This window comes from Aplidium turbinatum, chromosome 16 (assembly GCF_918807975.1).
Source record: "Aplidium turbinatum chromosome 16, kaAplTurb1.1, whole genome shotgun sequence".
Classification (NCBI taxonomy): Eukaryota; Metazoa; Chordata; class Ascidiacea; order Aplousobranchia; family Polyclinidae; genus Aplidium; species Aplidium turbinatum.
This window is the reverse complement of record NC_137487.1, coordinates 2,326,951-2,399,039: the sequence shown is the minus strand read 5'-3', so window position 1 is coordinate 2,399,039 and position 72,089 is coordinate 2,326,951. Positions and strand designations below refer to the sequence as shown.

At 38.4% G+C, this 72,089-nt stretch overlaps 2 protein-coding genes, 1 long non-coding RNA gene and 1 pseudogene across 4 annotated transcripts; 3 read left to right on the top strand and 1 right to left on the bottom strand.

Moving 5' to 3' along the window:
• Positions 1-13,765: 13,765 nt before the first annotated feature.
• LOC145785434 (uncharacterized) lies at positions 13,766-17,595 on the top strand. The gene is made up of 5 exons (XM_082597092.1): positions 13,766-13,977; positions 14,801-14,950; positions 15,135-15,304; positions 15,484-15,957; positions 16,266-17,595. Exons 1-5 carry the CDS (start codon positions 13,833-13,835, stop codon positions 17,019-17,021), a joined length of 1,695 nt encoding a protein of 564 aa, XP_082453218.1. The 5' UTR covers positions 13,766-13,832; the 3' UTR covers positions 17,022-17,595.
• A 3,603-nt stretch (positions 17,596-21,198) lies between these two features.
• Positions 21,199-22,290, top strand: LOC145785893 (cAMP-dependent protein kinase catalytic subunit beta pseudogene; annotated as a pseudogene).
• Positions 22,291-48,931: 26,641 nt separating this feature from the next.
• On the top strand, positions 48,932-64,847 carry LOC145785452 (uncharacterized). The gene is made up of 13 exons (XM_082597106.1): positions 48,932-49,062; positions 49,626-49,675; positions 50,362-50,495; positions 50,809-51,019; positions 51,388-51,580; positions 51,828-51,953; positions 52,396-52,539; positions 57,083-57,211; positions 57,571-57,753; positions 58,251-58,331; positions 58,455-58,535; positions 58,935-59,059; positions 64,647-64,847. Exons 1-13 carry the CDS (start codon positions 48,999-49,001, stop codon positions 64,806-64,808), a joined length of 1,683 nt encoding a protein of 560 aa, XP_082453232.1. The 5' UTR covers positions 48,932-48,998; the 3' UTR covers positions 64,809-64,847.
• LOC145785453 (uncharacterized) lies at positions 49,573-62,491 on the bottom strand. Of its 2 annotated transcripts, XR_014291176.1 has the most exons (5): positions 61,868-62,491; positions 60,290-60,384; positions 59,739-59,824; positions 58,900-59,072; positions 49,573-49,658 (listed from the first exon to the last, which is right to left on the bottom strand). It is a non-coding gene; the product is annotated as an uncharacterized LOC145785453 (long non-coding RNA). The 2 variants fall into 2 exon arrangements; XR_014291175.1 differs by lacking the exon at positions 49,573-49,658 and having other exon boundaries at positions 58,672-59,072.
• Positions 64,848-72,089: the final 7,242 nt, after the last annotated feature.

Below are 72,089 nucleotides of genomic sequence, written 5' to 3'. Positions count from 1 at the left end.
AACTTAAAGCACTCCAAACAAATAAGCAACATTCAATGTTTGTGCTATCTTCTCTCCTTGCCCAAAGAAGTCCTCTAACTCAGTTGGTTAAGCGCCTGACTTTGTGCATGAAAAAAAAAACACAAGATCAATCAACGCTGGTTCGATTCTCAGGGTGCAGAGGATGGAGTAATTCACAGAAAACGACACTTTTACAAACGAAAACTTCACTCTGTTAAACTCGGTGACTGGGTTTTCGTCAGTGGTTCAAAGCCTCTACAAGTATGCAAAACTATCAGCATCAAGCTCTCAAATAAACTTTTTCAGTCTGAGGATAAAGACTTTCTTCGTGAAATCAAACCGCCCCATCAACAAATGTAACAATTATATGTCAAGCGTGATTAAAAACTTTATGGAAAATGTTTTATTTAAAGTTTTAATTAATATTACCTGCCCATATTATGGGTTACTGTGAGTTGGAAATTGGGTGGGGTAATTCACAACCAACAAATGTAAATAACAAATTAAATTTACCGGTGTCTCATTGCTTTGTTTGCAGTAACTTGAGCAAAACATATAAACAAACTATTACGTTAGTCACTGTCTTTGACGAAATGGGTTATGTTGAGTAGCTGGGCGTCATTGCAATTAAGAAATGTCAAAATGTCTATTAATATAGCGCCCCTTTAATTGATACGTTATCTGGCTTGTGTCCAGCTTCAATGACAACCACAAAATATCTTGTTTCTATGGTGGTATCACTTTTTTTGACGAACGATATTCATTACTGAGTTTTGGGCTTGTATATTAATTAAACACGTCCGAATGTGGTCAGACATCGATTACACAAATAACAAATGTAGATCAACTATTGTTTTGTAACATATCGTGCAATAAACGTGGAGCTAAACGCAATACATTGTTAAGTCACATTTGCTAGGCGCAACCTATTGTTCCAGGGCAAGGGTGCTCTTCCAGTAGATCGTGGTCTCTTGGTATACCGCGGAGTGATCTCAAGTATACTCAAGTGTTTTGATGATTAATAATAAACCTCGCGTTGCAGTAAGACCAGTAAGTAGTTGCAATAAGTTTGTAACATGCTAGTGAGTTGGTAATAAGTTTCGTGCGTTGGCCTCGCAGCTACAGTGGCGTAGCCAAGGGGGGGGTTTTGGGGGTTACAACCCCCCCCTTTGGCACGCGTATGACGTCACGATATTGAGAATGATGCTTTCAGTCTAAAAAAAATTGCCTAATTTTAAACAAAATTGCATTAAAAGAGCGAGTTTTGCCAATACCAAACATTCAAACATCTCAGCCAGGAATTAGCAACAAGAAAACACAGAGACTTAGCTTTTTTTCCGAAAAATGCCGAAGAAAACATGATCTTATCCTTTTGCTATGCTACCGGACAGCACCATTTTACAGGAATATTCGTACCCACATTTTTGTTGAAAATGCTCTCAGAATGCAACAAATTCAAAGTAATTTTTCAAAATTTTCTGGAGGAGGCCCCCCAGACCCCCCGCCGTTGGGTGGCCAAAACCCCCCCTTTCAAAATTCCTGGCTACGCTACTGCGCAGCTATAGCATTGTTTTCTGGCGACGAAACTTGCAGCTAGGGATGCACGATGCACAGAGGTTACACGATCCGAAACGTTAGCATGGCCGAGACAGCAAGAAAACCACTGATTTAGACGCTAACAGCAATTCAACCGAAAAATATTGTTGTTACAAAAATCTTAAAGCTGCTAAGTTTGCATACTTTTCATCAAAAGCATTATTTGGTAAACTTGTTTGCATAGGAAGAAAAATGCAATATATGAAAGAATTAGTTTTCATGGCAGCAGATGTTGATTTTCTTGGTAAGAAATGTTCGCGAAATTCAATAAATCGATAAGATTTAAAGACAAAATGAGAGAATGCTTGCCTTGGTTCAATGCCGTAGGATGTAAATGTGAAATTTTAATCTGACTGCCTCCTTTGACTATTATTGATCGTGGCATGCCATCTGTTGCCGAAGACTCCTTTTTGGCCTCTTGGTAATTTCAGGTGAAACTATTGGGGATGATGTTGCCATGACGACTGACAAGTTATACATGTTCCAAGTAATTGCTATCAGATAACGTCAGAACATGAAATGTGGTTTATAAATACTATGGTAACTTTAACTGCATGATTGGTATCATCAGCCACCTCTTCTCAAAGCCGCAGATGGTTTTAGAGGGCCTTACCGCTCTTTTATGGGGTCTCAGAAGAATTTTCTGTTGGCTACTGGATTATGTTATTTCACTATTAAGACTGCCAGCACCAAATTTTGTGTATGTGCTGAAGTCACACTTTTTTTGTAGGCCCACTTTAACGGAAAGTAGAAAAAGTATTCAATACTTCCTTACGTCATATTCATAACGCAAATCTGCAAAAAGTTGATTACGTAATGGCTTAAACAATGTTTTAAACTGGAACCATAGACGGTGGATGAGATCCATTGTGTTTGTAGGCTTTTGAATAGGCAAGACCAAAATATTGAAAACCACACTTAGAACCACGACAGATAGTTTAAATCAAATGTCATCTCAATATTATTACAATAAGTATGTGGGTAGCTCATGTTCCCATATTACCTTCTGCAAGCTTTGCAAGATCAGCTCATGAAAACTTACAACCAACAAAGATTTGCTTTTTTCTATAGAGCTCAGAGCCCATTAGGCCCAAAACAAATCAAATTTTGTTCTAAAACAATGGGGAATTCCTGTTTCAGTTCTATTAATTCATAATGCATGAAATGACGTAGGACGTGGCAGGCTTTCAGAGTTTCCTTAAGTTTACGTGGTAAATACGGCTTTAAGAAACGTCCTACTACTGTCTCCGGGCTATGCAAGTCTTCCTTGCTATTTTGAAACTGTTTGTAAGTTTGGACTGAACGTCAAATCATGACGTTGATTTTACTGTAAAACTGTAGCGAGTATAGTTCTAAACTTAGAGAATTTGCTGGGTACAAATTAACATGGAAAAAAGTCAGTTAAAAATTCTTCACAATCTATGTCGGCCGATGTATAATTTTCACTATTGTAATTTGAGTGATGGTTTTTAAATAGAAATATAAAAAAATCAAGCATTTTATTTTAAATTGGATAAGAACTTCTCCAAAACAATGGTCGGCAAGCTATTTTTATGCGATTCAAACCATTTTTTTCATGGCGATTGAAAACCCGCTTGTTGACCCCACTGCGGCATGAATGATTTGGAATGACATCATGCATCCATTGCATCCAGGTTATCACTATAACGTAATACTAGCTCTATCGCAACTAATGTTTCAGTAGTTTCTTAGAATATTGGACCATAGCAACAAACCAATGATTGCGTTGCAAGAGCATTATCTGATCAAAACAAAACGGTAATCAAGCAATGATATTTGAAAGTAAACAATCAAAATTAAATTTCTATACAATATGACATTGTTTATTAAAATCAGATCGTTTCTGGACTGGAGACAGAAGACTCTTGGACGAAAAGAATGAATCGATTTTTATCCATATCTTGTTTGGCCAATCAATAACCTGGAAGCTTGTAAGCTGGCTAATCCACCTTATATGTTATTGTATGCCACATTTAACGTTTATTTATTTATAAAATTAAACTTTATTGTTGTTTTGCATTGTCAATTGTGTTTGCATTTCTAAATATAATTTCAATGTTTATAAATAAGTCGATATGTTTTGTTATGCGTGCAGTTTTAGCAGCGGGCTTCAAATAGCGTAACCCAGTCAATTGCTACATGAATGAAAGGTTAATCAAAGTTCTTCACAGTGATTTATAGAAGTTGAAACTCAGTTGTCGTAGTGCTTTTGGCGAATGATATCTTGATAGCATATGGCGACCTAAACATCACAGTAGTCTGACAGTGACGTCACAAACGTTACTTGTTACACAATCGTGTTAAACAAACGCTACTCAGTGCAGTTTAAAGTTAAACTCTATACAAGGATAATACAATGAATCCATTCCATGCTTTGTGGTTCAATTGAGGGGTAATGGCGCTAAGCACGAGAAAGGTTGAGTTCCGAAAATATAGTAAAAACGTTGCATTAATTTCAAACTAAAACTTTAAATAAAAATTGAAACAGTTCACAGTGACTTTTATGAAAACAACAAAATCAATCAACAATTAGCATAAACCAATAAAATGAAATATCTTCTGACAGATGTCAAACCCACAACAATGCTTGATATGAACCACTCGGTTACATGTCTTGTAATACAAACGAATTTATTTTCACACGAGTCAGTTCAGTCATAAACAGCTAAAAATCGATTTCGATCCGCTAGCAGCTAGATCATCTTCATTTAAGCTTATTTAAAAGTAAACTATTTGAATAATTAAAATAATATATGAAATATCGATTCTATTTAAATAAACTCAACTGAAGATGATCCAGCTGCTAGGTGAAAGAACTTGATTTTTAACTGTTTGCGATTGAACTTACTCGTGCGAATATAAATTCATTTGCAATTTACATATTTCTACTTTGTTATTGAATGTGAAAAAAGTATCATCTGAATTGGTGGAAGTAAGAAATTTAGCGATCGCTTTCATTGAACTTGGGTTCATGATATTGCTTATTATCGCTTATAGCCTGCAGTTAACCATTTTCTCCTTTTTCCTTGCCATTTGCATTAATTGTTATATTTTTTCCAACCTAATAGTGGAGAGACTTAACTTTGAAATAAACAATGGCCAATGTAACCTAAAGACTGGTGACCCATCCATGAGGCTGGCTTCCTGTCAACCTACAGTGCTCGTACTCACCTTCTCCTGAAGAAGCTGGTTGGGAGGGTAATACTTATTTACGGCTTTAAGAAAGCGACAGTGTTGCTGGGAAAGTGTGGCGCGGAGGAACACACTAGCAGCCATTTGTGGATCAGTTCCTGAGCATCGCAAATAAAAAGAATCATCTGCAGCGTTTGTAATGAAAGACATCACTCCTTGATTGTTGCTTTGAAAATAAATCTTCTTGATGGCGTCACAGTTTTGGAAAAGGCCTCAATCGGGACAAGCTAAAAAACCGTCGTGCTCTAGAGTGGCATCTCTTTCTATTGTCACAACAATGGATATGCGAAACTTTTCTTGCAGGTAAAACAATTTAATTATCGATCAAATTTCAATAGTTTTTTTTAATTAAGCGATGGTGTTCGATTTCCCTCGTAGCCAACAAAGTGTAGGGATTGCCATCCAATGGGACTAGCGTGGTAGGAACCTAATTCAAGTGGAATGAAGTGAAGCACCCGGTCTTAGCAAGACTTTGAATCTGTGTCAAATTGTGTTATGACGCCTAAGCTGTAGCGAACATCAGTTGCGGTAGTTCTAGTAAAAATGAGGTTGGGCTTTTCTGCAGTAGATAACTAGGTATGATGCTTACCAGACTAATGAAAGCATCAATTTAGAGGTAGTCTACATTTTGGAAATCAATCTTATAAGCTATAATGTCACTTATTTAGACAAAACTTGAATAACACCACATCTATGTAACTTACAAACAGTAGGCTACGTAGATAGCTTGTGTAAAACCTTAATAAAAGAAACATTTCCGTATTGCATTTGTCCTTTTAACCTTTGATAAAAGCTCAAGGCATTGAGGAAAGAAACTAATGGTAGGGTTAACTTGCCGTCTCATCGGGCGGTCATGCAGTCATGAATGATTGTTCCTAGTCTTGAATAAGTCACGTCACGGCTTCACTAACGGTGGACTTCTGTTAGAGTGGCCGCGTTTCATCCTTATTCTCTTCGTCACTGCACGAGCCACAAACCAACACGTGCTAGCTCACACCAGTGGTTTTCAAACACTTTCTTTAAGGTTTAGGCCCTCACCACAACGAATTCTTATTTTGCGTCGAATAACTTACTTTGACTATTTTATTAAATGTGCCCTGAGTTTTATTTAGCTTGCTGTTTGTTGATTAAAAAGCTTAATTTGGAATAAAACTCAATTGCCGAAGGTTGTTATCTAAGAATCTATAACTATAAGTTGTGTATCTTCAATTGCTTTCATCTCGTTAACTTGGCGCCACAGCCTGTGGTTGAGGCTGTGAATCGAAGGGTTTATCTGAACTGTGGCGAAATTTGATAAGTGCAAGTGGTAATCAATGCAATTATGTAGTTAATTGTCTTGAAAGGAATTTAATGTGAAGCTTTCTGATTGATTGATAAAGCAACCATCAGTTTATTCAGCACATTTCACCAGGTTTGCTTTCACTTGTTCTACTGATCTAAGGATGATGCAGCGAAATGACTTTCATAATTTCTTTTAATTGTTGTGTTCTAGCAATGTCAAGGCCACCTGGGTTGAACGTGAACACGAAATGGAACGAGTAGCTTCTTTTCCTCTCACTATACATCACCACTAAAATACCACACAGACTTTACCCGCTCTGCAATGACGTAATGCTATTTAGCACGCTCTCAGGCACTGTGTTGGCTTTTTGCATAGGCCCAACACAAGGCAACACATCCTCAATTTTTTTAAAAGGTTGAAAAATTATAATTTTCTTCTTCATCTGGCTTTATTCCCATCACCTCAAGTGAGGTAGCCGGTGCAGATTGCACTCCTTCACATCACCCTGTTGGAAATTTTGGAAATCAATCTTATAAGCTATAATGTCACTTATTAAGACAAAACTTGAATAACACCACATCTACTGTATGTAACTTACAAACAGTAGGCTACGTAGATAGCTTGTGTAAAACCTTAATAAAAGAAACATTTCCGTATTGCATTTGTCCTTTTAACCTTTGATAAAAGCTCAAGGTATTGAGGAAAGAAACTAATGGTAATGATCAGCAGCATCTTCCTCTTTCACTCCCACTATTTTCATATCTTCTGTCATGTTTGATATTGTTTGATACCTTTTATTTGTGAAAACTGACGGAAAAGAACTACACGTGTGCTCTCTACCAGTGCATAAGTCAAACTGATTAAACTTAACATAAACACGTTGCAGTCAGCGCAAGAATGTAGCTTCGGGAGAATCCGACATTCCTCGCGCTGATTGCAACAAGCAGTGCTTCCAGCATATTATTGCAAATACTACAACATGTCACACAATCTCTCCATCTACTATTCGGCTTCCTCGCTTTCTTTTACCAACTTCCAATCGTCTCATTCTTCTTTCGACATAATTTTCGTCTCTCCTTACGATGTGACTCAACCATTAAGGTGTCTCTCTCAGCTTGTCTTCCAGCTCTCCGACTTGCATTCGTTCTCTGATGATTTCATTCCTTACTCCGTCCTTCCTTGTCAAGCCTAGAGATTTTCGCAACATTTTCATTGCCTCTTGCCCAATATCGCCGAGATGAAGGAACAGTGGTTGAGCGAGCGAAAACTTTTTCGAAAAAAAAAGGAAAAAATTGTAAAATTACCAGCCGTAAAACGCTGCACGAACTGAATATGAGTGGGCTCCTAGCAGTGGTAGGCGGCTCGTGGCCCCTCCCCTGGTCCAGGAGTACGGGAGCGGTTAACACGGCCCTTGTTGTATGGAATGAAGGCAGTAGCACTGGTGAAAACACAGGAAGGGAAAGTGCAAACGGCATGGCAAAACACAGGACCATTTCAGCAACATGATGCTGTGTTTTGCCATGCTGGGCAGGTAGTTACCACCTGGTCTAGCTCCCTGAAGAAGTCAGTCGTGTCTGATTGACGAAACGTCGGAATAAAAGCAGATTGTCACTTTATACATCTTGTGATAGTTTAGCTTAATTCGTACCAGTAGAACGCATCATGTTATGTAACTAAATGCCTGGTGAACAGCCCCATTCAATTTTCAGCAAGAGATTAGATGGTTGTGCAAATTCCAGCATTCTATGAATGCAAGTTTATTATCAGCATGTTGATATCTTTGTGACGTCACAATAAAGAAACACGATGATTCGGTAAAGCCATGAATTGACAAGTCTGTCGATTGATTCCTCGTGCACCATACACTTGTGTACTTTACCAACACACTTCACTTTGATTGAATACCCGCTTTACATTTGGGGTGAGTGCAATGAGCTACGCTTTTTATATTCCCTTGGGTTTTGATTGTGCCGACGACGACTGTGAAAGCAGTATGGAACATTGCGTTGAAAGGATGATGTTGTTCCTTGTTTGACGTGGCCAAGTCATAATCACATAACACAGGCTGAAATTTTTCTTGAAAATTAATGAGTTGGTGCTTCAGTGCAGGGCTTCCGAAATTAAGGGTCTCGTAACGAACTTCTGGGGTCGCAGAGAGTTTACCAATTTTCCACAAAGTACTTGCATACTAATACTTTGCGCAAGACCTTGTAAAAGTTATTAACTTTGTGAAGAGTCGTGCACTCAATACCGGTATTTTTGAAAATTTATGTGGTGAAATGGAATCGGAATTAAAACCATTTTACTGCATTGTAACTTTAAGGCGTGACTTTAAAGTGACATTAAGGTAGCTTTCGAAGGCCACAACTTTAAAAAGCCATTATTGTTGAAAATTGAAGTCATGTTTCTTAAATCTTCACAAACGAAACAAAGCTTCACACTTTTTGACTTAGGCCTAACGTTAGAGCAGCGGCATATCTATTCATAATTATCTGACTCAGTAGTCACTCAACTCCTGCCTTTTGTCTCCACCTATCTGTGCGAGTCAGCGTTTTCAATGAGGCAATAAAATAAAACACCGTTCCAGTCTAAGCAACATTGAAACCGCCTTGAGACCTGCATTAACAAACATTGAGCCACGGCAAGACTTGTTCTGTAGCAGAAAGCAGTCGCACCCATCACACTGAATAAATGTGTTTGCTTTTTGGTTTATTGTTTCCAGTAGGCTACCTGTAAAGTAGCAGACTTCAAGTACCAGTAGCTGTTTTTTAGTTTTTGTTCGAGTTGAGCCTTTCCATAAATATCAAAAATGTATATTTTGCTCTGTTTATCATTTTAACCGTGAGGGGTCGCAATAATTGTTTAGTAGATTAGAAGGGGTCGCGAGTCAAAACGGTTAGGAAGCCCTGCTTTAATGAAACAATGTTTATACAGTAGTGCATCTTAGTCTCTGATCTGCAACGTTAGTTGAAGAATCAGGCAGGTTATTTTGGAGCCTACACGGATAGCGATTCGCTTGACTGGACCAGTTCCTTATTTCAAGGGAAATCCAGCGGAAAATGTTGATAGACAAAATAATCTCCATAGTGTGGGTTTAATTCTCAAGTAAAGCGGTAAATAACTGAATTTTCCTTGTTTCAACGTTTCTACACGTTGCAAGATCGGAAAAACTGCTCAGTGCCGATCGAAATTATTCACAAGTTGATCAAGGATTAGAGTTTCAGGAACAAGAGCTTTGTGTTGGCGGTTTGTCGTCTTACAATAATTCTTGTTTAAATAAATCAAAGTTAAATCATGGTTTAAATTCAAACCAATTCTGGTTGACCTTTGTGAAATCAGAGTAGAGAGCTCACATGCGCGGTTATCACTCCTTTCGACGAGATACATTGCAACAACGTTGTGTTTCAGTTTTTGCTGGGAATGTATCGGCAGATAGTCATCAGAAAGTAAATATGATAGTTACTTCGAAACAATGAGGCAGACAATTCGTAGGATATTGCATTCAACCACGTTGAGGTGTATTGGTTGTTGTATTCTGATGGTTTTGAACAGAATCTACTTCATGACTTGGCTTTCGCATGCAGTTCAACAACTGCGAGGCGGATGTAGTCAAAGAAAGTAGTGATCTTGAAATTGCTTCCGAATCATTGAAATGCAATGGAAGGTGGGTCGTGCGGTTTGGTCGCCATCCAAGATAATTCATTGCAAGATTGCGGAAGACTGGTTACGCAATATCCGGATGAAGCAAATTATTGTCGAACAATGCAGGTGCTACGACGATATAACAGATACGAGTTCCTCACTTCCAAGCTTCAAGTGTTTTTGATCGAAGATAGAACAGTCGGTTTGAAAACAAAGCAAGTCCAGTAAATTTGTAATCGGATAACTCTTTACACGGGAAGTTTTTCTACTCTTTGGTACATTCACCAGACGCTTGTTATTGCGTAGTGTTGCGTCATGGTTGCCCTTGGTCATGAAGTTTAACATTAACATTAACAAATGATGTGGAAATAATTTTCATTAATATCCTAAAAGATGAAAGATGTTGAGAATGCAACAGTCTTGTTACGACGTGTCAGTTCCATGCTTTCATTCAAGAGTGCCATTAAAGTACTTTATTGCTTTCACGGCATATTCCATCAAATCAATGTTAAATGTGATAATGTCTTTTAAATACAACTTCTAGTCCTTTCTGATAATACACAAGCAAGCAACCAGTCATATGGAAGCGTAGATAAAGAATTGAATCATCACTGTGAGTTTTAGCTCACCGATTAAAGTGATAAAAAAATCCAAGTATTTGAAATGGAATCAGGAAACGGTTGCTGGAAGTTAAAACAAAACGCTACAATCTATCTCGAAATTCACACGTGAACGGTCACGCATGGCTTGTGACGGACAGACGTCATCAAAGCTCTCCTTGCAGCCGCATTCAGGGTAGTAGTGTCATGTTTCTTTACTAACAATATCACGACTTCAGTTTCTTGTGAGTGGATCAGCAGTTAATTAAAAGCAGACACATCGTCGTGTCAAGTGTCTAAAACAGTGATCGAAGCAAAGTGGAATGACGTAACCCTTTGAGGGAAGCAACAGTAGTTTTTTCGTTTTCTTAAAAAAAAAAATAAGCGAAACAGAAACGGAGTACTCAGAACACAGCGTTTAGTTTCTCTTGAAAAGTTGTAGAACTATTTGAAAAAGCCACACCTACTGTTAAATTTAAGCAAAATTGTTTGTTTTAATTCTTTTGAAGATACTTGATAACCATATGCAACGTCACAATTAGTGGCGTTGCCATCGTGGCTCAGTTTGCATCTCTTACCGTTATTATGTTATTTGTTTACAAAATTACGATCGTCTGATACAGTTAGAAGAAACTTCACAAGCAAGCTGCAGTCAAAATTATTGAACCTGTAAGGACAGGAGTGCGGGGAGGGTCGCTAATCCTCACACCGTTTGGTCGACGTTGCCTTACATGCGAGAGTGGGTGCTCCCTATGTTGGGGTTGCTCAGCGAAGGCAAGTCGACCTTTGCGTTCTACTAGAAACAACTTAGGTTTGTGGTACAAAAATAGAGCAAAATCCCAAAAGCGGATCAAGCTGTTTCGTGCCGCAGGAGAATGTTGTTGCAAGTGTTGACAAAGTTAAACTTTCTTTCTCAATCTTTTTCACATGTTTGAGGAAATAAGTTGACACAAAAATAGAAACAGAAAACTAGTAGTGGTGTTTGAATGGCATTCGCTCTTTGCGTAAATTTAACCTGTTTTTACGTTGAAACTATGTAAATAAATGTGTTTGTTACCAGTAACTTCCGCCAAGTGCATGGTGTGATGACGGCTTGCCATGTTTTGCCAGATTGAAGACTGAATGACGTCATCACGAATATTATTTTTTCTTTCGCTATAAATATCCGCAGTTGTCCAGCAGTCAGGTCATAAGTATTCGGTGAATCTGCTAGTGCGGTAGAAAGACGTTTTCATGAGGTGTTTCAAGTCACTCTGCAATGTATCAGTCAGGCGAAAAATCAGATATAATTTCTTGCAAAGTAATATTCCTTAAAACAATTTTTTAGGGACAACCTAATTGATAACTGCCCAGAGATTTGTGACTCGAAACTACCTGCTGAAGAAAGGATATTATAGCCTACAAAAGAGATGTCATATGATGTTGAAATTGTCAGGTCAGATGTTAAAAAATTCCTGTCAGCACATCAGTTGAGCTGGGTGAATGAAAATGTATTTGGGCTGAATTCAGGGAACAAGTGACAACAATACTCCATTGTTAAACGCGCCACTTCAGCAAGGTGACGTCAGTTTCGCTTACCGATACCGCTAGACTTGATTCCTTGCTGTTGTAGAGTGTAAGCTATCATTGTTATTGTATCATCAGTCGTGCTGGCATGTAGGCCTACCTCACGGCCAGGCTGCCTCCTCTCCCTTTTGCTCATATTATGAGTAAAGAAAAGGTCATTTGCAGTGTAAATGTGGTCGTCGTTGGTATGAAGCAAGAAGTTTGAAATCAATGTGATAATATGTAGTCGATGAGCAGTTTTAGCTTGCTTCGTGCACCCTGAAGGAAATTTAACCACGCCGCCTAGGCGCCTATGTTGGCTGCGGTAGCTTTTATGCAATAGACAGGTAGCACAACCAGTTACTAATGTATGAAAGAAAAATTTCACTTAATAACTTTCAGGGTGAAGTAGCTGGTAGGCTTAGCATTACGCGAGCTTGTAATGGCCACATGTATCTATCACCACTTCTAGTCGTTAGATAAAATATGAAATACCAAAGTAGCATTGACAATGGCTCAACTCGTACGTGTTCTGCAGGCACACTTTTAAGTAAGCTTCCGTTAAGCGATATCCGGGAGTAAAAATATTGTTTTGGGACAAAATTCTTCCCATCACGAAGAAAACTTGCAGTTATGACTGCGAATGTTAGCTTGGTGACTGAAAGCTCTCATTTGTACAAAATACATTCATTAGATGGATTAATTTGTATTGTTTAATGTTGCACTATAATTGCGAAACTCATGTTGGTCGTGTCCGATTGTGCGGCTGCACCACGATGCTTTTGTCAACGTACCTGTTGTGCGTTTCTCATTTTCGATCATAAAATTTCCGTCAATTCAGTCAAAATACCTCGTTGACGCATCAAAGATATTTTTACGCATAACCGCTGCACTCATCACAGAAGGTCACCTGACCCAGACATTGTTGCGTAAAGACAAACCGCAGGATCAAGTTCGGCATGTGGCAACAACATGCTCGGTTCGTTAGCAAAATCTTTGACGCTTTGTTTAACAAACCGGCTGGCACGGAAACAGTGTTGCAATACAACAAAGCATCTGGTTTCATTTCAAAAATTACAAGTAAACTTGTAGATGTTTTTTGGCTATCAGAATATTTTGATAAATTACAAAAGAACAGTTTATTGGTTTAGCTTAAATGAGTTAGGATTCATCTAGGTACACTACTTCTACCATCCCTAGGTTTAATCACTGAATCCACCAATGGGGATAACCTTGCAAATAACAATGGCCTCATTAGCTTGTTTGACACGGGATAACAACACTTTGGTTTTTGTCGATATTAAGGTCGAAAATAGTCGAAGACAGGAAAGTGAAAAGTTCTCAGAAGAAAGTTGAAGGTAGATCTGACCACAACAGGCAAACTCTTCATGCGATTAAAAGTTGTTACCATGAAAAATCTATGTTCGCGCCCATTCATTCTGACTCGCCATAATATGACGCATTTTACGTCATAATGGGCAGCGATGAAAGAAGAATCAAAATATCACATAAATAATTTGCTAAATATAGCAATTTACATCAATTTATTGAAAAGAAAGATTGAATTACAGTACTACGAACACGTTGTACGTCGTGCAACGTTTCTGGGTAGGCCTGCCCGACATGTTGGTGCTAGAGTAGAAGTTATCACATCTTGGCCTAGAACATACAGGGAAATGATCAATCGAATTAATTAAGAAATTGATTGTAAACAAATGTGTTGTTTCAATACTAATAACATACTAGCCAACTTTGTAAAGGTTTATTGTTAAAAAAGTTTTTAGTTCTAGCAGCCTGTCTACTGTCTAGCCTACCCATGACTGACCACGATCTCTGCTTTATGTAAATTATTAAAAAACTTTAACAAATTTTCTACTTTTGCAGACACATTCTTTGACAGTAAATTGAACACAATATAAGTTTATTGATAAACTGCATCAACAATCGCTTCTTATATGATGCTGCAAGTTCAAGAGCCCAGTAGAAGTCACGTGATGAATGACGCCATGTTGGAAGAAATTTTCAAAGGGTTCAATGACGATTATAACTGCGCATCACAAAATGGCAACACTGCAGACTCGATTACCTTCCATTACAAAGGTGAGTAAGTAATGAAACTGATCATAACGAGGTTGAACGTGCTTCATTTATCTTCGATTCTACCTTTAAAGCTCCACAAACAAACGTTTTACAAATTTCAATGTGGTCCATAAACTTTCAGATAGAAATAGCCAAGCACTATGCCAGAGGAGCGTCTGGTATCGGATAACTTGTAGATGGGGATGCTAGGTTAGTTCTTGTGCGCTTCTAAGCTGTTGCTTATAACGTACAGATTTCTTACAATGAAAGGTGTTCATCTCAATCTTTTAAAGTTAATGCATTAGTCAGTGAGTAGCCTATAACTACTTTTTCCGCCTTCATTTTTTCACTTTCTTGTAAATAGTATCTGGTGTCGATAAGTTGTGTGAAGATGAGACAAGATTTTAGCGTGGGCGCATGATTTACTCTTTTGACCAATAAGCAACAAAATAGCACATTTCAGTCATTATATGTCGGTGGCATAAAATTCTAACAAAAGTGGAACAGTCATAAAAAATATACGAGGCGGGGTGGGCTCAACTATTCAGTCTATAAGTTCCATAAATATAAGCGACGTGTGACAACACTTGTTAGACATATTAAACGTCATGTATTTCGTCATGTTTAGCTTGTAAGTTTCCCCATGTCGCGTGGAAGGATCTTGTTAAAGTATTACGTTGCCAATACGCAGACAGCCAACTACTTTCGTATCAAAGCTATCGATTCTGCTGACTGTGTTAAAGTGTTTCATTAAAGGAACCTGTATCGAAAGTCATACAAACGCATACCGCTGTTCAATCAAGAGTTTACTTCCTTATCTTAACACTGTATGATATTCTTGCAGAACAAAACCGTGATGCAACTGATGAGAAAACTGTCAGCACGGCACAAAACTACTCTTCCTCCGTCCACAGCAGCAATCGCAATGAAGTCACAGATCGAATGACGTCACCAAGTGCCGAGTTAAAACAACAGCTAAAAACAACAAGACCAGGTTGGTTGAGGTTGTCTTGACAAAGTTGTGTATCGATGTTGGTGTAAGCCAGGGTCACCGTGATTTCTTGAGGATGACTTCACAGCAGCAGAATTAGTTCTTGAGCTGAAAATTGTGATAAGATATTGATAGTGATATTGCTTTTGCTTTCCTCACTCGCAGTTCAACACTATTTGTATATCAGATGTGGAAAGTTCCTGCCATCATGAAGACGTCGCCGAGTCAAATCGTACATCTGCGTCATCAATGTCTACCTCTACGTCATCAGTCACCACGTCAGTAGCATGTTCTACATCAGCTATAGAAAGTGAAGAAGAGAAGCCATTATCTAAATATGCCCAACTAGATATCGCTGTAAGTACGGATTACTTTTATATAACTGTCCTAAAAGAATAAGTCAGTCGCTTTCAGACTGACAGAATGACTGGTATCTGATTAGTTTAATTAATAATAATTCAATGTCTGTTCGATCGTATAAAGCTGTTAGCACTTGACGTTGAGTTGGTATTGAATGCCTGTATTATGCTTTGCAGAAGATACTTCACACGAGAAAGCGAATTCACAAAATATTGCAAGTGTCAATAGATGGCGTCAAAGAACAAGAAGAACAGTCGAGCGAAGTCGATTCCAACAACAAAAAGAAATCGTCGTTGGCGATAAAACGTCAAACCCAGCTTGGAACGTCTGGGTATGCCAAAGGCCGAGCAATTCAATCCACACTCAAGCGCTACTCATCTAGCTCTCGTACACCATCTACCGATGACGAATATTTTGAAAAACCTCCACAAACCGGCCACTATACTACTTTGGACATAACTCGTTCCCGCAGAGATGAAAATGGGAATCGAAGTGATAATAGCAAGAGTTTGTCTTCTACTCCTAAGGTAGACGGACATCGTTCCACAGATTTAGATTCGGGAAGTGAAGACGACAAAAGTAGAAATTCAGGAAGATACGAAAATAAAAGATGGAGTCGCCTGAGTTCCTCCTCAATGAGCAGCGATAAGGTGGGTCTCAATTTACAAATTCTATTAAATTTTGTTCCAGCCAATGCAGCTGCGATAACGACTTTGTGGTTTACCTCATAAACTTTAACTTGAATCGTGCAGCAATTAACGACAGATGTTAAAACAACATCCGTCTTTTGCAACCTGGCAGTTAAAAATTATTCTTTTTGATAAAAACAAGCTTAACCACCTGAACTACCAGACCTGGAACATCAAGCGTCGCTTTAGGCAAGAATAGTTTTAATAAAAGGCGTTGAAAAATATCTTAAGCTTGTATAATAATAACGAGGATTATGTTTTGTTTACAGACAAGCCAAACATCACAAAAAGGTCCATGGAAAGCATTTCGAAAGTTTGTGAACAATAATAACTCCTCGCCCAGGCCCCAGATGGAAAAAGACTCAAATGAGGCAAACCTCAATGCAAGCAACAATAACAGCAGCAACGTTGACACTGTGGTAACGAGATCCAGCAAAGATGACGTGGACACGTCTTGGATTCTTGATTCCTCTGCTGATTATCAATCTCATCCATCCAAGAATAATCATCATCAAGTTTCACCTAAACACCGCACTAACTCTCTCCTGCGTCGATTTTCCAAGAAATCATCCCACCGAGGAAGATCTTCATCCGCATCCAGAAGGAAGAGTTTACCTTCACATGATGCATGGAACGTTCAATCGAGCAACTTGAAAGATGTTTCCCCATCATCACATCAGAATCCTCCTTTTCCCAGGTTCCAGTACGGAGATGGATCCCAAGTGAAAGTAGACATTGAGAGCATGGTGATGTCATCAATGCAGAGCAGAATAGAAGAGGAATCTCATAAACCAGAAGAGAAAACCGGGAAGTCTACAAGTTTTCGAAAGCGAATCATGTCTTTTACAAGGAAAAGAAGTTCATCAAGAGAGAGAAAAACAATTTTGAAATCAAAAACTCCAGCCCCTACCACCTCTAAAGGACAAATGAATAAAAGCCTCAGTTATTCTTCTCCCCAACTTTCTATTTTTGCTGTAAATTCTCAATCAAACCAATCAGGAGGCGTTCAAAGACTTCAATTTTGATAAAACTTTATTGTGTTTCGGCTTATCACTGTGTTGAATATTTTGCATTGTCCTTTTCCTTCTGCTGTGGTCTTGTCACATCTACAATGAGTTTTACACCTTGTCACACAATCACAGTTCCTAAGGTGACATCAAAATAAAACGAATACGACACTCTCCGCATTGGTTACACACCTTACACTATTTCGTTAATTGATTGTGCAAATTTTGGATTGACTCATGGCAGAATAAACCAAAGCCATGATGTTTATAGAGCGAGAGCAAGTTACGACACAAACCAAGTTCAACTTTTACTTCATAATTAAATTGTTGTAAATTTTTCCCTATTTATTGATTTGTAGTAAACTTTTATGCTTTGCTGAAGTCTTTATACTGTAAACACATTTCAAATATACAGTACATGCAAACGTGTATCCTAGGACTGGGGCAAGTTGTTTGATGTGAATAGAATGAGCTACTAGTTCGAATTGTTATCACAGCTATAGAGAAGTATTGCTCAAGAGCAGCAAACAATATCAATTTCGAATCTCTCAGTGAAACAACTTCCAATTTTCGCTGTACAAGCTCCGACCAACCAGAGAAACATCATTTTTTATTTCTTCTGTTGTAATAATGGAACCAGTAGCGGATGGTATCAACTTGAACCATACCTTCAACATGGTTCCATAATATACAGTAGTTACCATTAGCACATGCAATGATTAAGGCAAAGAATAAAAGGAAGCATCAATAAAGCGCAACTTATAAGCAGGCTCGTAGTTTGCACTTGCATGCGACTATTACTTATCTGTTGAGACAGTTCTGGTTGAACGCAAAACCAACCCAATAATATCTCGACCTCAAATCAGTTTAAGCTAAACCGGCATAACAACCAAGCAATAGGCTAATAGCCTTGCTGGTTGTATTGGACTTGTGTTGATATCCGATGTGGCGGTTCAGGAGTTACATCAGTCCACATATTACTAGAGTTGTCAAATCTTTTGTTTCCTAGCCTACTGCTGTATATTCCACGAAAAAAAAAGAGAATTTATTGATGTTACAGTCTAATATTGGCAATTACAATTCTGTTATACTTTACAATAGAAGGGCAAGCATTTCTATAATTTCTTGCTTTCAATAACGGGAAACTTTCAAATTGATTAATTTTTTTCACATAACCTTCATCTGAAAAATCATTTTTTATAAATAGAAGATACTTTTTGACCTGACGTAACTTCAAGACAGTATAGCCTACGCTACCAAGCAGTTACAATAACGTGTGAACTGGTGGACCACTACACCCGTAGGCCTAGAGTCCCATCGGACAAGTTATTGGCTGCATTATACCCACTGTGTTTTTTGACGTTAAGTAGTAAAGTCAGAGAGGTGAACATGTAGGCTATTGAGAATTTGACAAAAATGATTGAAAATTGAAAGGGACAGTCATTGAGCTTTGCTGTTGTAGCAAGCAACAATAGCTATAACACCAAAGCTTTTACATATCAGTCGGAAAATGAAGTTTCAGAGGTCGAACTCTGTCTTTGGTCAATGTCCTGACTGAACATCAGTGCCTTCCGTACTGCGGAAAAATGAATACCTGAGCATCATTTATAAAGAAAAGTGTTTTAACTTGAAAGGCGGACACATTTTTCAAACATAAACAAAAAGATTTAATAACAATTGCATTTTGGTTAGTTTTAATTCGGTATACGTTGACGTACAGTATACCAGCCTAGGAACACCGGGATAGCAGAACCAAGGCCATAGCTTACTTAGGTAAATTCACCGTTTGCCAAACCGACCACTTCAGCAGTGATCGTTTTTGCTTCTTAGCTGACGTTGTAATTGACATAAAACGATGTTAAATACTGTCAAACGTTTAAATTGCTATAACAGACGTTGCAGGTTGTACTACGATGCGAGTTGCTGCTTTACTTTGTTCTTCTATTAACCGGAGCAGCAGATTTGTGTTAACAACATTGACGATCTGTAGGGATAAACAAGATATTTTTAAGATGAACAATTTCACTGCAGCAAGGCCCAGGGCACTAAGCATTAGAAATGTCTGTAGTTGTTGAGTCTTTATATAAATTTATAGTTGATGATGATCATTTAGATTTTAGAATTTGTAAAAAGTGCATTCAATCAAGAATTTTCCAATCTAAAAGTAGGTAATGTCAATTCATACCACTTTGAGAGATGGAGCGCATTAGGCCAAGGTTGCTTTGAACGAGTTGTGTTAAAAAAAAGTTTGCCATTTACATTTTCAAAATCCAGAGCAGGTAAAAAGTAGCCTAGGCTACAAAATGGTAGTGGCATGTAAGCTCAAAATACCCACATGCTTCCAACGAAACAAAAGTTTTTGTGCAAATTTATAACAATAATAATAATGTTAGTTCTTATATAGCGCTGTATCCAACGCAGAATGCGTTGCTCCTCAGCGCTTTATAAAGCAGAAATTTATAGCGAAAAAACGCGACTAAACGCCTTGAAAACACGAATAGTAATGCTGATGACGTAACACAAGAGTCGCTGTTCAAAGTTATCGATTGTGGTGTAAGATTACATCATAGATCCTCCATTCAACTCAATCATGCAACATCCCGATTCAACTGAAAACTTTAACCCACCTTTACAAGGAAGATACGATAATGGACGACATCAGACGACAAGTGGCTCCTCGTGCGCCATCTTGTGAGTAACATCTGCATTCAAGCAGATGGCAAACGAAACTTGTCAACTAAGAGCCTCCACCCGGATGGCACAGATGCAGGGGAAAATGGGCAAGTTCAAATGCCCCACCATCCTGCAGCTCAACACAGAAGGCTACACAACAAGCAAGATCAAAGTTGAGGAGCAGCTTGCCCATACCAATCGGCCACTCGCCATTCTTCTCCAAGAGACCCACTGCAACCCTGCAGATAGGCTAACGCAATTACACGTTAGCCGGGTCCACCTTAAACAGGAACCACGGCATTGCCACGTTTGTGCATGACTGCCTGAAGTGGAACTTTTTCAATCAATCTCCGACTGATGCCGAGATTGAGTAGGTGTACATATGTATCTCAGACTACAACATCGTCAATATCTACAAGCGTCGCAAATGTTGCCATCATTCCTCTTAATGTTCTCCTCCTCCAGTCGCTACGCTGGCGACAAACTTCCAGCACGTGGTCTGGGGCTACAACACAAGCAGCGACAGAGAATCGTTGGCTGACTGGGCCTCCACAAATCATCTTGCCCTATTTTTCAACCCAAAGGAACCAGCCAGTTTCCACTCTGGTCGCTGGGGAACGCGGACAAACCCTTACTTGGCCTTCTAATTCCTCTCTTCTTGCCTGCACAATCCTCACAAACCCAAAAATCTGGAGAAGAGTTTTAGTGGTTGTGATCCCTAAGCCTCAAAAGCCACCAGAGGACCCAAGGAGTTATCGTCCGATATTCCTCCATTGTGTTCCCTTCAAAATCTTCGAAAGACTGATCTATGCCCGCGTCAAACCAACGTCAAACCAACCATCGACTCGCTTCTCTCAAAGGAGCAAGCTGGGTTCCGGCGCGGAAAATCCACCGTAGATCAGGTCACACTCTTGACCCAAGACATCGAGGATTGCTTTGAGGCAAAAAAAGAAGGCCGGTGCTGTCTTTCTAGATCTTGCAGCTGCCTATGACACCGTATGACATCGCAGCCTTACTTGCAAGCTGATTCTCCAGCTTCCTGATCGAAATATGGTCCATATGATCATGGAACTTGTCAGGAATCATTCAGATCAGACAGATTTAGTATTGTTTATCGTATGTCTTGTTGTTACGTTTGGTAACCGACATTAAAATGAGGTTGAGTTTATGTTAATACGTTAATCTTAACTGTGTTAATACCTTGGAGATGGGATGGCGCAGCGGACAAGACGTTCGCTTTCCAATCCCACAATTCTGGTTCGACTCCCGGCTTAAGCTGGTTCTTGAAAAACACAGCTCACCTTTACCTAGGGTGTAATAAATGGGGTGGGTAATAAAAATAGATGCTGAAGGAAAGGTGGCCGAGAAAAAAGGAACTGGCAACCCTACTCGTTGGTGCCAAAGGCTTCTATAATGAGAACCTTATCTTCTCATCCCTCGATGCTTAGATCAAGTATGGGATTCACTTTTATGTTAATACTGTGATTAATGTTTTGATAATTTGATTTGATGCCGGTTTATCATGGGGAATTTAATTTCCACACCCCAGAAAGGAAACGTACCAGTGCAGGTCACTGGAAAAGAATTCACCAAAGAGACGGTTGAGGCATTTTTGGAGTCGGCTAAAAACAATTTTCATGAAAAGTTGGCATCTCCAACAAAGAACAACGCTGAATTAGCTGACTTTGAAATGTGTGCCAGTTTGGGAAAGGGCTCATTTGGAAACGTAATGTTGGTAAAGAAGAAGCATAATAATGAATGTTATGCCATGAAAGTTATTAGTAAACAACTTGTTTTCAAGTTGAAGCATGTCAGATATCTATTGAATGAAAAGGCGATTTTGCAAGCTGTGAACTTTCCATTCTTGGTAAAGTTAGAATTTTCTTTTAAAAACAACTCTTTTCTGTACATGGTAATGAGTTACGCATCGGGCGGAGATCTACTACTTCACCTCCAAAACAGAACGAGCAGGGTTACCGAAGTGGAAGCCAAGTTCTACGCTGGTCAAGTTGTACTCGCATTCGAATATCTCCACAGTCTCCATGTTGTGTTTCGTGACTTGAAACCAGAAAATATTGTTTTAGATGGTCATGGCTACATTCGGTTGACTGATTTTGGATTTGCTAAGTTTTTGAACGACAGGACTTGGACTATATGCGGCACACCGGGATACATGTCGCCGGAAGTTCTTCTTCGGAAGGGTCACAATGAATCGGCCGACTGGTGGACTTTGGGGATTTTTATTTACGATATCCTTACCGGTTATTTGCCATTTCAACATTCAAATGAAGCGACAGAATTTAAAATGACAATTGCTTGTAAATTTCAGACTCCCGAAGACACCTCCAAAGACTTAAACGATCTTTTAGTGAATCTCATTGTTCGAGATGTTGATAAACGATTGGGTAGGCTTAAAAACGGTGTGGCTGATATAAAAAATCACTCCTGGTTTCAAGAAACTGATTGGGTGAGATTGTATCAGAAAGAAATTGATTCACCTTTCCAACCAATTGAACAACATTACGGTTCAACAGAACGCTTCAATAAATTAAAAAACGAATATTTAAAAGACAGCCCAGTTGATCTCTTCTCATTAGAGTTTGAAGACTTTTAGCTGATGTGGCTGTATTGGCTACCGTTCAAAGCTGCAATAACGATGTTGAAATTATCTTTTCTGTGTATTTTAATCGTTTATCGTTGATGTTCTTTACATTTCTTCGTGGTTCATTTGCGGTTATTATTCCTTACCTTGAATACAGGCTGAGTGTTAGTTCAGAAACAATAGGCCTGTGGTGGTGCTGTATCTTACCTGTTGTGTTGCAGCATAGTGTTAATTTTTATCCTCGGATTGACAAAGGCTTTGATAAGTTACTCCTGGTAGTTTCGCATACTTGTAGAGGCTCTTGACCCAGGACCGGTTACCGAGATTGGCAGAGTGAAGTTTTCCAATTGTTGCAGGGGAATTATTCCACCAACTTGGTGCTGCTGAATGGAGCGCAGTCCTGAAATGCGTTGCTCAAACGCACACCTCGAGAGCTGAATCAGCGCAGAGTGATCTTGAGTCGAACGTTTAACTCAGTGGTTCTCAAAGGGGGCGTTTTAATTTTGCAGGGGGGCGGTATGATTACCTCGGCTTAAGAGGGGCGTTTTGATTATTAGGGGGCATTATGGTTTAACTCATCTACCGCAAAGCGTAACGATTTCGTCCAAGAGCTCGTATCTTCGTGGTAACATTTCCTACCTCATACCTTGTGGAAAAGGGATTCAGCTGTGTTGTTCTGCTACATACCAACCCACTTGGTATATCCATAAGAGGTGATCTTCGAATGTTTCTCACCGGCTTTACACCGGATGTGAAGAAACTGGCACTTTCTCCCCAAACCCAAAGTTCACACTGACTACCAGCAGGCCTATAGGCTATTGTTTTCATGCTAGCAAATATATATTTGCTTTTCATCAAATATAGTTACTATAGTCTCAAAAACCCTTACAGCCTGTTTCACCCTAAAAGGGGGATCATCAGAAGGTCTTTATTTTAATAGAAATAGAGCACTTTTTGTAGTATTAATAGCATTTATTGTTTTATATTCGCTTTTCGTAATTAATCGTTTTTGGTGGGGGGCGATAAAATTTTGCCAGTTCATGAAGGGGGCCAAAAAAGTTCGGCCAAAAAAGGTTGAGAAACACTGGTTTAACCACTGAGCTAACGGGACGGTCGTGTATCGTGTTGTAGCTATGCAGCTTAAACTGTGCATTTTTTAGAAATATTTTGATCTCTTTATCAGTGCCGCCGTATGAGCACTATCTCAGGCCCAATGAAATCAACTGGTTAGCCCCGAATTCATAGTGGCGGCGCTGAAATGTGCTGGGTGATGTTTCTCAAACCATCAGACTGTTCAGAAATTGGCAACGCGCTAGACTCAAGATCACGCTGCGCTGATTCGGCTCTCTGGGTTTGTGTTTGAGCAACGCATTTCAGGATTGCCTTCCGCTCAGCAGCACCTAGTGGATGAAACAATTCACAGAAAACAACAAGTGGAAGCTTTATCAATCTCAATGGCCAGGCCTGTGTCAGTAATTCAAAGTTGCGCGTTGCACTAGAAAACTATCTGCGCGCGTTGCACTTTTGAGGCGACTGACGGGTTCCGGCTGGGGAGCTGATGCGAAAACCCTTCGCACAGCTACCTTGGCCCTCGTCCATTCTACCGCTGAGTACTGCGCACCAGTGTGGTGCCGCAGCTCCCACACCCGCCACATTGACACCGCCATCAATGACGCACTAATACGCACTGTGACTGGATGCCTGCGTCCCACTCCAACGGACTGCCTTCCCATCCTTGCAGGCATCCAACCTGCTGAGCTTCGCCGTAAAGGAGCTATGATTTCCCTTGCTCGTCGCGCACTGGACCCCGACCACCTCCTCCACAGTACATTCCAGCGCCTACCTGGAGAACAGCATCGACTGAAATCAAGACGCCCATTTGTGCCCGCCGCACGACAGCTTCTGAACAACGTTGAAAATCTTGAAATAAGTGCGGCACACTGGACGAACTACACATGGAACATGGAGTGGCAAAACAACACCTCCCGACTCCGTGATTTCCTACCCGACGTCGATCCCCAACCTCCGAGAATGTTCCTCGCAAGACTTGCGTGGGTTCGGCTTAACCGCCTACGAACCGGCGTCGGTCGCTTTCGTTCAGACATGTGCAGATGGGGCCTGGCTCCTTCACCGGGATGCGAGTGTGGCGCCACAGACCAGACAGTAGACCATGTCGTAGATGACTGCCCAATTCATCAACCACCACATGGAACGCTTGGACTGAAGGCCCTGGATGACGAAACTGTCGAGTGGTTGATGACATCATGCCCAAACATATAGTCCGGAAGAACAGCTCATACGACAAAGAAGAAAGCCTCTACAAGTATGAGAGCTGCCAGGGTGAAGGTCTCAGTCCGAGAATAAAAATTATCACAATCAGACCGAATGTGACAAGGTAGCCTACATTTCCTTCATTGTTCATCTTCTCTTTTTCCACCGAATTCGGAAGCAGTAAGTGATGAACATGGAGAACGTGCCAATCAAAGCATTGCTCTGATTGAAAGCCGATATACAGGAAAGACTAACTCTAGCACGATGATTATCCTGTTGCTAGTTTCTGCTGAGCAATTAGAGCAAATGATTTACTTTATATTGAAGAGCTATAAATTGACGTCCTAAATGTTTTAGATATTCAAGTAGCGTGAAGTATCAATAAGACTGAACCAGTTGTTTATTGAATTTTGAGTTTGTGCTAATATATTTTGTAATGGTGACTTCCACGTATCATCATAAATCACTTAAGTAAGTAAAGGTGGTCTCATACTTGATTCGAAATGTCGGGGATGGAAAGATAAAGTTCTCATTATACTAAGCCACCGGCACTAACAAAAATAGGGTGGTCAGTTCCTTTCTTTGGGTCGCTTTTCATGCAACAGTTATGCCCACCCCATTTATTACACTCTAAATACAGGTGAACGGTGTTTACAACAGCCAGCTTAAGCCGGGAATCGAACCAGGTTTGTATTATTGAAATTCTGCTGTGCCATCCAATACGCCATAAATCACTTGGACTCATTAATTATAATAAGCCATTTTTTTGTATAAATTTGATCGCATTGATGCTATTACGTAAACTTCAACCAAAAATAGAGAAAATTACATTTTTAGTAAATTTATCTCACCAACTAGATGTGATAGAAACAATCTGGTTTCATCTTTGAAATCAGCGCCTCAAAATTAGCCAAAAACAGTTGAAAAACTCTCAAATACATTAGATGCAACATTATTATTGATTTGTTTTTTTGGCGAACAGTGTAATTTATAGGTGATACTTTTTACAACACGAGGAAACACCACTTTATCAATCTCGGCTACCAAACCTTCGACATTTGTTCAAAACCTTTAAATCTTCAAACGATGTTTGATCAGTTTCAGAATAAGGATTCTTGTAGGCTACTCGATCCTGGAAACTTTCTTGGTAAAACTGGGAACCGGAACCCCCATAGAACAATAAATTCCTTAATATCCCTGGATTGAAACACTGCCTGCAGTTTGTTCCTTTGTTATTGCCTTTTTTAAAACAAAAAATGTTCCCCAAGTGCATAAAGTCATGTTGAATATACAGTAGCCAGAAATGAAGGTTGCATGAAGCTTATTGGAAGAAGATATCGTGGAAAAAGTTGACGTTATTTTATTTGAAATTTTGTGGAGAAACATTAACAGCAATTTTCCACTTTTCTTCCACTTATGTTTGTGCGTGCAGGAGGAAATAGAACTGCCTGTGTTTTCACCATTAGTTACGGTACATTCCTCATGTCGGACTTTCTTGTTTAACAACAAGCGAAAAACTAATAATCTGGATGTTGGGTCACATAATTTCAAATGCCCACTTTGTTGGCTCAAAAAATAGCTTCGTCATAACTATCATGGCAAAAGCGGCTTTCAAGGGTAAAACAAAGGACAAGATTACTTTGCGCAAAGGTCGACATCAATAAAAAGTAATTCGATCCCAAATTTCCGTGAGCATTCAACAAAGTCGCTGGCGTGATGAATGTGATTTGTTATTGTCGTTGCTACACTTGTGTTACACAATGACACTGTCATTCTGTCAACTTATATTCTGTCAAGGTTACTGTTTCAACCCTGTGTAAGATTCCGGAACAACCAAAACTAAATTTCACCTGACATTTATGAACCAATCCTCATGGTATCCTGGTTCGACTCCTGGCTTAAGCTGGTTGTTGACAAACACCGCTCACCTCTACCCAGTGTGTAATAAATTGGGTGGGCGTGGTTGCTGAAGGAAAGACGGCCGAAAGAAAAGAACTGGCCACCCTACTCGTTAGTGCAGAAGGCTTATGCTTATAATGAGAACCTTATCTTCTCATCTCCCGATGCTTGGATCAAGTATGGGACTCACCTTTACCTCATAGTATCCGTGCAGCAAGGGAGGTGCCATCTGCCGGCAATTTGAAGGAGCTCCTTGTAGGTCTAGACAAGACAAAAAAGCAAAGCGTTAGTTGATTTTGTAAAGGAAAATGTAATATTGACTGGGATGATACAACGCAAGCAAATAAAAGGACAAAAAATAAAATATTTTTACACTATCAAACTTGTGCATTACGTGACTGCATAGCATGACAAACTTATTAACAAAAAATAAAGATAGAACAAAATGGAGAGAGTTCTCTGAATCTACTTCTTCTTCTTGCGTTTGAGGCCGCCACATATCACGTTGTTACATCCAGGCGCAGCAGCCAATGGATTGTGTATTCATCGAGCGTTGTTAGGTCCACATATCTATCCTGGGGTCGATAAACAGGACAATGGTAGATAATGTGGTGTGCAGTTTGAAAATCTGAGCCACACGCACAAGATGGTGAATCGGCGAGGCCCCACTGGAACATGTTGCTGTTGAAACAGCCCACTCCAGTCCGCAGGCGATTGAGCTTCACCCATTCCTTCCGGGGTAGTTCTGCTCCAGGTGGAGTGTTGGTATTGAGAAGAACTGTAGAATAAACAGAAGACAAATTTAAAAATGAATCAGCAGCTACTATTCCCAATATCGTAGCATTTTTTCAGTGTGAAAATTTGTTATTTAGTTTTGCTGAAAATGGGAAGTGGATTGAAAGTATACTTCTCCTTTACGCCTGATTGCGAAAACTCGCTCGACATCACCGCACGGATAACACGCTGATCTTGAGACTATTCTCAACCAAGTCAATTGGTGTACCAAACTAGCAATCATCGCAGATATTTGTGCTGAAATACATCGAGTTGCACAAAAAGAGGGTTTTCGACGTATGCATTTGGTTAGAAATGATTTGTCAAAAGTTCCCAAAACTAGCACTGTCATAAGTGAAGCCAGTTTATTTGCTCCCACAGCGCCACATAAAAGAGTAAATGAAACTATTAAAAAAAATGCTGCATCAGTAGGCTATATTAAGGCGTATATAATCAGAAGTTACTTCTGAGGCAGTGGTCAGTGCAAGCATGCTGAACCTCTAAGATATTTCTCATTTTGTTGTCGAACCCCAACAAGTCCCAAAATTATGACACTAAGCAAAATAAGCTTACAGTATTTGTTTCAATTAAAATTACCGCTGCTGGTCTCACCAGATCGTAGCATAACATAGAGGAACAAATCTGGTGTTTTTAAAAACCATCACAGGTTGAGCAAAGCACGTCAAGTGAGGCTCAATAAGACTATCAGAGACCTACGCCTGACTCAGCCCAGTGTTGCTTGCACAACATCGTTGTCTGCGCTAAGCAGCATCCTGCGCTTGTGCAGTAGCGGCTACTTCAAACCAGATCACAATCACAATGAGATTGTTCATATTGTTGGATCACAAAAGTGAATATATAAAATGTTATTTTAAGAGCGAACATATTCACAAATCTAAAAGCATCCTGCCAACTCCAACTCAACATGTAACTACTTTGTCATAGCAAGGCAGCAAGCTGCAATATTCTAGTCTAGTGTTACAGTCAAACGCTTGTTAGTTTTCATAATTTAGACTTTATGTCAACTTAAATGATATGATATTTACCCTATACTTTTACCCTTAAATTGGCACCTTCAGAGTTAGTTAAAAATCACTCTTTTAAGGCTATATTTATACGCCTTGCTTTTTGCCCAATTATGCTCAGACAGAGATTTAACACTTGTTTTAGTGCCTTGCTTGGTCATTCAGTCAGTCCATGAAATGCAGTAGGTTAGGCCTACCATTCGGATGACATTTCCCACTAATGGCAACCCATCCATATTTATTCTGCTTGTTGAAAACTGCAAAAAGCAACTTTTTTCATACGGTGAAGCTATACTGTGAAATGAAGCTAACCAACGCAAAACAAATTACAAAAAGCTTGAGACTTTTTGAGGAGTACTAACCAAACTCTTTCGTTTCATTCTTGCCTTGCAGAAAAGCCTTGTTGAGCTTGGTATGGGATGGGTGTGCTTCAGCTGTCTTACCGCTTATCTTCAACTTGTCTGATGAGTCATTCCATTATAATTCAACAAATTTTGAAGAAATTTTACACCACCATCTCTTAGATTTTCTTCATTTTTACATATTTGGTACATATTTTAGAATAATATTCATAACTGTTGGAATTTTTTTGATACCTTGTGTGGTTTTCAAGTTATCGCAATTTAAAATTTGACATTTTTGCCACTAGTGGCGCTATTGTGCGTGGGAATATTTTGGGAAAATGCTCTAAAGTCACCATTTCTTGTCCAATTATGATGAACGAAGTGTCTATTTCCATGTTCTCATGGGTGAGGAATTCAATTATGCTATTAAAATATCAAAAAAACAATTGCTTGATATGAAAATCCTCATGTTATTTTTTAAAAGTTCCTCAAACTTTAAGGCCCTCCCACTCCCCCATGATTGCATAAATTTTTTTCTGATTGGCTCCATTTTGTAAAGTGATTGTTTATTTACCAAGAAATGAAAAATCTTTCACTGAACTTTTCTCTAAGTGCTTGTATCACATTATCTGTTGGCATACCTATTGCAAGCTAATAATTATATTTAAGCTATTGTGAAGTTAGGGATAACAATTATGACTTCAGAGCTATTATGACTTCACAAAGACATAAAAATGATATGGTTAACCTCAATTTAAAATAAACAATATCACACCAAATCAGAAAAATCAATTTATTAAAATATAGAGCTTTTGCCACACAAGTGTGGCTTCTTCAGTATAATCTTATGCGAATAGAAACTATTGAAAATATTTAAATATAATTCTATTTGAATAAGATTGAAAATATTCAAATATAATTCTATTTGAATACGATTATACTGAAGAAGCCACACTTGTGTAGCAAAAGCTCTATATTTTAATAAATTGATTTTTCTGAAGTGGTGTGATATTACTTATTTTAAATTAAGGTTAACCATATCATTTTTATGTCTTTGTGAAGTCATAATGGCTCTGAAGTCATAATTGTTATTCCTAACTTCACAATAGCTTAAATATAATTATTAGCTTGCAATGGGTATGCCAACAGTTAATGTGATAAAAGCACTTAGAGAAAAGTTCAGTGAAAGATTTTTCATTTCTTGGTAAATAAACAATCACTTTACAAAATGGAGCCAATCAGAAAAAAATTTATGCAATCATGGGGGAGTGGGGGGGGCTTAAAGTTTGAAGAACTTTTAAAAAATAACATAAGGATTTTCATATCAAGCAATTATTTTTTTGATATTTTAATAGCATAATTGAATTCCTCACCCATGAGAACATGGGAATAGACACTTTGTTCATCATAATTGGACAAGAAATGGTGACTTTAGAGTATTTTCCCAAAATATTCCCACGCACAATGGCGCCACTAGTGGCAAAAATGTCAAATTTTAAATTGCGATAACTTGAAAACGACAAGAGGTATCAAAAAAATTCCAACAGATATTAATATTATTCTAAAATATGTACCAAATATGTAAAAATGAAGAAAATCTAAGAGATGGTGGTGTTCACCATTTGTTGAATTATAATGGAATGACTCTGATGCCATGTCATGTACATACTGAAAGGAATAACTTTCCTTGCTTCCAGAATGCTTCTTGAATGGCACCATGTTGCTTCTCGAAATATGTCTTAAATCATGAGACCAAAAAGTTAAAGAAATATGGCAGGTGCAACAGAAAATAATGAAGTATGCCACTTCCACAACGCCACATTCATCAAAAAAATAATAATTCCTCCTACTTTGTGATGTCTTAAAACCCAATTTATATCAAAAGGTGATGATTGCCCTTGAAATAACAATCAAAATGTGTCACATCAGAAGCACAATTGCAAGGTTTTGTGAAGAGATTTTGGCATTTGTCAAATGAGTACCGTACCGACCATGTTGACAAATTTACACATTTCATCAGTGGCGCGGGAACTATTTTTCTCTAGGGGGGCTGAAGCTGTCGTAGTGTTGTCAGCTTCTGGGGGGCTTCGCCCCCCAGACCCCCCTTACATGGAGGACATTTACAACTGGGCATTCGGTCTCCTCCTGTGCATAAAAAAAATAAAAACGACGCTAAAACACACACGTTGCAAATTGTAACAAATGAAGAACGGCAAACAGCAAAGCAGCTGTTCAGGAAATTAAAATGAAAACGAACAAATTAGAAAGTTATATGAAAACGACAGTTTGTAGAAATGAGCTCTCACGCGCTTCCGAAGATTGATTTTCGCTCAGGTGTTTTCTCTATAAACTGTGTCATAAGTTCTTTGACATCAACAGTGTCCAAAATGTTTTGGTGGACAAGCATCAACGCAAGATGAGTAGCCTACCGTAAGTCGTTTTTGTGTCATTGAGCTTCTCAACCACGTTTTCAGGCGTCTTAGAGCAGAAAAAGAACGTTGTGATGATGCAACCGAAACCGAGAGGCAAAAGCAGAGCTCCACGAATTTTCGCATTTCTTTGAAAAGATTTAGTGTTTGAGGGTTTAGTTGCAATAGTATCTCAGCAACCTTTTGAACGGAGTTTGCGGTTTTTCCACTTACAACATCGCTGAGCAAAGTAGGCTATGTTCCGTTTTTAGGCTATCTTTTCTGATGGCATTGGGTAAGCTGATCTCAGTATCAGATCTTTCCTCACCGTTTGCATAGATCAAAAGGACCTTCTCTCTGTTGGCTGCTGTAAGCAGATCCGCCTGGTCGAATCTTCGATCAAGCTCAGCTTGAACCAAATCAAGGGCTTCGATGTATTGCCGTTTCTACGCTCCTTCTCCCGCAGACGACAAAGCATCCGATTCCTCTGTGTTTCGAAATCTTGCTAGAGTTTTTCTCACTCGGGGATCCTTTGGCGTCTTTAGGTTATTGACAGACGCAAAGACGTTCGCTGCTTCCATAAGCTTGGAAATGGATTCATCTTTTCTGAAATTTTTGATCCGTTCGCGGAGAGTGGTGATTGATTCCAAAGCTGAAGAAGCAAAGATCTTTGGAGCTGTCTTGCGACGGCTTCTGCTGGCTGAAAAACTTCCCCGCTGCAGATAATCGCAAAATAAAGCCGCGTCGTGCGTGCTTGTTTTACCAAGCCGAATATGTTTGCACGAGCGTTTCCTCTCATTGCACTACGCAGTGTTTCTTAACCGGGGGTGCTAGCACCCCTTGGGGGTGCTGGAATAGACTGTAGGGGGTGCTAAATGCATGCAGTATAATATCAAAAAATGCCATTTTAATTTTCTGCATTTTTTTGTTATTCTGCCAGTATCAGCAGTTGTCATATCAATGATTGCTGTTTCGAAGTAGCCTATATGATTTGCTGTCATTGTAGTCATCTCCCAGTCAAATACTCAAATTGATCTTGAGTAGATTGTGCGAACTTATCTGGTGGGTGTTTTGTTGTAATATTGTTGCTCACCTCTCGCTTCTAGAAACCACCATGGCAAAGTATCCAGAGTGGATACAGCAGCCTTCTTGGCAGACATGAGTGATCATAGGCTAATAGACTAAAGGAGAAGCTATGATTGACATGCCGGTGAATCAGAGTTGTGGGACAAACTTTCGTCCTTCCGCTTGCTGATTTCTGGTGTGACCAATTGACAGCACATCCTGCATTGGCACGAGCAGCAATGGAATTGATCGTCCCATTTCCGACTAACTACCTGTGTGAAAAGGCGTTCTCCACCATGCTCCAAATCAAAACAATTGGCCGGAGCCGCCTTCAGCATGGGTTGCTCCACGATATGAGAGTGGCTTTGACAAACACGAAGCCTCGAATAGAGAAATTGGTCACACATAGCCTAAGCAACAACAGAAATCATATTGATACATGTGTAACTAGATACCCAGCTGGGTAACTTAAATATGCTTAAGTTTGTCCATGTTCTTTTACTATTCTCGGGTTTTCCTATTTCTTTTATCACCAATGACGACAGTAGTTTTGAAGGATAAACAAAATGAGCAATTTGTACTTCGCTTTCCTTTCAATAGTGCAGGCCAAAGTTTAATGGCGGCGTCGAAATTTTGACATGCTATTAGATCACTGGCGGTATATTTTGTATATTTTGTCGCCTAACAAACGGTGCTGTTGTTTTAAGAAAGTTGATTCACTTACATATGGTTATAATTGAATTTCTGTTGGTGAATGAAAGCCAAATACCAAATCCTGAATCAACTTCGTTAAAACAACTGCTCAGTTTGTTAAACAACAAGAGACTTCATTACAAAATATATCTCCAGCGATCTGAAGGCATGTTAAAATTTCGGCCTGTACTAAAGTTTTAGTCGGTACTGTAGTAGTCTTATGTCAATGATAGTTAGGAGGTGCTAGACTGGTCAGGCCTGTTTACAGGGGTGCTAAAGTCAGAAAAGGTTAAGAAACGCTGCACTGCGGTATCTTCTGTCATGTCGGTCAGACTTGACAAAGCAATATCATGTATTATTGTAATGTTCAGAAGTAACCTACGCATGAAATGTAAATATTGCAGAATGATGTCCAATAAACGATGTACCGCCATGTTAGTAGGGAAGGTGGCTAGCAACGCCACTGAGAGGTATAGCTCCCTGTGATTGACGACTCTTTATTGCAAATGATGAGCGCAACACGTAACAAGAACTCGATTTATCGTAGCAATTAGTGTTCGAAAAAATTTCTGAAATTATGTTATGTAGGCCTACCTTAAATTGTCAGAATTTTCTAGGGGGGGCTGAAGCAATTATTAAAAATTCCAGGGGGGGCTGAATTTTCTCTAGGGGGGGCTGCAGCCCCTTGAGCACCCCTACTTCCCGCGCCCTTGCATTTCATGCTGTTTGTTGTACTAAAAAGTTAGACGTTTGAGAACCATAAAACATACCGGATTTAATTTGGTGCAACTGCTGCCTTTAGTTCTATGCTCATATTGTTCAATCATCAATATTCAGGGACATTCTTGCAAAAATTTTAATGAGTTTCTCTTTATCACAACAAAATGTTCTCTGAATATCAAGGTAACTAGGCTGGCTAATAAGGTTACAACAAAGAGTGGTTGCAAAGCCACCGTTGTACACAACACCAAATGACCATTGGCCAGGTCAGGCATGCAGCCTACTAGAGTAAACTACACCCAATCTTACAAAAAGTGCACAGCAGGTAAAAAATACAAAAACATAACTCGCAAATAAATAGTTGACACTTTACAAAATTAAAGAAACAATACAACCTTTCCATTGTTTTAACTTTAATACATGTCAATCTTCACTATCCCCAGAGCCCTGCCATCTTGAAGCAAATCCAGCAACAAGATGCACATATTCCATATGTGATTAATCAGAACCACTGGAAATCATTGTTAGGATTCAGTGGAAAGAACAGAGTCACTTCTTGTATCTTTTGAAGTATGGTAGCCTAGTTTATGTTCCTTTCACATTCTAACCAAAACAACCACTTCTGCAGCTAACAACACTTTATTCCTGCTTCAAGTCACTTTTAAAGCTATTCAAAATTCAACCTATGGATGATATTTGCTAGCATAATGGTTGCAGCATCAACAGCACTGAAAAAATATCATAATCCAATACTGTCTTTGCTGCTAACACTACAATAAACCATATATTGGTAGAGTAAATAGAAGTTTATCCTAAACTCACAAATTATCTGCCACAGTAATGCTATTTTTAACTTTTATGAATTACATATAAATTATTCTAATCTAAGTAAATGAAACAGCTGATGTTGCTCAAATCTCCAGTTGGTCTCCAAACCTTTGGTTCAGTATTGCACACTGCTTTTCAGCAACTTATAACCTAACCTATATAGTTAGATAAGCAAACTGCTATGGTACTTGTTGAGAGTTCTACAGAAAATAAGTAAGCAACTCACACAACCACCATTCTGGCAATGATAGTTTTGCGTGCTGCTACTTACATTGTAGAATGGACACACCATTTGAAACATTCAGTTTGCAGATAGCTAGGATAACACCCTAGAGACCAGTTGTATGTCTACTCAGTTGCTGTTTTGAAGACTACTGACATCTCATCTGATTGAATCAATAGGAACAATTATCTGAACAAATTACTTAAGTGAGACTAAAAGTACGGTAGGCTACACTCCCTCAGATGAATCTCGTTTTACGTTTATGCAGTAGTTATTTTGAAAAGTTTACCCGAATCTTTTCACTAAAATGACAAAATTACAACCATACATTCAGATTAGATAAGCTATGACCAAGAATTTAACAAACCATTGATTATAAACAAATTTTTACAACCTTTTGACATCATTTTATGGTAATCATGGGTTCATATTACCGATATCTGCCAAAATATCTAACCCTAGTTACCACCACTGGTCAAGAGCCTTAGCAAAAAGGCAGAACCCTTAACCCTTGGAGTGATGAGTAAGAAAGGTTCAAATGAAAAGAACCATATGTACCTGTGCTTAAGTACCGTAGCTATAAAATGACTTAACCAATATAAGTTAAAGTACTGTAATACTGTGTATTAGGCCTAGACATTTTGTCAAAGTTGACTTTATATTTCATTGATAAAGCTTTGGTAGAGAGTCTGCTTTTTCGAACCATAGACAAGCAAAACAAAGTTACTGTAGGCCTACTTTGTTACGTTACAAAACAAATTCACTTTGAAATAGGTTGCACCTCTTTGCTTGCATTGCTATGGATAAAATACCACCAAAAAAGACTTTTGAATTTCTAAAACAAATTTTAAACAATTTTTCCAGATCTGCCGAACATTCAAACTACTACGGTACTTTGCAATAAGCCTCCTCATCTGGCAACTATGTGATTGTTTTGTATTTGATGACCAATAATGACTGATGAGATTGAGATGAGATCCTGAAAAAGAAGCTTCATTTTCATATTATTTCTTCTCAAAGTTGCCAAGTTAAAATTATGATATCTGAAGAAAAACGCTATCCATCATCCTATCAAGTATCAATTAACTGTCCATTTTATTAAAAAAAAAAAACACAAACAAGACATAAAACAATAACTGAGAGGCATAAAGCGATCACCAAGCACCCCTATAAATCTGACTGATAGCCACAAAAAGTAAATGAAACTTATCACTTATTTATTGTTTCTTTTTGTTTGAGATTCTGGGCCGTGGGTCTATATTTTTATCACCCCAGATTGATAATATTTTCAGAATTACACTCAGAGAGGCTACTGTAGCAGCCAGTCTTCATTCTCCTTTTTTAGGACAAGCAGACTTTTTTGCTTCACACAACAGTTAACGGTCTGCTCTTTAGCACTACCAGGTAGGCTACATTTAAAAACACATCACTTTAGTACGGTACCGCATTAGTCCGTCCCGTTATCTTAGCAGTTGAGCGCCCGGTTTAGATCAAACGGCGCTGGTTTGGCTCTCGGGGTGTGCGCTTGGGCAACACATTTCAAAACTGCTCTCCATTCAGCGGCACCAAGTCGGTGGACTAATTCTCTGTCAACAACGCCTCAACAACCATAGGAAACTTCACTTTGTCAATCTTAATAACCGGCCCTGCTTCAGTGGTTCAGTTCAAAGTCTCTACAAATAAGCGAAACTGCCAGGAATAACCAGAGGCGTTGTCAGTCGAAAATTAAGGATTCAAAACCAAACCAAGAAAAATACGCCATTCCCCGTATGTGCACAGTTGAGCCGAAAAGCCTGACCCCTAAAGATGGTTGAAGCATACCCACGCTTGTCTCAGAAGAGACAAGCCAATGGGGCGGTGTCAGCGTAAGAAATAAAAAAACGGAGTCTGCTAAAGTTTTAGCTTATGGTGTGCTCAATTAGTCACCGTAATATTTTGTTAAGTTGCTCGGTTGACTGGTAGAAGGGGTGCTCGTTGGAAGGATTAGAAGTCTTGGAGTAGAGAAAACAGTTTGACTCCAAAACCTGCTGACAAATATTTCGTTTAAAAATAATTCCCTGGCAACAACACTACAACAATCAGAAAACTTCACTTTTCCAATCTCGGTAACTGGTCCTGCGTTAAAAGTCTTTAGGCTACAAGTGTAGGCCTATGCGAAACTACCAGGAATAGCCTAACCTATCAAGGTATTGTCCTATCAAAGTATTTAATTGAGATTTCAAGTTAAGTTGCAGCCTATTTTGTGGCCTACTCTCATTCAGGGTTTTGATTAGCCTACCCCAGAATGAATATTTTTTCTCCAGCTCATGCTCAGAAAGTTTCTACCTCACAAACTTGTCACTAAATAAGTTAGTAGCGTATAATATATGACAAATGCTGCGTTTATGTATTTTTGTGCTGTATCAATGTAACAATAGAAATGAAAATGTAAAGCCATTCATTCCTAACCAGGCTCTGTTTGGGCAAGTTTACGCTTGAATACCCATTCAGCCTATGAACAAAGTATGTGAGGAATAATTACGCTAAGCAAACAAAGAAAGAGCATACAGCACTATTTGTGTACAAGTCGGCTTGCCATGAAATGTTATGACAACGGAAGCGATATTTTAAAAAACGATTTTTGCAAATTTTTATTGGAATCATCGGAATCGAACAGATAAATTGTAAAAAATATTTAATCGATCTCCAAACAAATCGTGTATTACAATTCCATGTGTCACCATCGGGATAGGCTTTAATAAATCATTAACTTAAATACAATCACTGTTGGTTTAGTAACAATACTCTCTAATAATTGAAAATTGAATTTGGATCTTTCTATTACTTCTGTAATCAACTATGAAATAAAAACGTAAAAATATTTTTTGTGTTGGTTAAAACTTAGCCTATATTTTTTAAATGATGAAAATCTAAGGTAGCCTATGCCTACAGAAATATTTCATGCCAATGCTACTTCTCTTTAGCCTACTACAAATTGAATATAAGTATAACAACGCAATAGTAGCCTACAATATCTTTAGTAAATTCCTATATTATTAAATCACTGATTTTTTATTTTTCTTTTGACTTTAGTTAAGCGTCTTACCTCAGCTAAGATCTTCTTTGTAGTGAAATGTTAGAAGATGGGTGGACCTTCCTCTCATCTGGTCGGCAAAAGCTTTTGTGGACGACGAACTCCACATGCTGCTTCATTATATCGTATTGTCGCCTGTTACGTGCGTCCTTCTGACATTGTCAGTGTTACTTGTAAAAGATACTGAATACAACTCAGCTAGGTGACCTAGCGTCTTACAAACACTTACGTTTTCAGTGTATTAGCAGTAAAACAAATTCCTTTATGAAAGGTCGCCGGCATCAAGCCAGCGACGATGCTTTGATGAAATGCCATGCATCAACGTTGCATCAACGTCGCTTTACGTTAAATCGACAGCATTGTTCTGGATGCGCCTTCTCGATAAAAAAGCCCAGACTTGCCCGTTATGAGGACGCCACGGGCACAATAATAAAGCTACCTTGTCAAACAGAGAGGTCCGAAATTTGAGTACTGGTCTATAGATGGGACAATATTATCATAAGGACATACTTGCCACCTCTGTGGTTACAAGCTTTTCTTGCCTAATTATGACTTTGGAAATTTATTTCCTAATATTTTCTTTGTCTTTATTACATTGTTCAAATTCCATTTTCAGGCTGAATAACTAACACACTCCGCTTTCTGTGTTTGCGTGATTTGATGACGATGATCTATTGTCTTCACTGTCGATATGTACAGTATTTTGATTGGAACAATTTTGAGATAGGCTAGAGCTTTCCTAGGCTAGAGCTTTCCTACTGACAGCATTATATGCTGTAGCCGTGGTTTAACTAGCTGCGGTGGTGATAGCTTGTCAGTATGTCAGCCTGCCGCGAACAAAACTTTGGTTTATTGTCCAAGAGGAACCAACATCGAGTGTTTGATCAAGCTGAAGTTTGGTGTTGTGTCATTTTTGTTGATTTTGACGTTTAATTAAATTATTTATTAACTGAATACAGTCAAAAGATATTCAACTAAACAGTTTTCAACGTTGATATTACAAAAATCAAAACTAACTTCACTTGCAATGAATGGAAGTGTAAATAGAAACAGTTTTAGTCAAACGAAACAAAAACATTTCGAAAATCTTTTGTTTCTAAACAAAACGGGTTGTCGTAGTTTCATTCTGAAAGAAGTTTCTGAAATTACAATGGCAACTAAATTCATTTTGTTTTGCGTTCCAAAAATTTTCCTAACTAGCAAATTGTTTCGATTTTACATCGATTTAATATGTGTGGTTTCAATGTAAGAAGAACTGGCTTGGGGGCTGGGTCAGAATGGTGAAAGAGTCAAGGTTTCATTCAAAAAGATCCTACATCATTTTATTTCAGAATCGATGCTGATAGCTCAGTCGGTTAAAAGATCGATATTGCGAAGTAAGAAACCACAACATCAAGTAAACGATGATTTGGCTTTTTTGGTGTGAGTGGTGCAAGAAATTTTAAGAACGGCTCTTGATTTAGCGGCACCTAAAGGATAGGATAATTCACAAAACAACAACACTTAAAAAATATACGAATCCTTTACTTTAGTCTGTCCATCTGTTTTGAAGACATGACGTAAGTTGCCCGTCCCGTTCCCTTACTCGGCGTCCGTTTGTTTGGGGCGTAGAAGGCCGGTAATTGAAGGTTTTTCCTGCATGACTTATTTTGTCTGTTTCAGTGACTGCTCTCGTATTAGCGTTGTTGATTCAAATAAAAGTTCAAAAAAAAAAAAAAAATATTTTCCAAAATGTCACTAATACCAGACACTCCATCTTGTATCCACTAGACGTGGTAAGAAGGAATGACTCACCTGCGACTCCAACGTGTCAATTGCACAAACAAAATCGACATCATCTGCACCTTCCTCCCTAACAAAATTGGGTCATTCTTGGATGGAAGACGGCTGAAGACGTCAGCATTTTGGCGGTGCGTTGTTTTGCGATACTTTAAACTAAAGTATAACTAAATTGACTCAAAGACAACTTCCTGCGTGCTAACCGGTTAGCCGCCAGCGAAAGAGGTTTATTTGAACCAAAGCGTGAAAGCAAAGGCTTATGATCAGCTATCAAAATGAAATCCCTACCATGGAGATACAGGTAGAATTTCTTCAAAACGAAGATGATGGACAAAGCCTCCTTTTGGATTTGGCTGTAATTTCTTTGAGATTTTGTCAAGATTTTCGACACATTGCTGGCTATTGGCCTCTTGCTTCCGTCCTGGGAGCGGTGAAACAGTGTGGGGCCAATGCCCACGCTTGACGCGTCGCATGCAATTCCTAAAGGAGGCAACGGGCAGAGATGGGAAAAAAGTAGCGCCTCTCCCGCTACCGCTACTTTGGAAAAAAGTATTGCCGCTACTGCAGACGTTACTCCAACTAAAAAAATAGCGCCGCTACCGCTACTTTTACCAAAAAGTAGCGCGCTATTGCCCACCTCTGGCAACCGGTTAAAGTGTACGAGAACATCGTCTGCGAAAAGAAACGTTTTTAATTTTGAAAACGCTCATTTTTTTGTGTTTCCATCTTCAAGGAACATCATTCTTGGTTAAATGATATAACGGTTGCGCTGCCGTATAAACATCTGGGGGCATAAACTTTTGTATCATAAGTATCAACACTTGAAGGAGCAGGCATGTTCACATTGTTCAGTACGGCATCGATTTTAGGACCCTTAAAAATCTCTTGTTTCGTAAGAAAATGGCCTAGATACTTGACATTTGCCAGGTAAAATTTGCAGTTTCCTAGCTACATCTAAGATCTTTCGATTATAAACGATAGGGTATAGTCGTTTAAGGTTCTAAAAATGCTCTTCTGTTGAAGCTCCACTAATCAAAATGTCATCCGGATAGACTGCTGCATCTGGAGGTCACTATAGTTAGATCATCCATTATCTTTTGGAAATGGCCTGGGGCAGAAGAGCTGCCAAACGACATAACATTTTGCAGTTAAACCCCTCTATGGGTACTTAATGCCAATACTTTTCGACTTATTGGACCTAGCCAAATCTGGTTATAAGCATCTGCCAGGTCAATCTTAGTGAATCCGTGGCCACCGCCTAGTTTACGCATTAAATCCTCTGGAAAAGGCAAAGGGTGCCTGTGAGTTTTTATTTGTGGATTAACCGTCGAGGAATAGTCACCACAAACTCTCAATTTGCGTTTCTTATCTTCGGTAGAAGCCTTGCGAACTGGTAGGCTACTAGGCCTACAGGAGTTCCCCAGACCCCAGTCACAAAATTGTACCTTTTTCAATGCCGGCGTTATAGGCAAGAGTTAAGTCTTCTTGAGTGTCAAAAGACACTGGTCTGAGGCTTTGAAAGCACTGGTTTGCAATCAGAGTTGAATTCGATCTCTAATTTGTAATCCCGAAGACAACCTAATTCAGGTTTAACTAAGTCTTCGTATTAATCACATAACTCAGAACATGATTTTTGCAAGTTAAAAAATATGTAGCCTAGTTGTGATGATGAATAGCATGTAGGCTAAAGATGAAGAAAAGAACTTGTCTACCGAAATATCTAGTGCTTGAATAGCATCACGCCCTAATAAGTTAATGTTAGGGACTTCACATTCCATAAATTGAACTGTGGACGTCTTTCCCAATTTGTTGCAGCTTCTGCTGTGAAAGATCCAATAAAAATAGGCATCGAGTGCTTACTTGCGACTGATAACGTAGCTGCGACGTCTGCAAGATAGGTTTGCCGAGCTGCGACCAAACTTCAGGAGAGATGAAATTTCCCCTGTAGCTGTATCAAGTTCCATTCAGACAGGAAAAAACTTAATAAAAAAATTGAACCTCGAGTTTAGGATCTTTACACGACGAATTATTAATATAATATTTACCACCTGCATGCAGTGGACTTTAAAAAAATTAACTTGGGCGGCTTTTTTACGACAAGCGGATTGTACATGCCCTGTAAGTTTACAAAAATGATAAACCGCATTTTTTAATGTGGAGTTGTTAGCAAGGTGATTAGAATTACCACATCGATAGCACTTACTTTGCTTGTTCGCAATTTAGCACTGACCACCGTAGCTTTCATGAAAGGAGATCGTCTATCGGGGCCTTTAACTTTATGTACCATCAACGGTTCAGTGCCAAACACGTCTCCTTAGCCACTTTGGCAGCACCTTCAGTTTCTAGTATATTCAAGACCACGCGAGAAAGTTGGATAGTCAGGTTTAATTTTAAAGAGAGCTTTAAGAACTGTTTCGTTTCCTACAAAGCACATAGGCTAACAAGTACGTAAGGCTTCGTTTAAAGGATTAGTAATAGAAGAAAAGTCGCACCTGGCAGCGGCTTGCTTTATTCGTGCACCCTACAGACTCACCTGGTCTCCGTTTCAAGTTGCTCCAAAATCGGAAAAGTTCAATAACGAAGCGCTTTTCTTTAGAGAGCAGTCCAGAAAAACGTTACTCAAGATAACAAAAGCTTATGGTGGCCACGTTCAACTTGGAGTTTTACTTCCCTGTTGTTGAGATGGATGACTGCCGTCGCCATTTTGCTTTCACGGATCTTCACCCTCGCGCTGAAGATGCAATAGAAGCAAACTAAATTTATCATCATTGAGATGAGGCTGGTTCACTGTGGAAGCTGCGTGATTAGCAATGCATCCTATGCTCGTAATTGATAAGAGACAATTCATTCCTTCAAGCAAACAGCTTGCTTGGGATAAGTTCTATTCACCAGAAAAGTTTTTTAATCAAAAAATAAAGAGCCTTGATATGTAAATGAAACTAAACTGTCTTCATCATCAGTGCCATAAAAATACATTTTGCTCCTAAGAAAGATTTTGTAAGACAATTTATTCAGATTAAGTAGTTTACCATGTCATCTTGCGACTTACGGGGTACCTTTTTCGCAGTTTTATTTTTGACCTCTCAAAACAGTTTTTTTTTAGGCTTGGCTTAAAAATCTCTTTAAATAATCTTAAAAAATGTATTTTAAGCTTATTTTGATTAGAACTGTTTCGATGGATTTGCTATTTTTAAATTTGTGATGTAGCTAATAAAATTGGCTTCCATTGTCTGTCAATATCACGCGCTTGACTGGAAATCCTGAAGGAAAAGAGCCGGAATCACTTTGTATTTAGTACAACACACAATATGAACTTTTGTGGTAATCTGTGATTTAAAATTGTATCTTCTTGAATCTTTGAAATTGAATCTTTTTGAATACAACCGAATTTATTTTCACACCAGTCAGTTCAATCATAAACAGCTAAAAATCGTTTTTGATCAGCTCGCAGCTAGATCATCTTTAGTTAAGCTTATTCAAATAGAATCAATCTTCAGAATCAGACTTTATTTGAATAAGATGAACTAAAGATGATCTAGCTGCTAGCTGATCGAAATCAATTTTTAGCTGTTTGCAATTGAATTACCTCATGTGAATATAAATTCGTTTGTATTACAAGACATGTAACCGAGTCGTTCATATCAAGCATTGTGGTGGGTTTGACACCTGTCAGAAGATACTTCATCTTTTTAAATATCAATTTTGAATCTGAATTATCTCTTTTTACGTCTTTGGCAAAATCTTACGACCTGACAAATATGGCGCGATGTGTCTTGGGTCATTCAGAAGCACGATATTGATCACACGAGTTATTGCGAGATGTAGCTGGTTTTAAATATAGCTCCAGCAAAGAAAAGTCTCCTCATTACGCAATGGATTTTAGCATGGCCACCTGGAGATGCGGCCAGATTTGTCACATTTTGCAGATTTTGATTACAGCTACTGCTAGTGCTTGACTGACATTTTTTGAGATGTTTTTACTTTTTGCGGTTTCCTAATGACATAAAACTTTTTTGTTGCCTTGGGGAAGCAGTAGCAAATGAGAAAAAGTAAGTTGAAAAACGCAAAATCAGACTGTTATTGAAAATTAACAGTCTGACTAAAATTTTCGAAATCAAATTTTTTTGTTTTTCAACATGTGAGAATGTTAAAACCTCTGGTGTCATCTAGGGAAAAGAACAAAGAAAGCGCAAGAATATAATTTTTAGAAAAATTTATTTAAACGTTCGCTCAAAGTTAGATCTTGTGGTGATCTAGTGGTGATCTTGTGGTGATCTAGAATTTCCATTTGGTGCAGATTTTAAGGACGTAGGCTATGCAAATTAACTATCTGTCTACCGAAAAAAAATATGCAAATTTTACCGTTGGGATCCATTGGACCCTAAATTTCAAAGTAGGCTACTTGTTATAGACAAAATAAAGCTCAAAAGGAAAGGACGTAACAGACTACAAAAATCATAACTTATAAACACTAAAAAACAACAAAAATACTCAAAATTTAACAAACATGTCATATACAGTAGCCCATGCACAAACCAAATTGATACGGAATTGGTCTATTCTTGATCAGTGGTCAAACTATTGAGAGATTTGTCTAAAAAATGCATATTAGGCCTAGCTTACATATTAGTTTACAAGAAATATTGTGAGTTTATATGTCATCGCATTCATTGCAAATGTTCTTGGCAAACGCTGAGTTTGCAAGCAGTACAGAATTGTCTGCATTTTTGGTGTTTGCATCTTTCGCAAAGATAGCATCTAGCCTTCTTTGATTTTGGCGTCTGATCTTCAACAACTGTTTCTTTTATTTTGTTGTGGATTTAGATGTCTTGTTGATATTGAAGTCGAATCTGGTAATCCAGCAAGCTCTTTTCCTAGTTGGATCTAAAATTTTCTTCTCTTTCATACTGAATGTTGTGCTGCTATGTTCGCCTTGCAATTGATGCCATATCACAAAAGCATTGACAGCAGTGACATCGATCATATTGTAAAATAGAACTATCGGCAATCTTCTCGTCATTCTTTTGGAAGTGTATTTTCTAACCATTCTGCCAATAGTGCCGACTCCTCTTTTAGTGCTGTTTTAATACAAAATTACTTCGAATGCAGCAGGCTTGGGGTCCATTGGACCCCACGGTACAGGATGCTATTATTTTTTTCTATGCTACCAACTTTTGTTTGAGATCAATATTTATTACAATACAGTATATTCTCCTAAAGATCAAGCAAAGCTGTGAAAAGTCTAGGTATATCCATATCGCATCTGCTATACGTCCTGAGAAATCGCAGAGCAAAATTTGTTTGTCGCGGTTGACAGAGGGTTAAACTTTGGTCCAATTAAAAACAGACCTAATTGAATCTTAGCAATTAAGGCTGTGGAGTCGGAGTCAGATGGATTTTAGCATGTCAGGATTCGGAATTAAAAAAGGCCCACTCCGACTTCTGCTTTATACAAAACGATGAACAGGAAATGTTTTGTTTACAATCTATTATCAAAATATTTTTTTCTGTATTGCGCTCTTAAACTTTACCAGAAGATAGAAGTGTATGTTTTTGGCAGTGCTTGGAAAAGTCGCCGTTTCAATTTCGATTGTAACTTAATTGAAACCAAATTTTAAAAAAACGACAAAATTAAAAATAATCTGACAATGTTAAAAAATCTGACAACGCATTAGCCGGAGTCGGAGTCAGCTTTATAGTCGGAGTCAGTTATAAATCAAATGATCAGAGTCTTGCTTGCCCGACTCCACATCCCTGAATCTTAGCCATTTTGAAAAAGGTCTACTCTGGTTTCGTTTCAAGTATCTATGCTACACTACAAACTACATGCTACAACCAGCGGAAAGTTAACGAATGCCAATACGCAACTTCGCTTTCCTTTATCGCACGGTTCTGTTGTAAGATCAGTAGTGTTGCCACGGAGTCCACTAATTCTAAATAACAAGTTAACTTCATAACATGCAACGTTGTGAAGTTACACGACCCTAAGATATTATTATTTCGGTTTAGGCCTTTTAAAAGTTTTTGAGCCCCTAGAATTATCTCGGGACAAAAGTATACCCTGGACCACCCCTATTAACACTACTGGGCGTTAATATCCAGCATTTTTTGTATTTCACAAGTGTTCAATATTGCAAAAGGTTTGAAATGTATTCAGTATTGAAATAAATTCCAAATAGACGTACTTAAGCTGTTAAATATCGAGTTTCTGTATCCGAATTTCCATATTTTATTTTAAAATAACATAACAACGTTGGATGAACTAAAAATGAGTGGGCCCTTTGACGCCCCCCCTCCCCCCCCGGGCAAGAGGTACAATGAGCGGTTAACCTAACCCTGCAATGGAGATAAAAAATAAAAATAAAACCAACCATTTAAAAAAGTAACTGTCGAAGAAAGATCGTGATACAATATTTCACTGTTGTTAAAACGTACTGACGATTTTTTACTTAGTTTTGAGCACTTTTTGTAATGTTGATGGTATTTATTGTTTATGTACAGTACCAGGCGCAGATTTATGGGGGCCGGGCCCAAAATTTTGTGAAAAATTGTATGTTTCCGCATCAAATGGTTTGATATGCTTCTAAACAGCTGATATTAGTCCCTCGGCATCACAATTGATGAAAATGGTTGTTTTAATGTCTATTTTCTAGCATATCGTATATATCGTAGTATCATTGTTCATATCTGTTTAGCATTTTCTTTCTTTTTAATTGATTTTCAAATTTTCTGCCCCCCTCCGAAAAAAACTCTTAGATTCGCGCCTGTACAGTACATATATGGCCTCCACAACCTGAAGAAGTTTCATAAAACAGCCAACATTTACTTACAGTTAGCCTACTATTAGTTTAAATCCTTAATTCAGTTTGTTGTCATCAGAACATTTTGGGGCCACTCTGTCGTTCCGGATCCTATACTAAGTACTATAAAGTAACGAAAATCCAGTCTCAATGAAAAAAAAACAGTTCCTGATAAGTTTTGTAGGAGAAAACAGAAAAAGAGAATGACCTATGCCTAAATTTGCTGAATAAACTTTATTTCATTTCAAGATACTTTTAAACTTAATGAGGCAAGTTGTTACCGAAATGTCGCATATTGTTGTTGCAAATGTTTAGCCTTTGCAATAAATACAAAGTCGTGAAAGTTTAATCTTTTCATTCCGCGTTAGAGATCACGCGCGTTGTCAATTATTCATCCGATTCAATTTGTCATCAACTGAGCTGCAAATCCAAATCCTTATTCATCTCATTATAAGAGTATTTTGTAGAAATAACGTCTTCACGCAAAATTTATTTTGATTTTCATTTAGAGCTCGCTATTCTGATGCAGCTCTTATTCGTAGCTACGTTAATCTGTTTCAACTAACTCGCTTAATGACATTTTAGTCTGACGTTTGATCATCAGACAATGCGAGTATGCGACTTACAACAATTTCTATATTTGTTCAGAACTAATGAGAAAATTGGCCTGGACAAGCTATAATGTCCAATTTCTACAAAAAGCAACAAAGAAATGTATCACAAAAAGTTTAAAAAGTTTGACCTTTTGTTTTTCTTATAAATAGTGCAACATAAAATCCTTCTCTAAAAGAAAGTTGCAGTTGAGTGGCTTAGGCACAGAATACAGCCAACTTTGTACAAAGTTCCCCCCGAGCCTATATTCATAACTTTGATCTGAGACAAGCCAAGACGATTTTATTGGTTTGATGATTCAACAATCATCGAATGAAACAAAAGTATCGTAAACAACTTCGGGCACGTGCGTCGCGCAAATTCAATTGTCACAATACGAAGTTTGAAACAGATCTAATTTGAACAAGCAAAGTGCCATTAAAGATCACATATTCGATTGTCAAACATGTTCTAATAACAAACCATCCTTGGAGTCGTTTAGAATTATGCGTAAATGTTTCACCGAATTCGACACTAAAATCCACGAGGCTTTGCTAATAAAATCATGCAATCCTCGCCTCAATACACAGTTGTTTGCCTCAGGTGCTTCTTATTTACTCAACGTCTTTTCTTGATACGTCATATGATGCGTCTTTGCCTCGTGTAATTTAAACGCCATGTGATGTGCCTTTCTCCTATGCTATGCCGTTTCATTTTGCATTTCGTTTTTTCAATTCAGTGTTTAGATCAGTTATTCATTTTCAGTGTAGATATGATAAGCAGTTATTTTTTTTGTTACTTGATAAGGGCTAACGTGTGTATGGCCGAAAACGTTTGTAGCTTATAGTTTATGTTCAATTTTAATAGATTATGTTAAATGCCGTGTGGTTGCTTGGTTGTATATGTCTGTGGTTGAAGAAAGTGACCTCTTTACCAAAATTGTATGAAACAGATTTATTCTCTAAAAATGAGGCGAAGGCTTCTAAGGTGATGAAATTATTCAAAATTTGAAAAATTCATTTTCTAAAGATCAAACATAAACTGCCACATCTTGCCGTGAATATAAGCCACAATGAAACCCAACGATGCGCTTGCAAGTTGCAACTGACCGCAAGTAGGCTGAGAAGCTAACGCGTCAACAAAGCAATATAAGCTGTTACTGAATGAAACAACTGTTCACTGTGGCCTGATATTGACCGGGTTGTGCGCAACGAGTGATTTGCTCATCTGTGGCAATTCCAATGATTTGGTGAACGACTTCAATATTCTGCTCTCATAAGTTGGATTCTGCGTGTTTATTATCTCTAACTTGTTTATTCTGGTTGAAACACCAGGCCTACGAGGAGCTTGAACTTAATTTTGATTGAGATGTTTTAACAAGTAACGAAGTAATCCGATTGTGGTTGAAGTGACGTCAATGTGACATTGTCATGATGTCATAGGCTGCTGCAAACGGGAAAAGTGTGACTTTTGTTAGTCAGACGATTTTTTTTTGGTTCACAAAACTTTTTATTATCAGTCACAGTAAACAACAGATACAATGATTAGATTAGATCTAAAACTGAGTCATTGGTAGTGGTGAGAATAAGTCATCCAATAATTTAAGAGACAATCTTTGAAGGAAAATGAATGATACCGCCGAAAATCGATTATTGTTGTTGTTAAAAACTATACAATAATCTTCTTCAAACGTTTAATTTTCAAATTTTAGTCATACACTCATCAAATTCTCGGGAAGGATTATTGGAAAATAATGAGACTTTGTGATCATGCAATCTATGACGAAAGTTCACAACAATTTGATGTTTTGTTTGCAAAAATCTAACAGAAAGTGATGAAAAACTACAATTTGTTTGATCTAAATTATTGTATGCAAATGAAAAAATAAAAATAAAGTAAAAATGAAGAATATTTTGTGACACGTCAATTTCTTCGTCGTCAACTGCTAAAACGTATAAAGTTGTAACAAATGCGTCAGCTGGGAGGGTTAATTTTATTGTTTTGCTCAGAGTGGAAAGCTTAATGCAAAAGTATTCGGTTCATTTCAAGAAACTGCACTGCCGTTCAGATCTTGCAATGAAACAAGTTAAAGTTGAGGAAATGAAAAAATCAGTGATATTTTAAACTACGTCAGCTAATATTGAAATTACGTTATATTACAGCAAGTTAGTTTCAAGCTTGAAAAGTAGCGTGTTTCATCTGACGTTGCCCTTCCATCCCAAGAACAATGTTGCGACATTTCTTCGCTTGTGCTTTTCTTGCGATGTCAACAACTGGTCAGCTTCTATCAAGTAAGACAGATTAGCTTGATATTCGTTTACCTAAGTTATATATCTGTCGTTACTACAATCATATCTGTACATCGAGCTTAAAAGAGTAGTTGCCTCTTAGACAAAAGCTTGTGTAGATCTTTTACAAAAACTATTGGCCAAAACCTCTGTTGAATGTTTTTTCCTAAACTTATATCATGGCGGACTGAAAGATTGGCGAGCTTGTGTCGCATAGCTGTTCTTGCTTGCCAGAAACTGTACATTTATTTATTCATTTAGAATCTAAAAATTCTTGGCAACCCATAACTTAAAAACTGGCGACCTCGTGATATAATCTTGGTTTGAAATCTTGAGAAAATTTTTTTCGAGATTTTGTGGCCATTATGCAACTTAAAAAGTTAAGAAAACGAAATTCAAATGATTTTGTAATTGCAAATACAGCCAGATGACCTTGATCAAATGACGTCACGGGCCTAATTTGGCCCGCGGCTGAGAGTTTCATGATCTCTGGTGTAGGCGATGAAACACTACCTGTGATTGCAACAACGTTGAAAGTGACATGATTCCAAGTCTATTTCTTGCAGCGTCTGTCTGTGATCGGTGTAGGTCGACCGCCACTTGCAAAACAACAAAGGTAAGCATCACGTTTGGTTGCAATCCATGAACCACAAACACTACTTAAGTGTGCTTCCTACTGTGGTAAAGTAAAATGTGTTGCTTTCCTGAAGTGATATTTTATCCCAAGAAAATTGCCAAACTATGGAATAATCAATGCATTACGTTTTGGTTTTATTTCTTTAGTCTGACTCTGATGTGAGTTTGAAATGTCAAAAGTTTGTAGCTCACTGCCAAACTTCAAGCCACGTGACTATATAACGCCCACGTCACTCGTTTGCGAAAGGGTTGGCAACCTGCTGACCGGTTTAATGCAAGGTTTACTTTTTGTGGACCAGCCTTTAAAATGTGGAATACTTATGAGATAAAATGTAGCAGTAACTGATGCTAATTTCATATACATTTATCACACTTTTCTGCGTACTGTCTGTGGAAAAATAAATACTGTAGCCCAGGGAGCTGTAGCCTAACTGGCTGCTACTCAGCATCAGTATCAACCTCTCGAACCAGTACACGGCCGCGGCCCCGTAGTTAACGACGTCGTCTCCAGTCTAAGAGCTTCAAACTACTGAATTTTATTGCTGCTGGACTGGCTTCAGTAATCTTTATAAATGTTCTCATTTTGTAAGTGACAGTCAGTTTCAATGACAATGAGAGCAACTCTGAATACAGCGTTTGAGCTTAATTAACGTTGTCCAACGATAGGGTGACGTTGTTATTCTCTATCACTCTTCGTCCGTTTTCGGAATTTCGCGTCATGAAAGAACAAAGCAATTTGTCTCGGAGATATTGAAAAGTTTCCAAGTTGGAGATTGCACCATCAACGTGGCCCTCTTCAGGTGAGCCGATACAGCTCCTCTCGTGTCGTGATTTGTATATAATATTTTATTCTCTCAACACTCTCACAGCAAATTATCACTTAAGCTTATTGACAAATGGAGGTGGATTAAAACCTCACCGTATCAACAACTTTCTTTTCTGTGTGTCCATTGTAGGCTACAATTAAGTTTCATATTTGATTCTTCCTAAAACGATGTATATTGTCAATATAATTTAATCAAACCATCATTTTGGTTATCCGCTTGCCGCAATCTACTAGGTATAGATTGGACAGGGTTGCCATCTTCAGTTCTAAAATTTGAAAGTTTTTAGCTTTGACCAAGGAGTGGAAGTCCATCTCGATCTGGAATCCTCTAACGCCCGTAATGACGTAGATTTTGCTGTTGCGTCATTAGAGCAAGGAGAAACTGACCCTGACATCACTGCAGCTCTTCAGCTGGCGGCAGAAAAGTTTTCTAAATATCCTGCAGACAATTTGGGAGCTCTGAGAACACTAATTGTTATCACCGACAGTGAGTTCTCGGTAAGTCTGGGAAACGTTTTTTTAATTTTATTTTTTTCAGCAGGGTTGCCATCAAGGTGTATTAGATGAGAATGATGTCAACATTCTATCAGTTTTACGCAATTTGCTTTTTTTAATACTTTTTTTATGCAAATATAAAATTTTCAGTTGGTAATAGGTTACCATCTATAAAGTGGTAAGATGAGCTTGAGGAGCGCATTTCATGAACACTTCCACTTCCACATTGCTCGGCCCCTTATGTATGGTATTTTAGTGGTTTAAAACATCTGCAAATATGCGAGATTGATAGTCCTTAAGTTTTCAACGAAGCTTTCTCAGTCTAGAGATGAAGATTTCTGCAAATAATCATTGAAATATCATTTTAACAGTTAAATGACAGTGCTCCGGTTCTTAGCCTTCTGGCCGAGAGAGTTGCTACTTTTGGAATTGGAATTGGCAACAATGTGGGCGCGCTCAACCTGCAAGAGGTAACTTTGAATCCCAACCGAACATTTATTGTCAAAGACATCTACGCTCTAGGAGGACCGAACCAGCAACTCATCATTGACTCGTTCTGTTATGGTAAGAGATCGGTATTATTACAAGCAGTCTTTTGGACAAGAAGTGTTAATAATTTTACAAACGAGGACAGATTATAACGAGATTTTGAAATAGATTTCTGCAACTTTTGTCTCTTACTTCTTAGAAACGTTCTCTGCTACCATGCAGGTTGTGCAGTCAAATAAGATGAAGTAATGCCACTTTTAAAGTACCTATGGAATGTCTTTTTTCAACAAGCGGCAAATGAAGTTTGTTTCCTTTTCTCCAGACGTCGATGAATGCGCCGAGATGAACGGTGGATGCTCTAATCAATGCATCAACGCTGACGGCTCATACCGTTGCGAGTGTCCTGACAATATGATACTTTCCCCGAGCGACATGAGAACTTGCATGAGTATGTCATTGATGCAATTACGATATGCGCAAAACAAAATATCAATAAATATTATGTAAAAAAACAATCTTTCTAATATCAGCCCCGATGTAAACTTCATCATGCCAGTTACAAAGAATATCCAGTCCGGTAAACAACAAAATGTTTCTCAGCTGCCGATTGTAGCAAAACTTGGGAAACACGTGTTTCGCCCAAGAGGCTGGGTTCATCGCTATCGCAACAATCGGCTGCTGAGTAATAAGAAATATTGGCATGTCGAATACACCCATTGCGGAAGTTTAACTTATTCTAATCAGTGGTTCACCAACTTTTTCGAAGACAAGGTGCTGGTGAAGTACAGACATACGGTAGTATAGTTTACACTATTGTCATTTTTTTCACCCAAGCAGTTTCTGGTTTGATCGATATTACACTGTCATTTAATAAACAAATAATTTTTTAGGTGGTCTGAGTGCGGATGACGTAGCACACCCCTGCATGCAAGATAACGGAGGTTGCTGCCAGGTCTGCGTTGAGACTATTGAGGGTCATAATTGTTCTTGTTACGAAGGATATGTGCTTGGTCAGGATATGATCACTTGCATTGGTACGTTGGATGGTGTGGTTGAACACTTTAAGTAAACAATACAATGTCATATAACTTTTGAAAATTAGGTCATGATTAATGTAATCAAAAAATAAAGAGCTTGAAATTTAGATACTAAACTCATGTTTAGCAAACGTTTCCAAAACTGAACTGCCTTTATCTTCAGTGTTATAAATGTATGCTATAAATTGTTATAAATGCTATAAATATTTATGTAATGTAAGCATCTATGCTACAAATTTTTGATTAACCTTGTGGTGTCAGCCGCAGTTTAACCCTTTGCTTTTCAACGTTTTTTTGGAAGTTAACTGCTCAAGGGGGGGCCTTTTTTGGATCAAATTCAATCAGCTGTTACGTGTTATCTGCTGATGCTATTTCAACAAAAGTTGCACTGGTGTGAAAAAAAATCATTTGTCTATAAGTTTGAAAAGTCATTATTTTAAAATTTTGTATGTTAAACTTGATATTTCAATTTTTGCAAAGGTACCCAAAAACGACAATTTTGATTTATCTTGCCGCTATTTAATTACCGTGCTAATCCGATTTCATGCAAAGTTCTGAAAAACAATGAGCTCGATCGAACGCACGAAGTGTGTGTGCGGTGTGCCAAATCATTGCATTGATAAAGATTTACTTACGACTTGCGAGCAAATCTTATTGTAAGCTACTCATTGATTCTAAAATAGTTACAATCAGAGTAATATTGTTACACGAATTTGAAAAAAAACAAAACTGCGTTTGTTGTCTTACATTTTCGTCCTAAACTAATGCATTCCCAAACTCATGGCTAGCTTCTAGTTTTATGGAACCAAATTTCTCATAAGTAACACCTTAGCCTGCTTGAATAGCTGTTTACATCTTCGTTTGTGTATTTTAGGTCTACAATTGAGTTTGTAGTATGAATATTTTTAGTAGAGAGAAGACAATTGAACAAGTTGTTGAAATTATCTGAAATTTCTAAGTTCAAATTAGGTGCTTTTGAAATAGTGGATTTGTGTCAAGTCGCATCACAAATATCATGCAAGCTACATCATAAGTCATTTCGCTTACGGGTGTTTATAAACATGACTCATAAATTACATCCACCAACAATACAGCATTTACATCAACAAAGCTAAGTTCGAAGCTAAACTTTTTATTGAAGATTGTGTCAATCAATTTGAAATAACATTTTTAGTCCGCCAGCGTCGAAACAATGCAACAGCGAATTGAGGAACATGCGTAAACAAAGGAAATGTGAAATAACCCACAGTCAGCAAAGCTACATAAATTTAACGTTTACAAATGTTGAATCAATGTAAAAGGAATGGATTGCTGCCTGGGTCGTCATTGTTTGAAGCACAAAAAATACGCGTAAATGCGACAACATCAGCAAGGCAGCGATTATGTTTCTGGCCAAAAAAAAATTAACATTTGAATTCAAAGATAAAAATGATTATAACGAAGCTTCAAAGTTTGTCGTAAAAAATATTGCAGAGATACAATAAACATAATCATTTTGTGCCAGATTGTGAGAAGACTTCCTAGATTCTTTCCAAACATTTGCAGGATTGCAAATTATTTTTTATAATTTTATATTGCCAAAAAATGGCTTCTTTGTTGAAACAACGTGGCTACAATTCTATAAAAAATTCTTAGGCCTACTACATTGAAGTAATGAAATTTTTTTTTGTGATTTTGCTGATGACGTTTTACAATATCCGAGAAGTAAAAAATAATAATGATGAATTATTTTACAAAACCGTGGTTTGCAAGCGCTTCACAAAAAATTGTTGGGGGAAAATTTACCATTAGACGTAAAACGTTTGTAAAAGAAAATTGTCGGTTTACGTATTTATAATGTTTATTGCCCTGTTCGAATTATAAACTGCCTGTATTGTCTACCTTTGTGGTTGCCGGCCAGCTTAGAGCAGCATGCAAACTACGCGTTTATGGTATTTGCATCGTGTTATGATTCTCGAAAATTTCCCACAAGGTCTTTATTTTTATCGTGACATTTTTGTGCATTTTCTGTTCTAAACTTGAAGTCATTGTGCAGCACAATCCACATCGGTTTTTAGACTCAGTCTTCATTGAAAATCTTTTGTGTGGTGCATCATTTCAAGTAGTGTCTTCCCCTAAGCTGTTACACAAACCGCCCAGAACCAGGTTGATTATTATGTATCTTACAGCCGTTGAGAGCCCGTTATTGTATGTGTGGAATTATTACTGAAGATGTCTGACTACATTCATGCCAAAGTCGAGCAAATTCTGCTTTCGGGATCCTTGCCGTTATTTACGGTATTTTTTGTTGATAAGTTTAGGCAGCATTTTTCAAAGATAAATGAAGACATCGGTATTGTTCATCACTTAGATTTAGTTTTCTCAGCATTGTTTATTCATTCTTTGATCCACTAATTTGTCCCACTTTTGGTATAATCGGATCGTTTATAAATGGCGGGTCTTCACAATAGCCGGCCTCTTATACATTGGCGCAACGTATTCAGATGTTGAATCAATGATGAAAAAAGCTGATTTGTTGTTTGTCTGATGTGACGCCTAGCTTTATGCCTCTTCTACATTACAAAATATTTAGTAATGTAGATGAGGCATTATCATCTTCATTTTGCGCTCTTTGGAACAACACACAGTGCACTGTGAAACAAAAATGCAGGACATAACAACAAGTAGGCGACATAAAGCAGGGAAGGGACATATTGTAGCCATCGAGTTAGCTGCTACGTGTAAATGGAGCCTATCTCATAATTTTGAATGTATCTCACAATTACTGTTTGCAAAAACGCCATTTCTTCGGCCTCTCCCAAAAGCATTTGCAGTGATACATTTCCTCAATTGCAAGTTTTGTCAATGAGAGCATTTCCATAGAACGTTTATTTCGAAACCAGGTTTTCGTGCATTTACCCAAGAGAAGATTTCTTATTGTAACGTTTTTTATTCGTCAATGAATATTATCTGCTTGAAACAACTGTTTTGAATAGTTTGTGGCCTACATAGCCTACTATTTTGATCGTGGATTGTTATTCTTCTTTGTAGAGCTGATAACGCAAAAAACGTTTGCTATTATTGTTTCTAATTAACAGCTTTGTGATCACTGGCTTTTCTTTTGTGGCATAAGAAATAACGCGCTTTGTATTATTGAGGTCAAACCAAACAAAGGAAACCAAGAGGATGTTTCTCTCTGCTCGCGCATATCGATGCACGAAGCAATTATGAGCTTATGGCTTGTTATCGCAATGTAATCCATTTCACGCTTTGCTGGAAGTGAGCTAGAAATAGCAAAAATTCACCAAAATCTTGAATTTACAAGAAAACTACACAACTTTTAGCATCAAATTTAATATCATCAGATCCGCCTGGCAATTTTAGGAAAAGTCAAGAAAAACCAAGTGCATGGCGTTACTGTGCTTCAAATAATCAAAGGAAATATGAGGGGGGGGCCAAATCTGGCCTCCCTTTGAGGAGCAAAGTGTTAATTTAAAACTTAGCCTCGCCAGGAGTTGCTCGAGTTTAGAGCACTGAAGATGAAAACAGTTTACTTTTCGAAATATTTTCTGAACATGAGTTTAGTATCTACATTTTGGGTTTTTTATATTTTATTAGGTCATGATCGAATTTCCTAAGTAACGCAAGACTACTAAATTGCTGTAGTCGTCATCTAAGTTGAAAATCACCACTTCCCGCTGGTGGATCAGTACAAGGACATAACAAGCTGTATTACCGTTATTTGCTTCAGTAAATTTAAAACTGTAGTCAGTCGCTTTTTCAAACCAAACTCTTCCTCCTGATTGAATCTTTATCCTCGGACGGGGAAAGGTTTTTGCAGAGCTTAATCCTGGCAGTTTCGCATACTTGTAGAGGCTTTGAATCACTGACGCAGGCCCGGTCACCGAGATTGACAGAATGAATTTTCCGATTGTTGAAGTCTTGTTGCTGGGGAATTATTCCATCCATTAGATGCCGCTGAATGGAGAGCAGCCCTTAACGTGCGTTGCTCAAGCGCACGCCCCGAGAATCGAACCAGCAGCGCCGCTTGATCTTAAAGCTTCTTCGTTCCAGAAGTGACGCGCTAACCAGCTGAGCTATCGGGGCGGATTGGAGCAGCTATCGGAGCTATCCGGCTATCCTGTAATACACATTTAGTCGTGCAACCACAAACGTAGTTTCACTGTTCGTGGCATTACACAAACCTGGTGCCTTCGTATTGTCACTGACTAATTAAAGAACCAAATTTTCCTCACAGACATAATAATAAATAAAAATGAACAAACTCATATTATTCTAATAAAGTTTCAAAATAATAGTTTTGTGATGGATTTTACCACTTTACACCCTTCTTTGTGGACCTAACAACGCTCGATGAATACACAATCCATTGGCTGCTGCGCCTGGATGTAACAACGTGATCTGTGGCGGCCTCAAACGCAAGAAGAAGAACACCCTTCTTTAATAATCTTACTTGGCTGTTTTGTATTTGCTTGGCTGCTTAGTAGTTTACTGTAGTTAGATATCTTTGCACTCCAACAAATGTTGGCTTCTACTTCAGATTTCAATGAATGTTTGAACCAACCTTGCTCCCACGGATGCGTAAACACTGAAGGAAGTTACTTTTGCGAGTGCCCACAAGATTACAGAATAACTGAAGATTATAATACTTGCGAAAAAAGGCCAGGACGTATGATAAGTTGCTTAAAGTTCTGGAAGTATTTATATTTAAGTCAAAAAATTTCCTTAATGTTGTTGAGAAAATGTTGTTGCCGATAACTTTTTATTATTCCATGCAAAATTATTTTTGATGTGTGGATGGCAAAAATGCTTTGTACCGTATCTCATTTATTTCTCTGGTTTCATTGTTGAAGAAAGGTCTAAAATTTGATGTAAAATAATGAGTTAGGTTGGTTAACAATATTGATTAAAAATGATGCAGCCTACAATTCACACTGAATCAATGATTTCATCATACTTGCCGGTGAGCTGAAGTAAATATAAGCTAATACCGTTACATTAACCCTGACAAGGTCTCCTGCTTTTCAGCTGCTGACTGCCCGGAGGGGTTTGACACTTTAAGTCACAGTTGTGTTATTGGAAGCCGTGATAGAGTCACCTATGAAGAAGCCAGTCAACTTTGCCTCGAACAATCGTCGCGTCTTGTGAAGATCAACGATGGTGGGACGCGATCGATAATGAGCAGAACATTCATGCGAGGAAGTTGGATCGGTGGGTGTGCTAGTTTAGAGAACAAACCATCCCCGTTAGACTACTGTCACCACTTTGTTACGAACTATAACCGAAGTTCCAGTGTGAGTTTATTTTCAATAACATCAGTTATCAATGTCATCTATTGAAGATTGGAAAAATGTTTTACGCTTTAGTCCTAAAAGCATTTTTTATATGAAAAACATATGGGAAATGAAACACCACGCGCTTATTGCAACAGGAGATGGAAAAGCAGGCTTTAAAGTTTCTAGAAACTTTAAAGCTACTTTTCTCAAGCTCCTTCGCCTCAGCCTAAAAACTATTTGTCCACAAATTTTTTCCTCGGCCATTGGCTCCACTTCTTTAAAGATTCGTTCAAAAATACAAAACAGCATTTTTAGTTCTTTTACTTTTGTCCTGATGCCATACTAGGTTAGACAGTTGACTGCTAAACGATTCTGATCATGGTGGTTGAAAACTTGTTCGACCACAAACTTTTAACATTTCACACCATTCAGGTCTTCAAGAAGAAGGTCTTGGCTCATGGAGAAACTCAGATGGAAGCCTTTATACGTATCAGTGGGCTTATAACGAACCAAGTACGTGAGATGGTTAAGTTTTCTGACTAAAAATCGATTGTCTTTCTTTAAATGCGCCAAACGACAGAAAACAAAGACCGTTTTATTTCTTATCATCAGCGCCATACTTTAATGTATATTCAGGTCTGGGGCGATGCGGAGTGATTGATCACCTCATATTCGCTTTTCCTTGCGACAGTCAACAATTTGCCATTTGTGAAATCCGTGAGTTGATTTTTAATATGGCACAACAATTTTCTAATTGCTAAAAGTTTTAATAGAAACCACATCTTTTACTAAAAATTAACTTTTCACCCAAACCTATAACAAATTGATTTGAAAAATTGTTTTTTGACTGAAAAGTTGTTTGTCAGTTTTCCATGAGTTCACGGGCTGTAGAATCCCAAGTTCCCAGCGTGAGAGTCGGCAACCCCACAGAGGTGTTTCCGACAATGAAAGAAATGCTTTTGAATGATTACAGAAGTCGTATCCACAAACTAAGGCTTCCTGTGAGCTATCTCGGCAGTTGCGCACACTTAGACAAGCTAGAATTCATAAGCCTATACTACAGACATAGCAGTGGGCTTACTAGACTATACACAAATCATTGTATTTGCTTTTCAGCTCGACTTGAAGGTTTTGTAATCTTCACCAGCTCGTGGTCTGGTGGAGCGCAAGGAAAGCTCTTCCTCCCCACCGACGTCTCTCAAGTTGTTGTCAGATTTCCTTTTAACATTTCATCCTTTCAGGTGAGTTTGATATCTACCAAAATGAAGATATGTCTAAAAATGATTTAAAGATGCAATTGCTTTGCTGGGGTAAACAAACTTGGTGTTTACAATTCAAAAACCTATAGCTCCACAAAAATATTTGAAAGAGTATGTTGCGGATCAAAGTCTCACAAATCACATTCTCTCAAATCAATCGAAATGAATAATCTCCGGCCAGCAAGTTTGCGTGACACGCCAGCACGTCTGCTAATGTTAAATGAGAATAAAAATGCGCTAATTGGCTAGTTGTCACGACAGGCGTTATTTTCTCTGATCCCCTGTTGTCGCATCCAGTAGCGTAGGCCTACGCAGGATTTTCTCAAAGGGAGGGCCCATTCTCAACTTTTTCGAAATGAAACAAACACGAATTGAAAAAACACCCATTTGCCAATAATAACCAGTAGGTCATAATTATTGTGTGAGATTAGCCTACCATACTTAGCTTGCGTTGACGATAATTTTTTAGTTTGCAGAAGCTAGTTTACTCAATTGGATAGGAGTAAAAACTGTAATAGTTCGATTAACAGACAATGTCCTGATTATAAGTATAAATCGAACTTCTCTGTAAAAGTTTGAACATCGAATGCAATTTATTACCGTGCTTTGAACAAAAATTATCGCACTCTGGATAAATGTAACAAAAAAAGAAAGCTTATACCTTACAGGCCAGTGTAAGCATCTTCTCGCCTCCTTCCCTCTCCCTCTGAACTTCACTAGTGGACCTCTGCTTTTTAGTAAAGGCGCCTAAAATGTTTTCAAGCTATAAGTTGTGAATTTGGATCAAAACATCAGACTGACTGCACAATTTGTTGGGACTACATCTTTGACTAAATAACAATGCAAAGGGCTATGGAGTTCAACTAAAATAACTAAAAGATTTTACAGGGCCGTTTGCAGACTTGGCAATGAAAAAGGCCGTCTTCAAAACATGTAATTGTATCACTCTTGAAATACAAAAATTAAAAACTAGAGAAAAGAATGACGCATCAGTGTTCGTCTTAAAAAACAACAAGACGCTGGCTGGTTGAATGCCGAACAGCCTACTTAAACAAGATAGTTACAAAAAAATTAAATGCTAAAATGTTTTTGAATTAAAAAAGTATTATCTCGAATGCAAAACTATACGCTGGATAATCCCTGCCAACGCTTCTGGATGCCATTATCGAATAATATCTTCGTCATTTCACGAGCATTTAATTTTGGACAAACCTTATGCTATCAACCGTTGAAACACATTTTTATTTGAAGAAAGCGAGAACGTAGTATTATTTCTTCTTCTTCTGATCTTCTTCTTATTATTTTTTCTGTAAATTCCAACAAATGAGCGTAGATTTACTGGTTTTGCTGATATAAAACAGTCATTCCAAATGATGATCAACAATAATTTTCTGACTCGTTACCTCAGTGGTTACGCGCCCGGCTCAAGATCACGCGGCGCAAGTTCGACTCTCGGGGTGTGCGTTTGAGCAACGCACTTTCAGGACTGCTCTCCTTTCAACGGCACCTAATGAAAGGAATAATTCCCCGGCAACAAGACTTCAACAATCGGAAAACTTCACTCTGCCAATATCGGTAACCGGACCAGCGTCAAGAGCCTCTATACAAGTATGCGAAACCACCAGGAATAACCAATCAAGGCTTTGTCAGTCCGAGGATAAAGATTCAAAGCCAACCAAACCAACCAATACAATACCCATGGATACAACTCAAGCTATAACTAAATATGAATATGGGTGGGCCTATAAACAGAGATGTGGGCCCACCAACCGGGGTTTGGGAAGCGGTAAATGGACCCTTACGTGATTTAAGCTATAATATTGAGCTTCCGTAGCAACATTTACAACACTTTTTCATTTCAAATAGCCAAAAAATAAACAAATTTATATCATATGGCCCTGCTACCCAAGACCTTTCTTAAACAATAACTTGTTTGCACTAAATGATAATGCTGAAAATTGAATGAGGCTGTTCACCAGGCATTAAATTAAATGATATGAGATGTTTGCACTAAGTTACACAATCCAAATCACCCTGCGTACGCCACTAGTCATACTCTTATATTATTTGCAGATGCATCAATTTTATAGCGCAAAGATTGTAGGTAAAAAAAAATAAGTGCAAGTAAATATTGGTGAATAGATAAACATTAACCTTGTTTAGGTTGCAAACTGTAGTTAGATTTAGGCTAATAAGAGACAATGCAGAAACTTAAAACTTAAGGCACACTTAAAACGCAAACAAAATTTTGTAGCCTAAATAGTAGCCTATCAATTTTTTTCACTTTTTATCTTCAATTGTGGTTCCTGTCAACTCTGCTTGTCATATGGTTTCGACTAGTTTGGTAATACCATCACCATAACAACATAGCAGAAATGTAAAGTTTTTATTGCTAAATAAAATAGGTTTTATTGGCAAGCTCATTGGCAACTCGAAGAGCACTGGTTTGCAAGGGTAGGCATTTTGACATAGGACAGTTTTCCTTGCGAATCAGCTGATTTCAGTCATGCGACTCAGCACGTGATATTCCTCCTGATCGGCTCTCAGGGTATGCGCTTGAGCAACGCATTTCAGGACTGCTCTCCATTCAGTGGCACCTAGTGAATGGAATAATTTCCCGGCAACAATATTTCAACAATCGTAAAACTTCACTATGCCAATCTCGGTAATCGGACTTGCGTCAAGAACCTCTACAAATATGCAAACTACCAGGCATGACCTATCAAGGCTTTGTCAGGCCGAAGATAAAAGTTCAAAACCAAACCAACCAAAGATGAACGAATCACTAACCTGAAACTTCAGCACTAGGTTTCACATTCTTATTGCTTGCGTGTGGATCTCGCTCTCTTGGAAAAGACCTGTAGTTATCTAACAACACAATCGGCCGCATAGCCGAGTGGGGAGAGCCCTAGTCAGTGGCGATTTAGGGCAAAATTTTAGGCGGCGCCAAAGAAGTATGAACAATCTCGCAGCAAATGGCTTGGGAAAATTTTTTGCGTTTTTATCAATAAAATTGCCTATCTAAGTCAGGTAGGCTACCAGTCATTTGCACATCACAAATCAACGCCACAAGTGACAATCAGTTGTAAAGTTGAGGCAATGCCATAATGCCGCTCGTGGCAATTAAATGCAATAACGTGATTGCTATACAACAGTGATTGCTCCATGTGAATGAAAAAGGGTAACTACCAAAATCCATTTTAATAAATCACCAACCTAGTGCCTGAAGCTCACTGGTGCATAGCCCAAAAAAGTGCATTATAAAAAACATTCAAACGGTGAGGCCTAGGTGTAGCCTACTTAGTACCAGAGATGTATGTATACGCCGCAAGTTCTAGGCCGCAGACCTGTGGCGTAAACTTTTTGTTTACACTAACGCTTACGGCCACATTTTTTTGGATAGTTTGCGCTTGAGGCTACGCCGCAAAGTTTTCGCGGTTTTTTACCGCATAGTGTCAACGCATACTTTCTAATGTATTTTTTTCGCTACAACACGCCAATACCTTCCAGCGCTGCAGTTGAAAGAATGACATATTGGAACCAAAACACAGCAAAATGTCAGATGGACACTTTCAGATGCTTGTGTTTTTTCGTGGAAATTCAAAATAAAACTTGTTTGTTTCGATTGGTTTATACCGTGTCCGTGTGAATGTTTGGCACCTAGCAAACAAAATGAGTTTGCGTTAGTGTATACGCTGACGCAGTGCCGGTCTTAGGGTATTTCGGGCCCTGTGCGGAATATGCTTTGCGGGCCCCAATGGCAATGATCCAACTCAGTAGCGTAGCTAGGTATTTTGAAAGGGGAGGGGGGTGGTTTGACGGTCGGTGGGCAAAGCCTGACGGCGCGACACCCAGCGGCGGGGGGCTCCCCCAGAAAATTTAAAAAATTACTTTGAATTTGGGGCATTCTGAGAGCATGTTCAACAAAAATTTGAGTATGAATATTACTGTAAAATGGTGCTGTCCGGTGGCATAGCAAAAGGATAAGATCATGCTTTCTTTGGCATTTTTCGGAAATAACGCAATGTCTCTATGTTGAGTCTGGATGCAACCTATTTCGTACCCCGATTTTGTACCCTGAAATCGGAGTAACAAAATCAAATTTCAACCCATTTCGTCCCCTGAAAAGATCGAGAGAAATTTTGAAATGTTTGCGGCAACTCCGATCAGCGACTTCGGCTCTGTTGCTTTTTTCTCTCGATCTTTTCAAGGTACGAAATGTTCAGGGGACGAAATAGGTTGCACCTGTTGAGTCTCTATGTTTTCTTGTTGCTAATTCCTTTGTTGAATTTTTCCATTGGAAATGACAGAATTACTGCATTTTCTGAGTAAATTGCCGGCCCCTTAATTTGCGGGCCCTGTGCGATCGCACGGTTTGCACACCCTAAAGACCGGCACTGGCTGACGCTGACGCCGCCAACTTTTTTTACAAGTTATGTTGGCGCGTACGGCGTATGTTTTTTCGAACGTTTGCGTTTACGCTGACGGCGTCAATATTTTTTGTATGCGCGTACATCACTGCTTAGTACAAGTGAGTGGTAGGCTATACTCAGTTAACATATTGCGAATAAAAAAATAGCCTAATTCAATTATGAACAAAGCGCTTGCAGCAATAAGAGTCTACTATTTCTATTTTTAAAAATAAGCGAAATTGGGCCTATGCCCTATCAGCAAAACAAAACATTGTGAACTGACAATGATGCAATTGAGCAAAAGAACAATACGATTAAACTACTCATGCTGATAATGTTGCAAAAACGTCTCAATACGTAATTGTTATTTGTAACAACGTATAAAAATGACATTAGATTTCCTCAAACAAGTAATTCGATCACAAACATGTTTTGAATAAAATACGTAATAAATTTAGCAGAGATGTGTTCAAGACCAGATCCAGCTTTACTGTCCAAAAGGTTGATGTATGGCATTCCATCCTATCTCTTTGCTTAAACTGCCATAAAATCTGGATTGCTACCATGCATTATATTATTTAAACTTGAGTTAAAAAAAGTTTCTTTATTAGTAATTAGTATTTTATATAATGTCCATTGTCTCTTGTACCGTTATCAGCGGTTATTTGCGGTTAGTAGATCTACTTGCCGAGACTAAACATCACGCATTGTTTTACCTTAATAAAATGGAAATTTACAAGTTAAAGTATAGCATAAAAAGGAAATTTGCATGCAGACATAAAAAAACAAAGTGGAATTTTAAGGGGCCCCATAGGTAAATCCGCCTCTGGCCCTAGTTTGATTAAAAAAGGACGCCGCTTCGACACCGCTCAAGAGCATTCGGTTGTGTCTTTAGCAGGAGACTTAAAGGTTTGCCTCAAAGCGGACACTAAGATTGGCTTCGTTGCTTCCACTTGATTTAAATCTTCTACAGTCGGGCGTAAGCCTGGATACGATAAAAAGTGTATTGGTTGGGCCATCCAGTATATCAATTCCATAAGGAACTTGACGCACTTATGATATGTTTTGTTTATTTCAGCACTTCAACTTAGATTAAGCTTGCTATTAGGCTGTTATAGCCTAAACAACCATTGTCATATGTATTAATTCTTTCATAGACATGGCATGGAACAGCGAGTCGAGTCAGTGCTAGAGAGTTCATCGTGATGCAGAATGACGTTGAAAGACAAAGCAACAGCGGCCACGTTGGATTTTTCGTTAATTTTGGAACTTTTCGGTTTCCAGACTATAGAGTGGAAGTCGACGTTTTCACAAATTAATTCAAAAGTTTAATTTTTTTTCCAATAAAAGTATGATTTCAATTTCTTAATGATTGCCATTCAGTCCATGTCTATATGCAGTGCATTCATAACTCTAAGGAGCCCAACCCATTTAATTTACATTAGACCATAGGCTATATCAATATTACGTGCATGCAGGGCCGGATTAAGGGTTTATGGGGCCCTGGGCTGAGCTGAAAGTGGGGGCCCTTATCAAGTGACATTTTTCGCTAAAAATTAATGGTGGAGTGGGGCTATGACACGGGCCCAGTTGCATGTATCTGTCGCACCGAGCCCTAAACAGCGGACCAGTGGCGTAGCCAGAAAAAAAATTTGAGGGGGCAAATATTTGATGAATTGAAGAGAACAACAATAAAGTGTTTGATTTAAAGCCATCGCCACTTGATGTGCAGTGGCGTATCCTGGTGGGTTGAAGCAATAAAAGTGGTAGGGGGTTAGAGCGTGCCGAAGGCACGCGTATTCTACGGGGGTTTGGGGGCATGCTCCATTGCAAAATTTTTTGAAAAATTACACTCAAATAATGGATTATAGCGCTTTCTGAAAACGCTTTTAGGGTAATATTTGTATGAAATTTGCTAGCAGATAAACAGCTTTTAACTTATTAAAGATAGTTCTCACACACGAACGGGCAAAAACTGCGGCTAGAATTAGAGAACACTAAAAACTCAGCTACACAAAAACTCAATAACTACACAAAAACCCAACAGAGTAAGCCATTCTGAAATTGCTTCCATAAATTAGTTCAAAGAAACGTAAATCGCATAAATTTTGCGCGATTTACGATTTGCAAAATTTATTGGTGTCTTTCTGTGTGTCTAAAACAAGTCCTTGGGGGTGTTAATAGCCAGATGTCTTGGGAAACGATATAAATTTCTACAAACTTTATTATATTTTCAACAAAAGGCTCAACTTTGGAATCCAAACTTGGAAAATTTTTGGTGGGGCATGCCCCCTTTCGCCCCCCCTGGCTACGCCTATGCAGCGGATCACCTTCTTGTTTGCCCTCGGCTTGCCACCCGGTGCAGTAGGTGGGACCTGTCAGTATATAACTCCGTTGCGGAAGAAAGTGTCAATCTGTGGTGTATCAACGAACTTTAAAAGACTCGATAGAAGAAGAACTGCATCATATCTAACTACCATCTTGTATCAGATAATGTCTTCAAAACAGGCAAACCATCTAGGAATTTTCGATGGACTTGCCAACGATGAGTATAGACGAGACGAGCCATGAATAAAGGCTTTGCAACAATTCAAAATGCTCAGCGGCAGAACGGCATGTTTCTACAGGACATTTAAGGCTACCGATTAAATTAAGTGAATGTGCTGAGCAAGGGACATAGTGAGCTACACTACATTTCTCGCGCAGAAGAGCGCTTGAAGACCGTTATACTTGCCACTCATATTGGCAGCATTATCATAACTTTGACCCGTAATCCGTACCATTTTCGGATATGAAAGTATCAAATAAATATGTTTTTGTTAAAAAAACGAAGAAAAATTGAATAACTGGGGTTGGGCAGGGGTGCTGCAGCACCGCAGCACATATGGGTAAGCCGCCCTTGCTTGTTTGAGATACGAATTAAAGCAGTAATCTCCAGCTGTGCAACTAAAAAAATTAGTAGATTTTTTTCTTTGAGGTGGGAGCCCCCAAAAGTGGGGGCCCTGGGCTTCAGCCCAGTCCGCCCCCCTTAATCCGCCACTGCGTGCATGCATCACTACATTGGTTTCAGCAACATGCAGATTACAAATAGGCCTACCGTACCTTTACAATTTACATCCTAAGTAATTCAAAAATTACAACCGTGCAGACCTTAACTGACGACATCTGTTGACTGTTGTAATGTTTTTGAAATTCTGATGAAGGTTCTTGCGATGTCGCTAACTCACGAGAGCTTTGCTTCTCTTTGCTTATTTCGTGAACTTCTATGCAGTAGCGTTGACAGAGAGGTCCAGGGATTAGCCTACTTTCGGACCCGGGGTGATATTAGGGCCCGTATTCTTTTCATGGTGCCCAGGAACTTAAAGAAACCACCTCGTATTCGTTGGATAATTGGATACAGTATTTTTTTTTAGAAGTGTCTTGATCCGGGGCACAGGAATGTCATTGGGAGGATTTATATTTAGTGAAAGGCGAGGAAAAACGGACATGCCGCTCTTGATCGTAACTGCGCATAAGCTATGGCGCTTTAAAGAACTGCTGGTAGTGTGTTACCGTACTGTGTTGGTGTTAAAGCAAAATTCTGTTGGTCTACAATCAAGCCCGGATTTAGGGGGGGGCAGAGGGTGCAGGTGTCCCAGCCCCCCGACTTTTAAAGGCCCCCTACGTGGAAAAAATGTGATTTTGTGTTTTTTTTCTTTCAGCCTTTGAAGTTTCTGCAAAATGCTATGCAGTGCTGGATTAATGCTACTGTAGAGATGTTTTTTCTTAGGTGCAGAACAATTTTTTGCACGGGGGCCCCCGATCTAAAAGTGCCCCGGGCCCCCTATCAGCTAAATCCGGCCCTGTCTACAATAGGCTACTGATAGACTTGAATTTCCTTCCTGCGTTACTGCATCTTTATAAAAAATAAGTTAGAATTATTGTCTTATTTGCTACAATAAGTAAGTAGCCTATAGGCTTCCGTTTGTAGCCTTTTTTGTTTGTTTAGTCTACTTTTGAAAACAATCTTTCACTTATGGCCTACTGGCACTGAATATGAATCAACTGAATTAGCCTATAATAAGCCTTGTTAAACGGACATAACTTTAAGAATGTCATTCACTAAGCTCGTTTATTTAGCCAAATTACACAAACTTGAGATAACAATATAGATAATGGCTACAAAATTAGATTTGAAGTTGACTGTCTATCACTGCTGTAGAGGAAGCTTTTTCCGTGTTTTTTTTTTTTTTTTTGAGCTGGACTGCCATTCAATCAGGGCCGTAGCCTAACTTTGTCAGTTGGGGCCACAATGCAAATATGGGCCCTCTATTTTTTCTGCGCATATTATAGAGCGTAGAAGTGACGTAGCCTATGAAAAACTCGTATTAGCTACAGACCATGAAATACCGGTGTCTATCGTTGTCATTTCTTGCTGCATTCGGCTACCTACAAACATTTATTGTTACCATATGATATAACTTGTTTTGGCCGCTTCCTAGGCTCACTAGCCCAGCGCGTTGACCTATTGATTAAGATATAGGCATACACTTCGCATTTGCGCAAACTCATCAAATAAAAACTGGATTTCCGGAGAAGTTTGGTGATTACTTTAGGTTTGAAATCGAAGCTCAATTTTAATTTTTTTTTTTCGGACCACACACGACACAAGGATTTCAAAAATTTGTTTGTTTAGCCTACCCAGTAACGTTGACAAAGAGGTCCAGTAATAGATTAGTCTGATCACCTTTTTTTGCTACCATTGCGACGACATACAAAGTAGGGAGATCAGGGACCAGTGAGACAAAAATAGCTTTTTCTTTAATAAATCAAATATAATTATGATGAAGTTCCACCTTTTGCTCACATCTTCAAAACATTTCAACAAAACATTTTGATGTTTATTTTCAAGTTTTAAATGCCGCACTAAAGTGACCCACTGGTGCCTGACCCAAGGGAGCAGTGGGATACTTTAGAAATGCATTTAATGCAACAAGAAACTAATTGCAAATAAAAAACAGATATTTTACATCGCTTTTATGGAAACATTTTTGTGTATTGCAAGACATTGTTGCGACACTTTACATCAAAGAGACTTTAAAATAAACAGTTTTAATGAATGGACTCAACAAAACTTTCAAAATTACAAAACAAATACTAGGCTACGAAAAACAAAACGGAATACACAATGGAGTTGTTTAAGTGTCACCTGACTTTTATCAAAAAAAAAAAAAATTGTCAATGTATATGTTGTAGGCTATATGTATACGTTTATACTGTCCCACAGGTCCTGAACAAAATGTCCCACTGGTGCCTGAGCCCATTTTGAAACGTTTTTGCCTCTCAGTCCAAAATTTGAAAAAAATTTAACTTTGTAGTTTTTGTTTAATAGAAGTGCAAGTTATAAGGATTAACTCAACCTAAAAAACTTCCTACCAAGTCGTTGGTAAATCAAAACACAACAGAAATCCGACCACTCCCGCTTCCATCAATAAGCGAAAAAAAAACTTTTTATATCAAAAATTTTGCCATCAAACAACATTGACCGGTATCTCGTTTCCACAGGCAAAATTTCAATCATTTTTGTTCACCACGATTCAAGAAAACGGTAGTGTGCCACTGGTTAAACATCCCGCTGGACTGGTCATCGATCTCCCCTGCGTAGACTACACTGCGATCATAATATATTATAATTATGCGATCATATATGCTCTCTGGTAGCCTACCAGTGCCGTCTGGGAACATCGTGAATCTGAAGTGGTAAAAAGATAGACCCTCGGCCCCAGAGACTCACGCGACGACGTGGTTAATTAAAATTTTACAATCTTAAAAAGTTTACTAAAAATTTAGACAACAGTTAGTAGGCTAATAATTTAATACAACTGTAGTAGCCAAACCAAAAAGTATGGTAGCCTATTGGGTGGTATCACCTGCTCTGTCCTGTAGTCAAATTCAAAACGAAAGCGTGTGTGTTTTGCAAACTTGTGATGTGATTGTTCCTATTTCGACAGAAAGCAATACTGGTAGCCTACTTGCAAAAAAATAAAAAATACAAATGCTGTTTGATTCTCTATAAATATATTAGTTCAATAAGAGCAAAAAAAAAAAACGAATCCAACACAAACATTTAGGCTAATGGCTAGAAACCTGGAGTGACCCCAAAAATAAGCCAAACAAGGACAAAAACATCAAGTAGGCTAGATATAATAAACGATAATGCTGCATAAAGATTATAACAGTAGATTCTAAATGAAATAGGCTAATAACAAATTTAGGCTAGCCTACATAAGCTACTTTAGTTGTTAACTGAAATCCGGGACTAAAATATTTAAAAATGAAATTTATCAATGCGAGGTCCTTTCGTTAAGTGGCCCTGCGCAGTAGGCTATAGCGCTGTGCCGGCGGAAATTAGGCCCATGGGATACGGCCCTGCAGTAGGCCCAAATTGAATTTTTTCTGAGAATACATACGTAACTTAATTGTGATACTCAGCCAGTGATGTACGCGCATACAAAAATATTGACGCCGTCAGCGTAAACGCAAACGTTCGAAAAACCATACGCCGTATGCGTCAACGTAGGCTATAAACTTGTAAAAAAAGTTGGCGGCTTCAGCGTCAGCGCATATACTGGCGTAAACACATTTTGTTTGCTAGGTGCCAAACATTCACACGGTATATAAACCACTCGAAACAAACAAGTTTTATTTTGAATTTCCACGAAAAAACACAAGCATCTGAAAGTGTTCATCTGACATTTTGCTGTGTTTTGGTTTCAATATGTCTTTGCCCAATGAAAACATTCTTTCAACTGCAGCGCTGGAAGGTATTGGCGTGTTGTAGCGAAAAAATGACATTAAAAAGTATGCGTTGACGCTATGAGCTAAAAAACCGAGAAAAATTTGCGGCGTAGCCTCAAGCGACAACTATCCAAAAAAATGTGGTCGTAAGCGTTAGCGTAAACAAAAAGTCTACGCCGCAAGTCTACGGCGTAAAATTTGCGGCGTAGCCTATACGTACATCTCTGTACTCAGCCAATAAAGTAGCCTACTTTTATTGCAAAATGTGCGAATAAAACGAGCGAATGTTCGATCAAAACGTTCAAAATCTGTGCTTCACCAATCACCACTAGCCTATGAGCTCAGCTCGTGAAGTGCTTTGTTTTCCACGTAACGCATTATTGGTTGGTTGCGGGAGAAAATTCTATTCGGAAAATACTAGAACATCACACGCCCAGGGCGAAAGAGAAAATTGAATTGAGTCCTGTCTTTGTCATGAGTTACCAAGGGGGGTGGGGGGACTTATATACCAGTCCCAGGTATAACCTGTCCCCCCCCACCCCGCATGGTAACTCATGACAAAGACAGGACTCAATTCAATTTTCTCTTTCGCCCTGGCCGTGTGATGTTCTAGGGCTAGGCGTTACCGTTCTATTCCACTCACACAGTGTTGCCAAACACATTAAAATAAATTTCCAAACTGCAAGAGAGAGAGAGCTCTTATTTCGTTTGTTGCGAGAATAGTATAGTACGGTTATACACAATCCGAATAAAATAGCACCATAGAAATCTTGACACCACAACAGACAGGAAGCAGCGAAAGACAATATCAGCCATCGAGTCAGCTGATTCCCTGTGACAAATGTCCGGCATCGGCAAAGTACGTTTCAGTTATTTTTCCAGTTTTCCTTTTGTCACAGACATATACAAAATGTACGTATATGTCTGTGGTTGAAGAAAGTGACCTCTTTACCAAAAAAAAAAAAAAAAAAAAAAAAAAAAAAATTTTCCTTTTGTTGGTGCCAAATGCATGCATTCACTATTCACCTTGCCGTTCCCCACATGTTTGCGCCAGCAATAAACAATAAAATTGAATTGGAAAGAAATTAAAAAAAGTGACCAGTTTCCTGAACTTTTTACTTTGAAGTTAAAAATTGAGTATCATAAAAAACAAGGTGATTTGTGAATAATATCTGTAATTGATGTACTTTTTATTCAAAGTAAAAACTGAAAAATGCAAAATAAAATTTTTCCTAATTTTAATAATATATGAGAGGTAATTTTGATGTAATAATAATAATAATACATGAGATGTAATTTTGGGTTCAAATTTCACAGTTTTTTTAAATTGCATCTCATTTCTAGAAAAGACCTTTTAATGCAATAAAGAACTAGTTTGTAAGATGTACTATGATCCTGTTACTGACAAATAAACCATTGATTATTTGATGTCCAAGAATCAAGACGTTGAAAAAATAAAAAAAATGATGTTGGGTTCAGTCCAGAGATATCTAAAGAAGGGGATACGAAGGCTTTTATTGCGTCTGACAATAGAAGGGCTTTTGTTTATCGTAAATAATCTGTGTTTATCGCAAAATGACAATTGGCACCGATAGTAGTTTAATAAATCTTGTTATGATAACTTGCATTGCGCTATTAGCATCAGGCCTGGATAACCACAGCATGCTCATGGTTACTTGTTAATTCAACTACTCATATACGGTACTTGCTTTACATCTAGCATACCGTACCGCATCAGGCTTTGTTAAAGAAACAGCTTACTGGTAACTTTTCAACTGTCTTTGTAAACAAGTATTCTTTAAATATACTCGACGTAACATTTG

Coding starts and splice junctions, on each gene's coding strand:
- LOC145785452 (XM_082597106.1), top strand. CDS start 48,999: ATGTTGCGACATTTCTTCGCTTGTGCTTTTCTTGCGATGTCAACAACT. Junction 51,581..51,827: donor CATTGACTCGTTCTGTTATG/GTAAGAGATCGG, acceptor CCTTTTCTCCAG/ACGTCGATGAATGCGCCGAG. Junction 52,540..57,082: donor GGATATGATCACTTGCATTG/GTACGTTGGATG, acceptor CTTCTACTTCAG/ATTTCAATGAATGTTTGAAC.
- LOC145785434 (XM_082597092.1), top strand. CDS start 13,833: ATGATGCTGCAAGTTCAAGAGCCCAGTAGAAGTCACGTGATGAATGAC. Junction 14,951..15,134: donor GCTAAAAACAACAAGACCAG/GTTGGTTGAGGT, acceptor TTTGTATATCAG/ATGTGGAAAGTTCCTGCCAT. Junction 15,958..16,265: donor CCTCAATGAGCAGCGATAAG/GTGGGTCTCAAT, acceptor TTTTGTTTACAG/ACAAGCCAAACATCACAAAA.